The sequence below is a fragment of the Triticum aestivum genome, chromosome 6B (assembly GCF_018294505.1).
Source record: "Triticum aestivum cultivar Chinese Spring chromosome 6B, IWGSC CS RefSeq v2.1, whole genome shotgun sequence".
Lineage (NCBI taxonomy): Eukaryota > Viridiplantae > Streptophyta > Magnoliopsida > Poales > Poaceae > Triticum > Triticum aestivum.
The window spans coordinates 180,015,964-180,087,758 of NC_057810.1; the positions used below are offsets into that span (position 1 = coordinate 180,015,964).

At 46.2% G+C, this 71,795-nt stretch overlaps 2 protein-coding genes and 1 long non-coding RNA gene across 22 annotated transcripts; 2 read left to right on the forward strand and 1 right to left on the reverse strand.

Moving 5' to 3' along the window:
- The first annotated feature begins 24,897 nt into the window (after positions 1-24,897).
- Positions 24,898-34,210, forward strand: LOC123136445 (pre-mRNA splicing factor SR-like 1). Of its 2 annotated transcripts, none has more exons than XM_044555808.1 (5): positions 24,898-25,265; positions 25,356-25,702; positions 26,027-26,107; positions 26,776-26,842; positions 32,906-33,075. In XM_044555808.1, exons 2-5 carry the CDS (start codon positions 25,367-25,369, stop codon positions 32,971-32,973), a joined length of 552 nt encoding a protein of 183 aa, XP_044411743.1. In that variant the 5' UTR covers positions 24,898-25,265; positions 25,356-25,366; the 3' UTR covers positions 32,974-33,075. The 2 variants fall into 2 exon arrangements, with proteins under 2 accessions (XP_044411743.1, XP_044411742.1); XM_044555807.1 differs by having other exon boundaries at positions 24,899-25,265; positions 26,776-26,847; positions 32,906-34,210.
- On the forward strand, positions 34,210-38,783 carry LOC123136446 (uncharacterized). Of its 19 annotated transcripts, none has more exons than XM_044555813.1 (10): positions 34,210-34,345; positions 34,403-34,500; positions 34,587-34,628; positions 34,846-34,914; positions 35,680-35,806; positions 35,891-35,994; positions 36,085-36,155; positions 36,760-36,859; positions 38,295-38,357; positions 38,453-38,783. In XM_044555813.1, exons 1-6 carry the CDS (start codon positions 34,269-34,271, stop codon positions 35,913-35,915), a joined length of 438 nt encoding a protein of 145 aa, XP_044411748.1. In that variant the 5' UTR covers positions 34,210-34,268; the 3' UTR covers positions 35,916-35,994; positions 36,085-36,155; positions 36,760-36,859; positions 38,295-38,357; positions 38,453-38,783. The 19 variants fall into 19 exon arrangements, 11 of the variants coding, with proteins under 11 accessions (XP_044411748.1, XP_044411749.1, XP_044411751.1 ...); XM_044555814.1 differs by having other exon boundaries at positions 35,891-35,986; XM_044555816.1 differs by lacking the exon at positions 38,295-38,357 and having other exon boundaries at positions 36,682-36,859.
- On the reverse strand, positions 37,227-39,517 carry LOC123136448 (uncharacterized). The gene is made up of 3 exons (XR_006466932.1): positions 39,054-39,517; positions 37,968-38,019; positions 37,227-37,886 (listed from the first exon to the last, which is right to left on the reverse strand). It is a non-coding gene; the product is annotated as an uncharacterized lncRNA (long non-coding RNA).
- Positions 39,518-71,795: the final 32,278 nt, after the last annotated feature.

Below are 71,795 nucleotides of genomic sequence, written 5' to 3' on the forward strand. Positions count from 1 at the left end.
GCCATGGGCATGTTCAGCAATGATTTGGCCTCCTGGAAAGGGAGGGTGAAACGAGCTATTGAGGCTGATGAACCCCTGTCCAAGATTCTGGAGGAAAATCCGACACTTACGGAAGAGGAGTTCGAAAAGTTCAAGGACACTTGCGCTACCGAGGCAGCCAAGGCTAAGGCTGCGAAATTCAAAAGCCTTCAGCAAAGGAACACGGGGAAGCATCGCCTCGGAAGCCGTGGCTACCTCGGTAAAAGGCCCATATGGGATAAGGAGGACGCGGAACGTGAAGCCGCGGGTCTCCCAGACCCCTTCGCGAAGTTCACCAACCCCTTGGAGCATGACTTCATCAGGGCCCGCTACAAGTGGGACAAGGAGAAAAAGGTTTTTTACACGGACAAGATCACGAGGAAATTGATTAGACTACTGGAGAAGCAACACCGGCTTGCAGCCGAAAGCCCTACTTCTCCGATGAGGCCCAAGTGGGACACCCCTCTCAACCGGGCCTTGAACGAACTTAAGGGACTCCCTTTGGACCAGCGGCCGCAATATGGTCGTGTGCACGGCGCTGGAGACGGCGCCACGTGGAAGGTGTTTTACAACGACGGCCCGGAGGCCAAGAAGCAGAAAAAGAAGTTTAGTCAGGCGGACATCGACGCAAAGGTGAAGCTTGCGGTCGAGAAAAAAGCAGCTGAGGACGCGAAAAAAGCAGCCGAGGACAAATATGAGTTGCTACAGCAGGCAGTCAATGCAGCTGTAACTGCCTGCAGAAATGATTTCGCTACTAACTTGGTTCCAGTTATCATCAACTGGGCGAAGGAAAATCCAGACAAGACGGTACATGATTTCCCGATGCCCAGTTTCGTCGCGAGCAACTCCATGAACAACAACACCATCGCACCATCACTTGCTCAAGCAACCGGGCCTCCTCTCGCAGCCGCTCCCGCTCATAGCAGCCCGTCCTCAGTCTCAGGCGCGCTAGGTGGGCCTTCGTCTTTGGCTGAGCTCGACGCCGTCACGGTAATTACATGTCGCACCAACATATATATATATAGATAATATTCCATTTTTGTTGCCTTTCGGTTGTTTTACGCCACAGACATATGTGTTTGCAGGCGAAAGAAACCCCGTGCACCATACTCTACTTGATCAAAGGCCAGAAGGTGGACGTGGGAAAGGGGATGATAATGGACCCCTCTCAACGCACGTTCCACAACCAGCCGATCCCCGCTGGGCACTTCAGGGTTAGCTTGACCAGTGTGAAATCGGGGCACGAGGATTTGCCTCCTCCAGTACAGCATGTGGGAGCGGACGACGAGACCCCGCCGCGGATTGGAAGCTGCAAGGATTGGGTGCTGCTATGGCCGAAGAATCTTATTCGTCTGGAGCCGGCCGAGAGCACACCAATAACTACCACACATCAACAAGCATGTGCGGAGACCACCACCCCGCCTACGCAATTACCAGCTCCTGTAGTGCCGGGTGAGAGCGGCGGACGACATGATGAAGGGGGTGCAATAGTACTGGCTGATGTAATTTCTCCTGTAGAACAGAGAATGGATGATGAGACGGAGGTCGACCCTATGGATTACCTCAATACAAACATGTATGACTGTGACATAGATATGATGAGTCAACCATATGACGAATCGGGCTACCAGCTTGCTAATGAGGATATGGATGATATGCCCGGGCAGGGTCGTACCATGGATTGCAAAAAGTCTCTCTTCATGAAATCCTCACAGGACACGCCTGAAGATGCCGCCTCAACACAGGCTCAACTAGCCGGGCGCGAGGGTCGTACAGTACTTAGCCCGGGAACACTGGGGCAGGGGTTAAGGAAGGGTCTGGAAGGTGTGCCCAAGAAAAAGGAGAGGAAGAGATCGGGAAGGTAACTGCCTCCAAACAAGCCAGAGCACATAGCAGCCAGACGATGCATTCTGAAGAGCGTGTACCCGTGAAAGGTGCGGTCATGTTCCATCTCACGGGCGAGCCGATGCTACCGCCGAAACCGCTGGAGGCACTATCAGGGGATCTCAGGAGACTGCACGACCATGTGCTGTCGACTGAGAAAAGCCTACTAGCCTCAAAGGATCCAGGATATCCGACATACGCGGCTCGTGTGCCTGAGGGGAAGTGCTACGTCGACACACGGCCCGCGGAGGTGTTCTTCCTGCGGTTTGACCATATCTTTGAGATGTTTCTAACAAGGCGGCTTGATTTTACTATCGTCCGCCTTTTTGCGCTACATATGAGCTCCGTCATGAAGAGTGAAGAAGTCTCGCAAATCTGTGTGGCGGATCCGTACTACATGCACGAGTCTTTCTTGAGTCTCGGCGACTTTGAGCGTGAAACTGCTAGGGAGTACCTCCAAAACTTCATGGTACAGAATAAGGACCGGGAAATTGTCCTCGTGCCTTATCATCCAAAGTAAGTCAGTTCCGGACAACCCTTTCGTACATTTCAATCATTCCTTCTCTCTCATATGGGGAATAATTTGAGGTGTCTTTTCCCCTGCAGCAACGGGCGCGCCGTCCTTATCGTTCTTTACCCGCAAGTCTCCCACGCCGTGTATTTTGACCCTTACAGAGACTACAAGAAAAAGGACTACACCCACATAATGAATATTCTAGATGATGCTCTCCAAGGCCTCAGCTTTAGAGGTGGCCACGTGCAGATCAAGAAACAAAGGAACAAGAAGATGGGTTTCGCGCATAAAACTAACTTCTCCTGCATCCATGTCCCAAAACCAAGCAAGAAGGATGGATTCTACATCGTCCATCTCATGATTCAGTCCAACACGGATCACCAAAAGCTTCGCATTAACAGCAGAAATGATGATCATATCCACAAGTGGCTAGAATCTCATGGAGAAGCGAATTATAAACTTAGAGATGACTTCTTTCGCATCCAAAGCGACATTGCGACGATCATCATGAAAGAAGTCGTCGATGAGAAGGGGATGTTCCACCACGGCCCTATATCGCGAGCTGACGTCCGAACTCGCATAGGCATGCAACGTCTAGACCTCATGCCATTCAAGAAGCTAGGGTTCGTCCTCGATGATATGGAAGGATGGAACTTCTAGTGATTTATGATGCCGATGATGATGATATGTGTCGGTTGAACTTGTATACTTTTTGTAGTGATGAAACTTTGTGATGTCCATGGTCCCTGGCGAACTTGCGTAACGCTACTTTGTTAGTTTGCATACGATGACCTGCGTACCTCTAGTTAATTAATTTGCGTACTGTATATGTTGCATCTAGTTGCTAACCCTTTCTTTTTCGGTGTTGCTCTAGTATATTTTATTGCATATATATGATTGTACATCCTCTTCATGAACATGCATCTCTAACAGGTACCTAGTTTCTTGATGGCGAGATGGAAATGCTATGTCGTGTACAAAGGGAAGGTTCCGGGGGTGTACAACGAGTGTCATGAGTGTCAGGCGCAAGTGAATGGGTTCACGGGCGCCAGACATAAAGGCTTCACAAGCAGACAAGAAGGAGAAGCTAGTTACTTGAGGTTCACGCTAGCACGAGAGAGGACTCGTCACCGCCACCTCATGTACTGCATAGTTCCGCTCTCACTCATAGTGATAGCACTTCTTGCGTATACCTTTGTTTAGATGGATGACATTGTTGTAGTTGCAAGTATTCGAGACTTGCATGTATTGCTATTTTCGAGATGATGACAAGATATCACTTTGTGTTGGATGATGATTATGATGAGACTATTTGTATGTACATGCTATGATTACATTTGTGGTCTCGCAGGCATTTGTATGTGTATCATGATGACATTTCTATGTGCTAAAGATTCTTCTATGAAGCCTGTTCAAATACAAAACAAATATGCCAAAAAAAACTACTTAAATTAGCAGTAGCGAGTGTATAAAAGTTAGCAGCAGCGCCTCAATAGCAGTAGCGCGTCCAGCCAAAGCGCGCTAGCGCTACTAGCAGTAGTGAGCTTCCTCTAACTGCGCTGCTGCTACACTTGTGTAACAGTAGCGCGGGTGAGCACGCGCTACTGCTATGCGTTAGCTGTAGCGCCTTATTAGTAGCGCATGTACCCGCACTACTGATACATCTAAAACCCGCGCTGCTGCTAGCCTTTTCCCTAGTAGTGAAAGTTGCAAGTTTTGGCTGACTTCATCGCCGAATGGACCGAAGCCGAACTCCCTAAAGAGTACGGCGCATACTCCAATTGGATCATGCATTTCGACGGCTCCAAAATTTTGGCCGGCTTGGGGGCTGGCGTCGTATTGACGTCCCCAACCGGAGACACAGTCCAATACGTACTTCAGATAATGTACACGGACTCCAATAATGCAGCCGAATATGAGGCCCTTCTACATGGTCTCTGGATGGCAATCTCCATGGGTATTCAACGCCTAGAGGTGCGCGGGGATTCAAACCTCGCAATATCCCAAGTAAATGGAGACTTTGACGCCAAGGATCCGAAAATGGCAGCCTACTGTAACGCCGTCTTAAAAATGTCAGCTCGGTTCGAAGGACTCGAATTCCACCATGTAGCCCGGGATAATAACCACGCAGCCAACGTGTTGACACGCATCGGCGCAAAATGCGACGCCGTCCCTCCAAAATCTTCCTGGAGCGGCTCTTTAAGCCATCCGTATTATGGGAAGAGGAGTCCGTAAATAACAACCCGGAACCAACCGCACCACCCAACACGGAACATTCTGACACAATCGGTGGCTCAGCCAATGAAATAACACCTTCAGCCCACGAAATAATGGCAGTAATTGACCCGTGGATAGAACCATTCCTAGCCTACTTAATTAGGCAGGAACTTCCCGAAGACCAAAATGAGGCCCGCTGCATAGTTCGGTGATCTAAAGCCTACAAGGTCCATGAGGGAGAACTTTATAAGAAAAGCACAACCGGAGTCCTTCAAAGGTGCATCTCCGAAGAGGAAGGGCGAAATCTCCTGGCTGAAATTCACGCCGGACTCGGCGGGCACCACGCCGCAGCCCGGGCCCTTGTGGGCAAGGCCTTCCGTACAGGATTTTATTGGCCGACTGCCCGGGCAGATGCTCAGGACTTAGTCCAATGATGCGTCGGTTGCCAGCTCTTTGCTAATCAAAGCCACATGCCACCCACCGCCCTCAAAACTATACCCATCACCTGGCCGTTCGCGGTCTGGGGGCTTGACATGGTTGGACCCCTTAAAGGGGGAACCCACAAGCAAAAATACCTATTGGTCATGGTGGATAAATTCACCAAATGGATAGAGGCCAAGCCGGTTAAAACGGCAGAATCCGGACCTGTGATAGACTTCATATCTGGGGTAGTACACCGTTATGGCGTCCCCCACAGCATCATCACTGATAGCAGCACGAACTTCACGGCCGACGAGGTTAAACTCTGGTGCAAAAACATGGGCATCAAGCTCGACTACGCTTCAGTCTATCACCCTCAAACTAACGGTCAAGTCGAACGAGCAAATGGTCTAATCATGAGCGGCATTAAACCCAGGTTAGTGCGGTCCCTCATGGAATCTAACACGCACTGGGTGGAGGAGCTCGACTCCGTACTCTGGGAGCTGCGGACCACGCCAAATCGTACTACCGGATTCACGCCATTCTTTATGGTATACGGCGCAGAGGCAGTTTTGCCCTGCGATATAATTCATGACTCACCTCGAGTGCGCATGTACGAAGAAAGAGAAGCCGAGTTGGATCGGCAGGACAGTTTGGATGCATTGGAGGAGGAGCGCGACGTGGCAAAGGCTCGTTCCGCATTCTATCAGCAGCAGGCTCGAAGATATCAAAGTAGAAAAGTACGGGCCAAAGCTTACAATGTTGGCGAACTAGTTCTACGTCTGCCGGACAAGAAAAAGGACAAACTCAAGCCCAAGTGGGAAGGTCCCTTCATCATCGATCAAGTCCTAACCGGCGGAGCATACCGTCTACGAAATGCATCGAACAATCGACTCGAGCCGAACCCATGGAACGCAGCCCGCCTCCGAAGATTCTACGCCTAGCGCCGGACTCAGAGTTCGTCTCCCTCCTCCGTCCACATTTTATACGTTTGCTGTCTTTTTTTTCCTCTTCTTTCCTCCCTTCTTTTCGTAAAGCCTTTATGGGCTGACCTGCACATTGTTCGCACACACTTGACGTGCTGCTCGCACTCATTATACCTGGGGGCTTCTTTAACAGAAGCTTATTTATACGGGCTTCATGCCCAACACATGCGTCACACTTCCGCGTGTACCTTTTACTCACCATTATATGCATCGATATGACTTAAGTTTTGGCCAAGCTGGGTTGCCTGGCTCCTGTGCTTACACCTACGTTCCCGATTGTTCGGCTAGGAGGTAAAGGGAGCACCTCTGCGATTGTTACTGCCGGGTCAGCCGGATGTGTACCTCAGACTGGGTGAAGCCGAAAGCTAGCGTTCTTAAGGGAATATTCGGTCGGTGACTTGAAAGATGATTTCTTACTTATTTATTTATCTACCCCCAGATGCTTTTCTGCTCTTTTCGCAGTCCGCGCATGCACTTTAGGGCATGCCTCCCAGGGAAAGGAACCCCTAACGGAACTATTCTCCCTGGAAGATGTTTCTTACTAACCATGTAATATAACATAACTAGTTGGGCACTTGTCTGATAAAGCACTAATGACCCCTACGCCTGGTCTCCATGCATGCCCCGGGTTTTGCATAACCGTGAGGGTATTCGGACACACTCCGGACTGTTGGGTCCCGAGGTTGAAGCGAAAAGGTCCGCAAAGACAAATGATCTACAATCCGGCTAGAAGGCATCATACATGTCATTTTAAAATACATCATCAAATTGACTGATTGTACTCCTCTTCAATCCCATCTAACAGGCTGTATAATTTACAGTCCCGTTGGGAATACTTAGCGGCCAACTCTACTTGGCCGTACATTAAGCTCACAGGGATTTCCTTCCCATCGGGCCCCACAGGTCTGACCTCCGCCATGTGGTTCGAATCCACCTTCGTGTACCGCGTCTTCACCATGGCCCAGGCCTCCCTGGCGCCTTGATGGCAGGCCGATATCTTCCACAGACAGAAGCGCTGCTATGCTCCCTGAAGCTTCTCCGCAAGCCCTCCAAGACCCTCGGGTAGGGAGACGGACGGCCATAAGGCCTGGGCGACGCCACTCATCGCCTGCCGAACACGTTCGTGCAGTTGCAGCAGCTCGGGAAGTTGGTCACCCGTTGAACCGGGCATTTCCTTCGCAGGGCGACCTGTGAGCACACCTACAGACACATTTCTGTCAATCGACTTCCTCGCCGAACTCTTCTTTTCAAAAGAGTTTGCTTAAGCACTTACTGTAGATGCCGCGACGAAGCCGCTGATTCTCCTTTACGGAGTCAGACAGCTGGACCCGAACATCTTTTAGTTCTTCGCCCAGCTAAGTGTTGGCATCTTGGAGTTTGTTCCTCTCCTGCTGCACCCTCATAAGCACCTTCTCGCCGGCCTTCAGCTGGCGCAACAGATGTTGCTTGTCCGAATCTAGTCCGGCGCCCTCTCCAATATTATTGTCAGACTTATACGCACGCCGCACTTCATAAACCGCTTATCTTTTTTGAAATATGTGTTACCAGAAGGGGTCTCTGTGGCTCCTCCTGCGGCGGCTAGTGCGGCCTCAAGTTGGGCCTTGCACTCTTGAAGCTCCTGGGACAGTTGGGTATTCTTCTCCGTAAGATCCTGCATATCAAATGATCCTTAAATCAGTTATTCCAACTACTTTAAGTCTTGGGGGCTACTCGCATATATAACTATTTTTCCTTACTCGTATGTCTTTCACATACTGCTCCGTGGCTCTGGTTAAACCATCTTGAGCGGCACGGAGGTGCGCGTCTCCCGCATTAAAGGCATTTAACGCCTCCGGGGAGAAACATGTGTCACGAAGAACTATCCGGCAGCGCCTGTGATTCATGGCGCTCTCCACCTCAGACCTGGTGGCGGATAGCCTGTCGGCATCCTCCGTTGGAGGAGCATCCAGCTCACGCCTTGCACTCGCCCCCCCCCCTCCGGACCAGGTGTTGGAGCCTGGCTGGCGGAGGCTTGGTTGGCAACCTCTCCGGACACAGTCCGGCGAGCGCTCTTTCTCCTGGAAAAGTCATGAGCATTAGTATATCTCCCAGGAATCTTTCCCTTAAAAACGATGGCGTGATATACCGTTGCGGCGACGTTTCGATTCGCACCGCACCCCTCTTCCGCCTGCTGGGCCGAACTGACCCTTGTCGGTCAGCCGCCGCGGGTTCGGCTTCCCGCCTTGAAGGCACCTCCTGCGAGACATTGTTGGTATACGATGGTCAGAAATAAGCACCGATGAAGTAATGGTGTCAGGACTCTGGTCATAGTTACCTGGGAAGCCGGAGATAAACCGGGGTAGTCAGCCATAATGGCGACTAGGGCATTGTCCATGCTGAGTTGGTGGAACACCCCGTCAATCAGCTCCACCTCTATGTCCGGATCCTCTCCGGAGGCCGGATCAAGGGATCTTCCCGGATCCTCGGGTTGTGGAGTCGGACTGTGTATGCCCTCCACATCCCGGTGCAGTTCCTGCGTCGAAATCATAAAGTAAGACACTTAAATTTGAAAGCACGGATCGGATAGATAAACGTCTGCTTACCCAGCTCTGAGGGTTATTCATGGAGAATCCATTTAATGGACTCGTGTGGAGGAAGTCCTCCTTCTCCCCCTTGTACAAGCCGGACAGGATCTTTACCAGATCGGCGGCCGATCCCGGCCCCTTGCGGCCACGACGGGTGGCGTCATTCTCCCCGTTGAAATCCCACATGGGGTGGCCCCTATGTTGGAGCGGCTGCACCCCTCGCACAATGCATGTGGCCATGACTCCAATCATGGTCAATCCGGAATGGGCCAGCAATCTTATCCGGCCCATCAGATATTGGACGCTCCTATCATCTTCCCGTTGAGGGCTCCGCGGACGCCAACTCAGGTGTTTCTTCAAAGGAGCGTTGCTGAACTCCGGGAGGCCGATCCGAACTGGGTCCGGTAGTGGAGCGTCTTCCATATAAAACCATTCCGAAGGCCAGTCTTCGGACGCCTTCTTCGGGGTTCCAGATAGATATCCGGTCCCGGCGATGCGCCATATTTCGGCTCCGCCCACTTGATATATCGACCCCTCGTGAAGAACGGGGTACGAGGCAAAACAATCTCTTCCATAGCGCAAAATGGGGCTCGATGCCCAAGAACAGCTCGCAAAGAGCTACAAAACCCGCAATGTGCAAAATGGAGGCGGGTGTAAGGTGATGAAGCTGGAGTCCGTAGAACTCCAGGAGCCCCCGGAGAAACGGATGTATGGGAAATCCGAGCCCCCTTATTAGATAAGGGACGAAGCACACCCGCTCTCCTTTGGAGGGATTGGGGGTGTTCTCCGCCTGCTTTCCACCTTTGTAGGTGGCCAGTCTGGCTCGAACCGGGACCATGAAGGCCGGAGGAAGGTATCCCTCCGCTTGGAGCGTCACCAGCTCGCTGTGCGGAACTGAACATCTCCTCCAATCTCCTGGCTGAGGGCTGGGAGCGCGAGAGGAGGAGCCGCGTCGACTGTCCATGATGGAGTGGATTTTTGTCAGAGGCGCTCCGATGAGTACTCGCGGAAGGAGGATGGTGTGATTTGGATCTAGATCCTTGCCTCTCTTATAGGCAGCTCATTCGTGCAGCTTTGGGGGTAAAACCTAAAAATACCCTGGCTTTTCGCATTCATACGACACGTGGAAGAGGGCCATTATTGGACGTGGAAGCCAAGGAGCGCAACATTTATAAGGAAGCCGGACACTATTCGGCAAGCACATGGAATTTGGAGGAGAACCCGCCTTGCAACACCGAAGACAATATACGCGCCGGACTCGTTGTCATTGAAGCCTGGTTCGGGGGCTACTGAGGGAGTCCTGGACTAGGGGGTGTCCGGATAGCCGAACTATCATCATCGGCCGGACTCCAAGACTATGAAGATACAAGATTGAAGACTTCGTCCCGTGTCCGGATGGGACTTTCCTTGGCGTGGAAGGCAAGCTTGGCGATACGGATATGTAGATCTCCTACCATTGTAACCGACTCTGTGTAACCCTAGCCCTCTCCTGTGTCTATATAAACCGGAGGGTTTTAGTCCATAGGACAGAACAACAATCATACCATAGGCTAGCTTCTAGGGTTTAGCCTCCTTGATCTCGTGGTAGATCCACTCTTGTACTACCCATATCATCAATATCAATCAAGCAGGAGTAGGGTTTTACCTCCATCGAGAGGGCCCGAACCTGGGTAAAAACATCGTGTCCCTTGTCTCCTGTTACCATCCGCCTAGACGCACAGTTCGGGACCCCCTACCCGAGATCCGCCGGTTTTGACACCGACACCCCCCGACCGACTTCTTTCGCCTATATAACCCTACGTACCCTAAAACCATCGAATATCAAGATAGATCGGGAGTTCCTCTGCCGTAAGCCTCTGTAGCCACCAAAAACCTCTCGGGAGCCCATTCCGGCACCCTGCCGGAGGGGGAATCCATCACCGGTGGCCATCTTCATCATCCCGGCGCTCTCCATGACGATGAGGGAGTAGTTCACCCTCGGGGCTGAGGGTATGTACCAGTAGCTATGTGTTTGATCTCTCTCTCTCTCTCGTGTTCTCGACTTCATACGATCTTGATGTATCACGAGCTTTGCTATTATAGTTGGATCTTATAATGTTTCTCCCCCTCTACTCTCTTGTGATGAATTGAGTTTCCCTCTTGAAGTTATCTTATTGGATTGAGTCTTTATGATGAGAACACTTGATGTATGTCTTGCCGTGTTTATCTGTGGTGACAATGGGATTTCACGTGCCACTTGATGTATGCTTTGGTGACCAACTTGCGGGTTCTGCCCATGAACCTATGCATAGGGGTTGGCACACGTTTTCTTGACTCTTCGGTAGAAACTTTGGGGCACTCTTTGAAGTACTTTGTGTTGGTTGGATGAATCTGAGATTGTGTGATGCATATCGTATAATCATGCCCACGGATACTTGAGGTGACAATGGAGTATCTAGGTGACATTAGGGTTTTGGTTGATTTGTATCTTAAGGTGTTATTCTAGTACGAACTCTTTAATAGATCGATCCGAAAGAATAACTTTGAGGTGGTTTTGTACCCTACCATAATCTCTATGTTTGTTCTCCGCTATTAGTGGCTTTGGAGTGACTCTTTGTTGCATGTTGAGGGGTTGTTATATGATCTATCTATGTTAATTGTTGAGAGAACTTGCACTAGTGAAAGTATGAACCCTAGGCCTTGTTTCCTGTCATTGCAATACCGTTTGTGCTCACTTTTATTATTAGTTACCTTGCTGTTTTTATATTTTCAGATTACAAAAACCTATATCTACTATCCATATTGCACTTGTATCACCATCTCTTCGCCGAACTAGTGCACCTATACAATTTACCATTGTACTGGGTGTGTTGGGGACACAAGAGACTCTTTGTTATTTGGTTGCAGGGTTGCTTGAGAGAGACCATCTTCATCCTATGCCTCCTACGGATTGATAAACCTTAGGTCATCCACTTCAGGGAAATTTGTTACTGTCCTACAAACCTGTGCACTTGCAGGCCCAACAACGTCTACAAGAAGAAGGTTGTGTAGTAGACATCATGATGCTTATGTGAAAAAGCTTCAACCTGATAAGCTTGAACCCAAATCAGAGAAATGTGTCTTCATAGGATACCCAAAGGAGACTGTTGGGTACACCTTCTATCACAGATCCGAAGGCAAGACATTTGTTGCTAAAAATGGATCCTTTCTAGAGAAGGAGATTTTCTCGAAAGAAGTGAGTGGGAGGAAAGTAGAACTTGATGAGGTAACTGTACCTGCTCCCTTATTGGAAAGTAGTTCATCACAGAAACCGGTTTCTGTGACACCTACACCAATTAGTGAGGAAGTTAATGATGATGATCATGGAACTTTAGATCAAGTTGTAACTGAACCTCGTAGATCAACCAGAGTAAGATCCGCACCAGAGTGGTACGGTAATCCTGTTCTGGAAGTCATGCTACTAGATCATGATGAACCTACGAACTATGAAGAAGCGATGGTGAGCCTAGATTCCGCAAAATGGCTTGAAGCCATGAAATCTGAGATGGCATCGATGTATGAGAACAAAGTGTGGACTTTGGTTGACTTGCCCGATGATCGGCAAGCAATTGAGAATAAATGGATCTTCAAGAAGAAGACTGACGCTGACGGTAATGTTACTGTTTCCAAAGCTCGACTTGTCGCGAAAGGTTTTCGACAAGTTCAGGGGATTGACTATGATGAGACTTTCTCACCCGTAGTGATGCTTAAGTCTGTCCGAATCATGTTAGCAATTGCCGCATTTTATGATTATGAAATTTGGCAAATGGATGTCAAAACTGCATTCCTGAATGGATTTCTGGAAGAAGAGTTGTATATGATGCAACCAGAAGGTTTTGTCGATCCAAAGGGAGCTAACAAAGTGTGCAAGCTCCAGCGATCCATTTATGGACTGGTGTAAGCCTCTCGGAGTTGGAATAAACGCTTTGATAGTGTGATCAAAGCATTTGGTTTTGTACAAACTTTTGGAGAAGCCTGTATTTACAAGAAAGTGAGTGGGAGCTCTGTAGCATTTCTGATATTATATGTGGATGACATATTACTGATTGGAAATGATATAGAATTTATGGATAGCATAAAGGGATACTTGAATAAGAGTTTTTCGATGAAAGACCTCGGTGAAGCTGCTTACATATTGGGCATTAAGATCTACAGAGATAGATCAATACGCTTAATTGGACTTTCACAAAGCACATACCTTGACAAAGTTTTGAAGAAGTTCAAAATGGATCAAGCAAAGAAAGGGTTCTTGCCTATGTTACAAGGTGTGAAGTTAAGTAAGACTCAATGCCCGAGCACTGCAGAAGATAGAGAGAAAATGAAAGATGTTCCCTATGCTTCAGCCATAGGCTCTATCATGTATGCAATGATGTGTACCAGACCTGATGTGTGCCTTGCTATAAGTCTGGCAGGGAGGTACCAAAGTAATCCATGAGTGGATCACTGGACAGCGGTCAAGAACATCCTGAAATACCTGAAAAGGACTAAGGATATGTTTCTCGTTTATGGAGGTGACAAAGAGCTCATCGTAAATGGTTATGTTGATGCAAGCTTTGACACTGATCCAGACGATTCTAAATCGCAAACCGGATATGTGTTTACATTGAACGGTGGAGCTGTCAGTTGGTGCAGTTCTAAACAAAGCGTCGTGGCAGGATCTACGTGTGAAGCGGAGTACATAGCTGCTTCGGAAGCAACAAATAAAGGAGTCTGGATGAAGGAGTTCATATCCAATCTAGGTGTCATACCTAGTGCATCGGGTCCAATGAAAATCTTTTGTGACAGTACCGGTGCAATTGCCTTGGCGAAGGAATCCAGATTTCACAAGAGAACCAAGCACATCAAGAGGCGCTTCAATTCCATCCGGGATCTAGTCCAGGTGGGAGACATAGAGATTTGCAAGATACATACGGATCTGAATGTTGCAGACCCGTCGACTAAGCCTCTTCCACGAGCAAAACATGATCAACACCAAGGCTCCATGGGTGTTAGAATCATTACTGTGTAATCTAGATTATTGACCCTAGTGCAAGTGGGAGACTGAAGGAAATATGCCCTAGAGGCAATAATAAAGTTATTATTTATTTCCTTATATCATGATAAATGTTTATTATTCATGCTAGAATTGTATTAACCGGAAACATAATACATGTGTGAATACATAGACAAACAAAGTGTCACTAGTATGCCTCTACTTGACTATCTCGTTAAATCAAAGATGGTTATGTTTCCTAACCATAGACATGGGTTGTCATTTGATTAGCGGGATCACATCATTAGGAGAATGATGTGATTGACATGACCCATTCTGTTAGCTTAGCACACAATCGTTTAGTATGTTGCTATTGCTTTCTTCATGACTTATACATGTTCCTATGACTATGAGATTATGCAACTCCCGTTTACTGGAGGAACACTTTGTGTGCTACCAAACGTCACAACGTAACTGGGTGATTATAAAGGTGCTCTACAGGTGTCTCCGAAGGTACATGTTGGGTTGGCGTATTTCGAGATTAGGATTTGTCACTCCGATTGTCGGAGAGGTATCTCTGTGCCCTCTCGGTAATGCACATCACTTAAGCCTTGCAAGCATTGCAACTAATGAGTTAGTTGCGGGATGATGTATTATGGTACGAGTAAAGAGACTTGTCGGTAACGAGATTGAACTAGGTATTGAGATACCGACGGTCGAATCTCGGGCAAGTAACATACCGATGACAAAGGGAACAATGTATGTTGTTATGTGGTCTGACCAATAAAGATCTTCGTAGAATATGTGGGAGCCAATATGAGCATCCAGGTTCCACTATTGGTTATTGACCGGAGACGTGTCTCGGTCATGTCTACATAGTTCTTGAACCCGTAGGGTCCGCACGCTTAACGTTACGATGATAGTTATATTATGATTTTATATGTTTTGATGTACCGAAGGTTGTTAGAAGTCCTGAATGTGATCACGGACATGACGAGGAGTCTCGAAATGGTCGAGACATGAAGATTGATATATTGGACGACTATATTCGGACACCGGAAGTGTTCCGGAGAAGTTTCGGATAAAACCGAAGTGCCGGAGGGTTATCGGAACCCCCGGGAGAACTAATGGGCCTCGATGGGCCTTAGTGGAGAGAGAGAGAGGGGCGGCCTAGGGCAGGTCGCGTGCCCCTCCCCCTCTGGTTCGAATTGGACTAGGAGAGGAGGGGCGGTACCCCCCTTTCCTTCTCCCTCTCCCTCTCCTTCCTTCCCCCCTCTCCCTTTAGGTGGAAACCTACTAGGACTTGGAGTCCTAGTAGGATTCCCCTCTTGGGGGCGCGCCATAGAGGGCCGGCCGGCCTCCCCCTTGCTCCTTTATATACGGGGGCAGGGGGCACCCCAAAGACACAACAATTGATCTGTTTGATCTTTTAGCCATGTGCGGTGCCCCCCTCCACCATAGTCCACCTCGATAATACTGTAGCGGTGCTTAGGCGAAGCCCTGCGTCGGTAGAACATCAACATCGTCACCACGCCGTCGTGCTGACGAAACTCTCCCTCAACACTCGGCTGGATCGGAGTTCGAGGGACATCATCGGGCTGAACATGTGCTAAACTCGGAGGTGCAGTACGTTCGGTACTTGATCGGTCGGATCGTGAAGACGTACGACTACATCAACCGTGTTGTGCTAACGCTTCCGCTTTCGGTCTACGATGGCACGTGGACAACACTCTCCCCTCTCGTTGCTATGCATCACCATGATCTTGCGTGTGCGTACGATTTTTTTTGAAATTACTATGTTCCCCAACAGCGGTGGAGCCATACAGAGAGCCATCACGCGAAGCTGGGTGATGACGGAGGTGATGGTGTCTCTCTCCTTGGGGTGGCTAAGCGGCCTCCAAAGCTGCAAGTAACCAGACCATTTGAATAAAGCGTCAGTAGCGCGACGAAGAGGGATATGCTGAATCACAAGCTTATTCCTAATAGTCCACAGTGTCCAGGCTAGCACACCGATGGTCAGCTACCTAACATGGCGAGACGAGGGTGGTAGTGCCTGAAGTTCGGTGAAGAGAGCGGGAAAGTTGTTGTGGTCCCAGCTTCCACCCACGAGGGTGGTAGCACTCGTTAACTAGTTCCTCTTCTTTCTTTCTTTTTTGCGATTTTTCATTCCTTGAAGGACAGCGAATGGGTCGGCCCAGTTTCACGACTCCGCCACAAAATGCGGCATATAGGAGGTCTCCCGGCTGTTGACCCACATGATACGCTGAATCACAAGCTTATTCCTAACAGTCCACAGCATCCAGGCTAGCACACCGATGGTTGGCGAGACAAGGGTGGTAGTGCCTGAAGTTCGGCAAAGAGAGCGGGAAAGTTGTTGTGGTCCCAGCTTCCACCCACGAGGGTGGTAGCGCTCGTTAACTAGTTCCTCTCCTTTTTTTGCGATTTTTCATTCCTTGAAGGACAGCGAATGGGCCGGCCCAGTTTCACGACCCCGCCGCAAAATGCGGCATACAAGAGGTCTCCCTGCTGTTGACCCACATGATTATAGCTGGCCAAACGCCATTTTTTTCGGGCCGGCCCAGCAGCACGGCACGCAACAGGCCCGGCCCGACACGGGCTAATCGGGCCGTACCAGGCATGCAACACGCATTGGGCCGTGCCTGGCCCGCCACCCTCAGCCCGTGGGCCAGCCCGACACGGCACGACTAATCGTGGGCCGGGACATGGCACGGCACGACACGCGGCACGCGGCATGGCCTGTTAGGCCCGCCTCGATCATTGGGGGGTGTGGGAATCGATCGCTTCCTCGTTGTCTCCTGTCGCTGCTTCGCTCACTATCGCCTGTCCCTGCCTCGCTGGGACCTGGGACTGGGAGCCTGGGAGGCTAGGACGGGATCACGGGAGCGGTGGGAGGAAGGGAATCGGGCCGACATGAGGGGATCAGGGGAACAGCGGTTGCGAGGCCCAGTCGGCCAGGCGTCCAGCCAGGCAGCCAGCGCCTCGATCGACGGGGGAGCGGGGGGTCGACCGGTCGAGCAGAGCTACCCAGTCGACCATTGGGAGGGCTTTAGGGGGAGGTTAGGGTGGGTTTAGAGCAGTTTAGAAGAGGGTTTGGGTAGTTTTTTTTAGGAAAATTCATATATTCGAAAATTTGACCGTTAGAGGGTCCAATTTGTCCGAAAAATGTCAATTTTTTTGCTATAAATAGGCCTGCCCAGCCCACATATTTTTCACACTCAAACATGGATGACCATGACAATACTAGCTTCCCATGACGGTACGGTACACAAAATGCTAATATTCAGTGAGAAGGTCTATGTCGTCTTATTGCTCTAATGATTTACCACTAGGCTTTGGTGAATCTGAAGGTTTCGTAGAATATATTCAAACTTGTCATAATTCTAATTATAGACCAGTTTCTAGACAAACTACAAATAGGGATATTAAAAAGCTATACAAATCTGGTAAAGAGAAAATAAAAGAAGAATTTTCTACGTTCACTTTTTCAGTGTCGTTAACATCTGATATCTAGACTGGTCGCGCAAAGCAAGACTACATTAGTGTGGTAACTCATTATGTTAACGAACATTGGTAACTACAAAAAAGAGTCATAGGATTTGAATTAATTGATGTAGCGCATAGTGGTCCAAACATTGCTGAAGCTGTACTCAAAGTTGTGAATGATTTTAATCTTGCCGACAAGGTTTTCTCAGTAACTTTGGATAATGCTTCGGCAAACACGAGTGCAATGAATACCCTAACTCCTATATTTTCCATATATGTTGCATCCTTTTTAATGCATCAACGTTGTGCTTGCCATATCATTAATCTTATTGCTAAAAGTGCATAAAATTAGATACATTAAAACTGAGCACTTTTCCAAGCATCTCAGCCATTAGCATTCTTGGCCGTCGGATCTCCAGTTCTAAGCGTTTTTTGCCCTCTAATCGAACTTTTGCGCATTACTTCTCGCCACTGGACTGGGCAGCTACTCCCGCAACAAAATTGAAGGCCTGCAGTTAATTGGGCCCTCTTTGAGGAAGCCCACCGATCAAGTAATGTGCCCACGTCGTCCTTCTCGCGAGAAAACAATCTGAGCCTCGATCCAATCGATCACATGTACGAGAGACCGACGTGGCGCGGGCCTGGCCAATCGATGCCGGGGGACAGGCCATGCACGCATTGGCTGATGCAAGTCCAGTCGAGGCCCTCGAGAGGCGCAAGCAGCGATGAGCACCTCGCCGGCCGATGCGGGAGCGAGATGCAAAGGGACAGTAAAGATGGACCGACGGGTGATTAGTGAGGCATTAAAGCTGCATCAATGCGGCGTGTGGGCGATTGAAGCTGATCGGACATCCTTGAAGCGCCGCACTAAAGCATCCGTTTCCATCGTGTCCAGAGTCCAGACCCCTACCAGCAAATACTGGCGGCGAGAATCCAGAGAGGGACGAGCGACTACGCCTCCACCTTCCCGATGACGCCTCGCCGCAAGAAGACGCGGGCCACGGAAGGACATGGGTGTTGACCACGACGATGGCGTCCTTCTCGTGTGGTTCGAGCTCAAGGCCGAGGTGGCTGTCCTCGGGGACGTGCTCCTCTCCGACAGTCCGACTCGTCGTAAACGGTAGGGTGTCTTACTAGCTGGCCGCGTCCTCCGACGGCAGGTAGCACAACGCGTCATCCGATGGCAAGCCGCTACATCGGTCGAGGCCTGGCCGTTGCGTCGGTGTCCCCTACAACCAGCATGGTACATCTCGTTCCTCTTCCTCGACCCATTCTCCCGCGGCTGCAGCATCGGCGGCGGTCATCGTGCAGTGTAGACACGCAAGTAGTACAACACATGCACATTATTTGATCGATCCCTTCTCTTGGTGCTAGCAAAGTCCCTACATGAGTTCCCGCAAAAAAAAAAGTCCCTACATGAGCACGTAGCAAACACGCACGTACTTAGTTTATGAGCTGCCAGCTTGCTTGGTCCGATTGGGAGAAAAATCCTATACAACCGGATCGTACGGACCCGATAGTGAGACCCACTTGACCGTGCGCCAACTGGCCGTTCGAATCTCAAAGCAACAACCGTGTCCTTTCCCACTTTACTTCCAAATCACGATTCTAATCTCTCCAGCGTCCCGAAAATCCAGCCGCCGGTCATCCCATTCACGCCACCGCCTGATGGGACGCTGCACCGCAACACCTTCCCCGGGAGCCTCGCCGCCGACGGTGCCGGTGCGGTGGCGCCAATCACGGAGCAGCTGGACTGGTAGTCGTTGTGCCACAACGACATTAATGCTCCCTCGTGCTCTGCGGCCGCCGTCGTCCGTTGACAAGAGCTCGTGCAATCCATCGCCATAACGGAGCAGCTGGACGGGTAGCCTCTCTCAGTACTGTGCCTGCAGTAGTCTAGCGAGGAGAACGTTCCGTCGTGCGGAACGGCCGCCGCCGGCGCGAGGTCTGCAGAATCCAGACTGCCTGTTCTGGGATTTGGGGGATTAGGAACGCACGGTTGTGGAAGAAAGAAGAGATGGAATTGGGATTAAGGCTGGGTTTGTGCTTTGAGATTGATGTCGACACGTGTCGCGAAACAAAATGGGTCTCACCTGGTGGGGCGTGAGACCAGGTCGTATAGGATTTTGTTCCGTCAGATTACCTCATGCACCTCCATTTTCTATCATTCCTAGTATTATTTTGATTAATGTGTTGTTTACAGACATATATGTGTTACATATAATAGCCAAATGGATCAACGTCGCACATGATTGTGGCATAGTACTGATTTAATTTGTTGGATCTACATGTTTATCACTCAGATTATGCCTTCCTTAAACATGCACATATAAAACTGAACAGCAGTGCCATGTATGCCTTGAATGGGCCTCTAGCAGCACGGCTTGAGATCCTTTAAATTGACATATACTCGGCAAATAATAAGTGTATCGACTTGTAGTTTATTCGTAGTATTCTGCCTAGGTTAACTCACATTGTGCATTGCAGTCTCTGCTTAATAGTCCAAGCCAGAGATAGTAAACAAAAATAAATGTGTAACTAGCATCCATTTTGAACCATATGTTTGCAACTGCAGCCCGTGTTCATGTACTGCAAACACAAGGAAGGATGTATGCTATGCTTGATATAATGTAATCAACTTTTCTGTTAAATTATTGTTCTTGATTCAACTTGTGTTGAATGTTCAAGGAAAAAGGGTATTGTCTCCTCGAAACCACTCAAATAAAAAGGACTTTCTTTCAAGCTTTTTTTTAATTGTATGAGCTAGCCATAGCCCAAATTAAGTTTCTATATTAATGAAAGTTGAAGTGTTACCACCTTTAGAAGAAAAAAAAAGGTAATATGGGTCTTTCTTAGTTGATACTCCCTCCGTCCGAAAATACTCGTCATCAAAATTGATAAAAAAAGATGTATCCGGAACTAATATACATCTATATACATCCCCTTTTATTCATTTTGATGATAAATATTTTCGGGCGGAGGGAGTAGCATTTGATATACATGCCATATGCTAATTAATGCGTGGCTACCATTGTTCTACGCTTTGACGCACAACATAATATTTCACAGCAATGTGAGATAATGAATGTTCATATTCCTCTTCGGCACACAATGGTAAGCATGTGCATCCATGCCCAAACTTTTGTAATTTGTGTAATATTTGTGTATCTTAATGTGTACATTTGTACCACTTTATAGTCGCAATAAAAGGGCGCAGCAATGCGCCCCATCAATGATCTAGTTACATTTATGTGAACCACATGTTGAAGTCATACGCATTGCAATATTTTACTTCTCGCATTCAACTCAATGAATTACAAACTATAAGAGATATTGCCTTGCTATAGGGTGCGTTCCTCATAAGTATAATTCAGACATGCCTGTTAATTAGATGGAACTCTACATATTTGATGCTTAAGGCAGTTATCCAAGACAGAGTTCAGTTCAATGGTTTTATTAATGCAATTATGGGGTTGAACCTCTAATTAGCAAAGAAACTTGGCATATTATTACAACACATTGACTGCATTTCTTGAGTTGTTCTATGATGCAACAATTACTTTGTCTGGGGTTTATTACCCGACATCTCCTTTGATGGTGCATACCCTATTAGACATTGCTAGTCATTTGAAAGCATATGAAGGGGATGATTGTTACTTAATGTTGTTGCTGACATGAAAACCAAGTATTTAAAATATTGGCAGCAAATTCCACTGTTGTATGCATTTGCATTTATTTTGGATCCTAGAGCTAAACTTGAAGGGTATCGTAGTGCACTCAATGTACTGTCTGCATCCCTAATTTTAGATTATACTGACGACTTCAATAAGGCTCGTGAGAAGCTTTTTGAAGTTTTTGCTAAGTATGAGGAAAAATATGCCGGAGTTCGAATGCAACGACCTCCACCAACACCTACTGCAGGTAAAAAGAGAGGAGCATGGAGCATGATCTTTGGTTCTTCGTCCTCCTCGACCCCGAAAGCTCTTCCACGTCAACATCTATGCTTCAAGGTGGCGGGGAGTTAGCGAAGTACCTCAACAGTGACAAAGCCATGTATGATTTAGATAGTGAGGAAGACTTCAACATACTGCAGTGGTGGCAAGAACACAAGCTTATATTTCCGGTGCTCTCCATATTAGCACGTGATGTGTTGTCGGTGCCTGTCTCTACGGTATCATCGGAGTCTGCTTTCAGCCTTGCTAGAAGGATAATTGAGGAGAGGAGAACTAGTCTCGCCCCTGATATGGTGAGAACACTTATGTCCGTCAAAGATGGGGAGTTATCAAGAAGGAGAGCGCAACACACTGCAGAAAACACATAACTACTAGCCATGTTTGAAGAAATGAACTTTGAAGAAGACCCGGAAGAATAGTCGAAGACTTGTAGTGTAGTTATTTTATTATCATTTTGTAATTTTCTTATCTTTTTGTAATTTTCTTTCCTTTTGTAATTCTAGAGCATGGCTTTGTACTCTTTTACTTCCCAGGCAGCCACTAATAAATCTCAACATTTATCCCAGATGATACATTGCCTCAATTTTTTTATGCATTATTGTTGCGGTGCCTAACATGCCTAACGTGCCATTTTTTTGCTATAAAAAGGGATGCCTACTTTCTCATTTCTCACACTCAAACTCCATCTCATTTTTCACACACAAACATGGTTGTTCCTCTTCAAAACGTTATTAAGAGACAAGCTCCCATCTAGAGGTACTACGATGAAGAATTCGTTACAAATGACGACGATCTCACCGAGCTTTTTGCAAAATGCAAAGAATGCGGTAAGAAGTTGCTCGTGCCAAAGCATGATGGCAGGTATGCTGGAACCGGCCACCTGATGAGGCACAGGACGACACACGTCAAGGCAGCTGAGGCAGCGGCAATAGCTGCGGCTGCGGGGCAAGGTTGAAAGGATCTCATTAGTCAATTGTAGTATTTGTATTTTTTTTCTTTCTCTATCTTTTAATCTTTTAGTTTTTCTAGAGCAATGGCTTGTACTCTTTTACTTCTTTGGGATGGAAGGTTTTAATGAGGCGGGCGCTAATAAAACTCTAGATTTATCCCACATAATACTCTAACCGTCTAACGTGCCTAACATGCCTAGCGTGCCTAACATGCCTAACGTGCCATTTTTTCCTATAAAAAGGGATGCCGACCCTTCTCAAGTTCTCATTTCTCACATTCAAAAGTCTCAAACTGCATCTTATTTTACACACACAATACAAACATGGATGAGAGAGGCTCCAGAATCTGGGACTACTACGATGCTGAAGTAGTTATGGACGGTAGAAAGTCCGAGCTAAAAGCACGGTGCAAAAGATGCGGTAAGCTGCTGCGCATTGCCTGCCACGGTCCAGTAAACATCCTTACGAGGCACAAAGTAGCACACATCAAGAGAGACGAGCTGGCTGTGGCTGCCGGGCAAGGATGAACAATCCAAATTAGTTCAGTTCTAGTCTTGTAATTTTGTTTAGTTCAATTCTAGTCTTGTAATTTTTTTCATTTCTATTTCTTTTAATCTTTTAGTATTTCTAGAGCATAGCTTGTACTCTTTTACTTCTTTGGGATGGAAGGTTTTAACGAGGCAAGCACTAATATAACTCTAGATTTATCCCACATAATACTCTACATTTTTTTTTGCAATTTTCTACAATTTTTTTGCATTTTTTGGACATTTTTTCGCTGTAAAAACTCCCCAACTCGCACTGCATGTTTTTTTTGAGAAATATCTCACACTGCATGTGCATGGGTGCAGCCGGCAGCAAGCCAGCGACCCAGGCGGACTGCAGCGTGGCGGTGGCAGCGAGCCAGCCTTCCAGCGACGCACGCACAGCGTCAGCGAGCCACATTTTATTTTCGAGAAAAACACAGCGACAACGAGTCAGCGGCGAGCGCCAGGCCACGCGGGCCGGCGTGCCTGGGCGGGCCACGGGCCGGCTTAGCTATGCCGCGTGCCGTGCTTGGGCTCCGACCCCCGCCCGTGGGCCGGCATGGCACGACCCGGCTAGTATTCGTGTCGTCGCGGGCCGGGCCGTGCCAGGCGGCGTTTCCTATTTGGCGCTGCAGGTGCCAGTTATAGCTCATTTTGCAAACTGGCGCCTGCAGCGCTGCAAGCTAGGCCGACCCATATAGTTTTTTTTTTGTTTTTCAAAAACAGAAAGAAGTGCGAACTGCGACTCAAACCAGCAACCACCTGCTACATTTAGCGGTGCAACAACCACCCCACCACCAAACCTCACATGTCTACATTGATCTTTCCATTTTTTCATCTTTCCTCTTTTCCTTTTCTTCCTTTCTTCTTTTTTATTGTTCCTGGTTCACGTACTTTTTTGTTGAAATGACAATATTTTTAAAAATTTGTGAACTTATTTTCAAATTCGTGAACTTTTATAAAATCGATGAACTTTTTTCAAAATCGATGAACTTTTTTTTTCATTCTTGATTTTTTTTCATTTTCGATGAACTTTTTTCTAAATCTATGAACTTTCTTCAAAATTGACGAAGGTTTTTCAAATCAGTGAACTATTTTTCAGATTTGATGATTTTTTTTCAAAATTGATGAACTTTTTGTTCAAAACCAGTGAACCTTTTTCATAATCGATGAATTTTTTTCAAATGGAATGAATTTTTTTAAAAAATGATGAATTTTTTTTTAAAAATTGATGAACTTTATAAAAAATTGTGAACTTTTCAAAAAATTGATGAACATTTTTTAAATTCGTGAATCTTTCTCAAATTGACGAACTTTTTTTTTCACTTTGTACGAACCTTTTTGAAATTGATGAACTTTCTTCAAGTTCACTTTTATTTCATTGTGATTTTTTATTTATATCATAAAAAAATACGCATAACAAACTGGGTATATATTACTCCTACATGCTAATGATTTATTAAAAGAAGGGTCTAATAGAGTATTTTCCTCACACTAGACAGCACAAAGGCGTTGGCCTAGTGGTTATTGCCTAAAATGTTTGTAGTGAGTGGGAAGGGGTTGAATCCCGTTTCTTCCCTTGTCTGCAGAAAATAGGTGTCTTTTTCTGCGGTACAATTTTTTTTAAGGATTTCTGCGGTACAAGTGGGATAACTTTTTTTCCTGGGCCGGCCCGCTATGCCTGTGCTGCGAGCGCCAGTTGCGATTTTGATAAAAGTTCATCAAATTTAAAAAAGTTCATTGAATTTGAAAATAAGTTCACAATTTTTTTTAAAAAAATTGTCCATTTTAACAAAAAAGTACGTGAACCAGGAACAATAAAAAATAAGAAAGGAAAAAAAAAGAGGAAAGATGAAAAGAATGGAAAGATCAATGTAGACAGGTTTGGTGGCGGGGTGGTTATTGCATTGCTAAATGTAGCAGGTGGTTGCTGGTTCGAGTCGCAGTTCGCACTTCTTTTTGTTTTTGAAAAACAGAAAAAGTTATATGGCCCGGCCCAGCTCGCAGCGCTGCAGGCGCCAGTTTGCAAAATGAGCTATAACTGACGGCTGCAGCGCCAAATAGGAAACGCCGCTTGACGGCCCGGCCCGCGAGGCCGGGCCGTGCCATGCCGGCCACGGGCGGGGGGTCGGAGCCCAAGCACGGCACGCGGCCCGCCTGGCGCTAGCTTGGCCCGCGCGGCCTGGCGCTCGCCGCTGGCTCGCTGTCGCTGCGTTTTTCTCGAAAAAAAATCTGTCTCGCTGACGCTGCGAGTGCGTGCGTCGCTGGAAGGCTGGCTCGCCGAGCAGGAGCTCCCCGTGCCAGGCACGTTTAGCGCGGGCCGGGCCGGCCCGTTTGGCCAGCTATACACAGGATAGGGCTGCCCTCGCCGCAAAACCCACCCCGCCAGCCGCCCCCTCTTCCCTTTCTCCTCGCCTCTCCTTCCCCCGCAAACTGTTCGCTGGGAGACCCCGCCTCCACTCCACCGCGCCGCCGCTGCCGCCGCCGTGGCCATCCCGGCGAGCACATACCTTAGCTCCGCGGCATATAGGAGGTCTCCCGGCTGTTGACCCACAGGATAGGGCTGCCCTCGCCGCAAAACCCACCCAGCCAGCCGCCCCCCTTCCCTTTCCTCGCCTCTCCTTCCCCCGCAAACTGTTCGCTGGGAGACCCCGCCTCCACTCCACCGCGCCGCCGTGGCCTTCCCGGCGCGCACATACCTTAGCTCCGCTGCTTTGTTCACTGACACAGCTAAACAGGTAACCCTACGGTTCCAGCGTGGAAGTCTTGATTTTGATGCCAGAAAAAAAAATGAATCTTAGAGATAATTGTGTGATGTTGGTTTGCAGTGGGTACGTAAATGGAGATGAAGTCGTCTAAACGGCCCTTCGAGTTGCTCATAGAGAAGAGGCTATGCCTTGAAATCCTCAGATCTGATTACATCAAAATGTTTCACAAGATTAAGGTCCACAAGAATGCCATAGACGAGATTTACAATCAAGTCAACCATGTTGAGCCATGGATGATTAACGACAAGAGGGTCCCTGGGCACGATACCTTCATTGCCCTCACCAAACCCGTCCGCATTGTCCCCTCCAAGGCCTTCTGCCTCCTTTACAAGCCCTTCACCATGAAACTTACCACGAAGCAGATCAAGGACCTAATTGACAACACGCACTCGCCTTATGTCAGAGCTGTAAGTGAGCAATTTTCTTACTTTGATAAGATCGGGAAGTGACGAGTGTTACTGATGTCTATTTTTTAGTGCTTAATTTAGTTGTATCCGAAGACTGGGATTGAATATAAGTGACACCATAGTTATTTTGGTAATGAAATAGAATTACATGAAAATATATATTTTCAGTCCATATGTATCCCATATAGGTTATAAAATCTCCACGAAAGCAAAAACACTAACATTTTGTGCATGGCACTAGCTTATGCAGAACCAGGAATACTTTGGTTATAATAAAATCTTTGATTCTAGCTCTCAGGTAATAATAACTATTTTTTACTACAGATTGGATTTTTATACCTGCGGTATGTTGCGGAACCAGATACCTTATGGACTTGGTATGAGCCCTACATTCGAGATGACGAGGTATTGTTTATTCTGTGTTAGTCCCTTCCTCATCTGTATTTGTTTGACCACAAGTTAAGTATCAAGAGGACAAATTCTATTTTTGATGATATAATTTTACATTCAAGTAATTTTCAAGCCAAGTGTTGTTTCCAGTATAGTGATGTGTTAACATATACTCCCTCCGTTCCAAAATAGATGACCTAACTTTATACTAAAGTTAGTACAAAGTTGAGTCATCTATTTTGGAACGGAGGGAGTATAATATATACACAAAGATCTTCTATGTTTGTTACGCACATGCTATTGTTAAGAAGAATGCTTATGCAAGCCAGAATTAACTACTAAACATATTGCATATGAAAGCTGGCACAAAATACGGTTATTCTATTGTCTTCCATCATGGATACTGATGGAAGTGTGTGATCAGAAAGGTCAGAACGATAGTTCTCTGGAATCCACCATTCCTTTAGTAGAGATTATTTTGCACTTGTTAGTTGTTCTCAGAATACATAACAATGTGCACATGTATGAACCTAATGCTCAGCCATCTGGATCAATCTGTTGAAATAGCTTGTCATGCATATTCTTAACATTTATGATTCTTTGTGATAAGACGGTTACTCTTTTTTGAGTTCTTTTTAAATGTACCATAGCTCACCTCCATATTATTTTGTGTTCTTTTTCAGAAGTTTTCGCCTGGACCCAATGGTCAAATGACTACTATGGGCGTTTATGTGCGTGATCTCCTCCTGGGTGAGGTATTCATCTCTTAAATTATGGTCCCATTTCTTCCGTTTGGCATAACTGTACCATAAAACTGCTAAGTTTTCTATGGTCATACAGGATTAGCATACTTTTTCCGAACCTAAATGCAGTTACTGTTTGTTTAATCTCACCTGTTGATTTGTCATACCTAGTGGAAATTTCAATCTTGGGAGTTGCTTTAAGAGGAGCCACTTTGTATACGTTTGGTCTTAAAAAGGAGGTCCAGGGTGTAGTAAGTACTCCCTCCGTTCCCAAATATAGGTCTTTCCCTCTCCTGTTCCCGGTGAAATATCTTCAAATAAAACAGTACTGAAAAGAAAACAGAGGGTTCCCCTCCCGAGTCGCCCCGCGCGCGACCGGGAGGAAACCCTAGCCGCCGCCGGCCGGGTCCCCCCTCCCTCTTCCCCTCTCCCCTCGCCGCCGCCAGAGGGCGCGGCCAGGCGAAGCCTGGTCGTCGCCGGCGGCGGCGGGGAGCTCCTGTCCCCTCTCGCGTCGGGCTCGGGGCGGGCCGAGGCCGGCGGGCCGGGGTGCCCCGCTTGACGGCGGGCGCGGCAGCGCGGCGGCGCGCTGGTGCGGTGGCGGCGGCGTGACGGGCGTCGCATGGGGGGGCGTGCTTGGGGGCGGGATGCGGTGCCCTCGACCGGATCTGGCCCTCCGGGCGGCGCGGGCCGTGGGCGGTGCGGCTGCGGGCGGCCCCCTCTGCCTTGGCCGTCCTGGCTGGGGGAGGTGGCGGCGCAGGTGTGGTGGTGTGTGCGGCGGCGCAGGTGGTGCGGCCGGTGCGCTGGCCGATTTGGTGGCTGCGTGCCCGGCGGATTCATTGCCAGGAGTCCGGCGGGCGGCGCGGGATGGGCAGTGGCCTGGTGTGGCTGCTGCTCCGGCCGTGGAGAGTTCCACGGTAGCTTGGCAAGTCGGCTGCGGCGGCGGCTGGCATGTTTCGGCGTCGGTTCGTCGGTAGGCGGCGTGCGGCGGCCTTCGATTCCTCTCCCCGTCGCCCGCGCTCCACTTCCGTCGATGGACGGAGCTTCTCCCAGCCGTGGTCCATTGCCCGTCTCGCGCCCGGCAGCAGGACCGCTCCCATCTCGCGCCCGGCAGCAGGACCGCGCCCGTCTCGCGCCCGGCAGCAGGACCGTGGCCGTCTCGTGCCCGGCAGCAGGACCGCGCTAGTCTCGCGCCCGGCAGCAGGACGGGCCGATGGCGGCTGGTTGGGGGCAGCTCAGGGGTGCGAAAGGTGGGGCCTTTCCACCCGTCTCTATAGGTGGCGTGGCGCTGGGTAACTGGTGAGGTGGCGTCGAGGTCTTGGATGCCGGGGCGGCGGCCCTGGTGGTGGTGTCACGGTGCTCTTGGGCAAAGCCCGTGCCTGGGTGCTGCCCTGTGACCATGGTCGTGTGGGCGGCATGGTCACCGGGGTGTGGCGTTCGGTGGCGGTGAGTATTAGCCGGGGTGAAAACCTGTTCTATCTTCGGACGGACCGGCGGCGGCGAAGCTCGTTCCCTTCCTGAAGGCGTCGCCGCGACCATCATTGCCCGTCGTGTTGCTCCAGGGGAAACTCTGACTCTCGGGTCGGGCGGTGGCGACGCTCCGGTGTCGTATCCTTCCTGAAGGCACCGCCTTGGAGCCCACGGTTCGTCATATGCGGCTTCATCTCTTCGCGGTGGCGTGTTCACGGTCGAGGACCCGGCTGCTCTTGTAGTGCTTGGGGTGGTGTTGCTGCGCTCAGCGCTTATGTATCTTGCCTCGGGTGTGTGCGTGTGTTGTGGTGGCGTGCGTTTGTACCGGGTTGTTGTTGGTCGATGCTTTATATATAAAGCGGGGCGAAAGCCTTTTTCGGTAATATAGGTCTTTCTAGAGATTTCAACAAGTGACTACATATGGAGCAAAATGAGTGAATCTGCACTCTAAAATATGTCTACATACATCCGTATGTTGTAGTCCATTTGAAATGTCTAAAAAGACTTATATTTAGGAACGGAGGGAGTATCTTATAACTGGAAGCTCTTGAACTTTGTTTTGGCTTTAAGGATGCCAAAGTTCAAGTAAACAGCTCTTGACTGGTTGCCTCCCACATTCATTCCTAGTCAAGATCCTGTGATATTTTGGGTTAATGGGTTAACATGTCCAATAGTTTGGAGATTTTATTATCCATGCAAGATAGCAAAAAAGTAGTACCAGATTGAGTAGTACTACTATTTTGGTTGATTCAATCAGTTGAACTCTGTTGTTTGATGAGCTGTTTGTTTGGTGGTGGTCCTTCAATTCTTACAGTATAGCTAATACAATAATGGATGATATCTGTCTCACTTGGCATGAAACATTAGCACTTAGGAGTCATCTTATATTTACTAATTGGAGGCAAGTTGTTTTTTATTCGTCGTTTGATGTAGTTAAAGATGTGGGACGCCCCCAGCCCCTATAATCTCTCACGACTGCTCGGCTTGCCTAAAACAAAACTCAATATCATGACTCAAGTTGATTCTTCTCCCTATGGCCACCTCTATGGCGCCTCCGAGAGAGACGTGTATATCTACGTTGGGCACACAAGCGGAGCCGCAGAGGTGCCTCCTGCTTCTTGATTTCTCACGGTAGTCACGGCCATTGCTTCTGTCCTGGTCTCGAGTGGCCCCATGGTCAATTTTTGTTGTGTCCACCTCTCCTCCTAGGATCATGCTGCACAGCAAACCTCTTCCAGACGACGGCCTGGGCTAGATCATTTCCTGTTGGTGTCTGCGCCCCCAACTCCCCAGTTTACCCTTATAATCAAGGCTAGCTCTTCCTAACTCCATGCATTGCATTATCACTAGATACGTCCAGTTAAGTTTTCTTTGGTTCACAGATTTGTTTTGCCTTCATTGTGATGGACGTGTCCTCACCCCAACAGATAAAGATACATAGGTTAATTGATCAGCCAGGTAAAGATAAACTATGAATTTTAATAACCATGTTCATTTGTTAAGTTTCCTGGTATGCATATTTTCACTTGCTTCTTAAGATCCCTTGGATTACAAGTATGTGTTTGCTGCTCTTTGTGAAGTTAGGAAGATCTCTGTTTGATATAAAAAAGGAATATCTCCGTTCATTGATCAAATATGATGAAAACTGTAAATATTATGAGTGATTTCTCTATGAATTATTATCACAGAAGTCCTAGACTCTCATTACTTTTAGATCTGGAAACATGTGTACTATTTTCAGTTTAAGGTAACAGAATATTCTCCTTTGGCCATCCATAGGCCCAAATTAATTAGAATAGTGCAATGACAAAGGAAATTCCGCCTATGTCTTCTAGGCATAGCCGGTCCCAAGCCCGGGTAAAGGAGGAGGGTTGTGATAGGCTTGGCGAGCCAACGTAAAAACTAGCCAGTCCCATAGGTATGAAACCCGTTTGAGCGAGAGTAGTACTAGGATGGGTGACCTCCTGGGAAGTCCTCGTGAAAGGGTTTCATATCTAAGGGTTGTGATAGGCTTGGCGAGCCAACGTAAAAACTAGCCAGTCTTTTGGGTATGAAACCCATTTGGGCGAGAGTAGTACTAGGATGGGTGACCTCCTGGGAAGTCCTCGTGAAAGGGTTTCATATCTAGCCTACCCCAACTTTTTTTGGGATAAAAGGCTTCGTAATAAGTAATAATAGTGCAATGACAAAGGAGTTGATCCAGTGCTACAAATAGTTCACTATGTTCATAGTTTATATAAAAATTAGTATATATAGAAGAAATATTTGCGGTAGCAAAGATGCCAACAAGGGACCAAATTTGTCTGATCTATGTGCACAGTTTCAGATTTTTTTTTTGCTAATTCTTAAAGTAAGTCATGGCCTATGATATCACTGAATAAATTATTTGTTTTTTTTTCTTATTTTCATGGCATATCTGTAGATTGCAAGGTCTTGCTGTATGACATCACCACAATTGCCTCCAAATCAACAAGGATTTATGTAACTAATTATGTGATACATGCCCCTTGACGTATATATGCACATTTTATCACATTCACATGTCAGGCTCTAATTCGTTAAATATATTGCATGAAGAATATCAGTGGATGCATTATTCAGTGCAGAGCTTCTACTTAGCTTATGCAAATGCAATATAGATTTGAAGTGCACATATGTTCTCCTGTCCCGAGTATGTAAGAGTAAAGGAAATCAATGATGTCTATTTTGATATGTTTGGCGATTGAAAAAACTATCTTACTAAAATTTATGCTTAATAGCACATATTTATTTGACGTGGACCCTTACATAAGTAGGTGGGATCACACATTCACCTATAAGCATGAAAGTGCAATTTATCGGCAAGGCAATCCAATATTTTCAGCATGTAAAATTAGGAGAACAGAAAGTACCATTGTGAGAAATTGGAGTACTACCTATGCATAAGTTGAGCTGCGCTTAGTTAACTTTAGCTTGGATATGCTTTAACCGGGTGGCGCATGGTGTAAACTAATTTGTAATCTTATTGTTTTAAGCAATTTGGCCTGTAGGGGGTTCAGTGTCATTTGATTTTCTTTTACTTTCAAAATGCATTTATGCAGTTATTTCTGTTTACTTTTATAGAGAAGTATGTCTCTCCTTAACCTTTGCGTTATCCATGTGAATAGTAGATCAGGTAAAAAGAAAACCGAGTACTGCAGAATTCAGTGTTTATTTGGGTACCATGTCTTCCTATTTGATGTACACTGCTGCTTTTTCACCCTTTTGTTCATGTACTGCACTCTGTAATTGTTCTTCCATTTCATGAACCATATCATAGCATCCCTAATTTGATAGCATCCAAGTATAAATTCTCTGTGTCCGATACTTACGCCTCAGTGATGGTAAATAATAGCCTAAACTAGAATGGGTTTTAGCCTACATCTTTTTTATTGTTTTGATGCTCTTATTCAGCTATTGATGTGATGCTCGCTTCCAGCATAGATTACTTATGGTTCTTTCAGTTTATTTAGTATATCTAATTCCCTAATTTCCCGCCCACAATTTCTTACTAATTTCAGCTATTTTGTACTATATATTCACTCATGTTCATTTCATTGGGCTTTTAGTACTATGTTCACTATTCGTTTTTGACATGAATCTATCAAAAAGATCAAAACAACCACACCAGTATAGGCATAGCACTCATTTTCGTTAAATGGTTAATATTGGTTATATGAACTATCCGATACCTTGAAACATGCCCTATTGACGCGAAGTGACGAAGCACACACATATTATAGAGAAGATCACAGTAACCATTTCTCCACTAGCCTCTCATAATTGCTTTTCCTCTAATTTTAAGATGAAACTGCTCTGAGGTTTGTTCTTACCAAGATCTCTGTGTTCCTACAGTTGTCATCAGAGGTGTTCCTTTTTCTGCCTTCAGTTGCATACCTAGAAAAAAAGTGCGTGTTGGAAGGGAGTGGGGGTGGGGGGTAGTCTATAAAGTTTCCAATGAATGCCCTCCCTACAATTTTCTCTTCACAAACTGGTCCAAGTCTGGGGCGCAGTGCCTCGCCCCTGACATAGCCTGCGAGTGATGACTAAAGGCTATAAAAATTTCAATCTAAGCCCTCCTTATTTGTTGGCATAAATCCATATGGTAGGATATAAATGATGTAGACTGACCTCCATAGCATGTTGATTTCTCAAATATTACTCATTATTTCTTTCATATCTGGTGCTTATGGAGAGTGAAATATGTACCTGGATGGCTTTCTTTTCTTACTCCCGTTGTCCCTGATGGCCACAAGATTCTCATGTTGAAAGCACGCTTGGTTTAGATGATCCTCATTGTATTCTTGCTTTTTTCTTATATCCATTTTTAACTGTAAAGTATGTTCTGCCAATTTTGGGGTAAGCAATAACTGAGTACACCTCAGTCCAAGCCTAGACGCTAGTATGCCAAACTCAACAGAACAAATTAACATGACAATCATACTCGGTTATTATTCTAAGTTCCTTGACAAGTTCTGCGTCTAATATTTCTTTTCCAGGTCATTATTCTGGTAGCTTCATTTGAGAAATATCATTCACATGTTTGGTGAACTAATTTATGTTATCATTTACTGTTTCTTTGCAGCGCTACTTCGGCAGTCCTCTTCCGCGAATGCCAACCCGAGTTTTGCAAGAGGTCATGGCCGATCTTAAGACGATGAGGCTCCCAACAAAACTGTCAGGGATAATTCAGTATTCTTCCGTACAAGGAAGTGAAAGTGGTCATGCAAAATCTCCACCGAGGAAGCACCGAAGTCAAAGTTGTGAGAGTAGTCATGATACTGAGAGGAACCATTCAGAGCATGATCGTCCTAGGCACAATGTTAGGGAGCAAGGTCGGCAAGCCCAAGTCAAGAAAGACCTTGAAAGGGATGATGAGAGACGTAGGGGTTCTGACCGAAATGGCTGTTCGAGTGGACGCCGCAGGAGCAGAAGCAGGAGCCGTGAAAGGAGGGACTGGGGACTTGACCGTGAAAGGAAGGACCCTGGTCGAAACAGGCGTTCGAGAGGCCGCAGTGGCAGGAGCAGGAGCAGGAGCAGGAGTAGGGGCAGGAGGTGGAGCAGGGGCGAGCACGAGCCTGAGCAGGAGCAGGAGCGTCAGCCCCACTTCATTTTGCGAAGATGAAGGGAGTATGGCGAACGCCATCTAACATATAAAGCCTGCTAGACTACCCGCTGTTCCAGCGGCATTGCGTTCGCGCAGCATTTTCAACCGCACGATGCATTTACTGTTTGCAGTTTTACCCTGCTGTCAATTGGCCAACCGCTCGTTGCATTCACACACGTCCAATAATTATGTAGCTCTATGACTGATGGGGTCGAGTGTCTATGGGGCCACTGAGCGGAGGCTGGGTTTCTCTTGAGCTGGGTGGGCGATTGGCTGGTGGACCGCAGTTCGTGGTTGGGTGGGAGCGACGTGAAGGGATGGGTTTTCCCTGGTCTACGCAGACCGTGCTCTACCCTGCTGTTTCGATGGTCCCGGTTGGCATTTGGGCCTGCTGTGAAGTGGCTTGGGTGCTCAGGTAGCTCATACGAGAGGGATTGCCAACTGGATAAGAGCGGCGTGGCGGTCTCGACCATTGGTCAGAGGCCATGTGACCTAGCCGCCCGCAGCTGCAGCCGCCTCCTCTCCTCTTCCTCGTTCTCCTGCCGCCGCCGCCTCCTCCTCTCCTCTCCCCGAATTCTCCTACCTCAGTCGTCGTTGTCGCCGCCGCCGCCGTCGACCTAGACGTCACCGGCTGAGACCGCTGTGGTATGGATAAGGAGACGAGAGGAAGAGGACATCCTTCCCTGACAGCGCCCCGACCTGCCAGGTCTTCCTCCTCGTCGGCCTAGGTCTGGTTCTGCTGGATTAGATGGACAGAAGTGGTGGATCCGATGGTTGCCGGAAATCCCTCATCGTCGGAGGAAGGCGTGCGACCGGCAAAGAAATAGGCTGATGGAGCAGGATGGGGTGGCGGTTCAAGTTCGGCGGCCTTCGCGTGTTGTGGTTGGCGGCGCTCCACTTCCCTTCTCCCCTGCCCAGGTGAGTCGTCCTTGATCTAAAATATTTAATCCCCACACTGATTTTTTTATTATACAGTACGGTGGTCTGCAGATTATCCTTCAAAGGAGGCCACAAAGAGCAGCGATGGCTTCTTGGTAATCTGCAATTGGCCACAAAGGATGAGGTACATGGAGGTATGGTGCTATCACTGCTCGGCTGCCCCCATGCTTCCTTTCAAGTTTAGCGCTTTCACTAACTTTAGCTAGGTTTGTAATTTCAGATTGCCAGCTACCTTCCATTGGTGTATATGCAAGCTACAGAGGTTTGTGGATCAATTTGATTGTAGCTTTATTCTCTTATTTCATTGTGATGTTGTTTTAATTACCGCCATGTGAAATTAGGCGTTTCTTTTGGGGAGAAATTTTGTGATGCTATATTCTGCATGCTATATTACTGGCTTACATGCTTTAAGGAGGAGATTTTAATCTCTGGCCGTGTATGATGAAAAAAGAATGTTAATTGCTAATGCTTTATTTCAGAAAACCAAATATGCACCATGCCGATATGCTTCATGACGAGTGTGCTTTTGTCATCCCTCACCCTCTCAGGTTAGTGTTTTGGCCCTTTTAGTAGGTTTTTATTTTCCTTGCTCGAGCCAGATTGTAGGTCTGCATATTCCTATATATGTGTTTTATTGTTTAGTGATGCCTCATTGCATCGGCCTTGCAGATGGCCATTAGGTGCTAACCAAGAGGTGCACGCCATGAATCAAACTACCGAGGGGGCATACAGTAATAAGGAGGGAGTGGCTATCGCAGCGAAGCTACCCTCCCCCTCAATCATGCACTGCTTTTCAAACGCAGTTTGCCACTGCTGTTTAATTAGCTTCTGCATTAGCAGCGGATTCAGAGTTTATTCTTCAGCGGATTCAATTTGCGGGAGACTCCTGTTGCAGTTTGGTGACATAGATCAGTGTCAAGTCGCTTAACAAATGCAGCTAGGTTCCATTCAGTTAGCCAAAGCCATTGTGCATTAAAATTGTAGATGTGCATGAGAGTGTGGAAATCATTATGGCACGTCTATGAGCATGCTATACTCCCATGCTACTTTCAGTTATTGACCACTAGCTTTATTACAGCACCCAGGATTTCAGGGTTTGCTTTACTTAGGTTAGTATGTACTCTACCACAGATGAATTGGTTATATCTCATTTTAATATACTTCATTAGTAATTACTAAATAATCTAAAGCGAGTTCTATGGCAAATTTTGTTTGGGTCTACTTTTTTGGATCATTTCCATATCTACATTTCTTACATATAAAGGTATGCTGCAAAAATTAAGGGTCTGGATGGTAATTTATGGCTGTTTCAGTTGCTGACCATGTGATTATGGTAGTCTACAATTTGCTTATGGGTTCTTCATTGCTTGATTTTTATCTCGGACAAAAGAGGGCCAGCCACACCTTTGAAATAAGCAGCGGCCATCCAGTCCAGAACAGGTATATGTTCAGTTCTGGTTGCCTTCCATTTACTTGCCCGCAAGCAACACTTACCTCACATATCTATTGTTTGTTTTGTTATAGACTGAATCTGCTCGACAAAGTGTGAAAATGCAATTACTGCTTGGAAAAGTGTAAAAAAGGCCAGGGTATCATTTATGTAGTTATTTGGAATGCAAGGTTAGGAAGTAGGTGCTTCTCTCTTTACCATTCATTTGCCCCGCCACTCTGATTTTTGGCTTGCTAAGATATGGACTTTCTAAAATGGATGTGTGCAGATCCAAGAAATAAGATGAGAAGAGGAATCTAGCAAAGGAAGGTGAATCTTTTCTCTTGTGAATACAACAAGGTTTGTTCCTGCTAGCGAGCAACACAGATCTCATGCATGTACTGATTGATGCCTTGGTTATATTAATCTATAAAGATAATTTCAGCCTTCCATGTATTTGAACATTTATTGTGTTGCAGATGAACTCTACCATGCTTACTGATATACTCCTGCGTATATGTATGTTGTACTAGAAGTTCCTATTTTTTAACTATTGCGTACCAGAAAATTGAATTGGCAATGTCTACATAAATATGATGTATTAAATTATGTTTTGAGAGGGATTTGTTCATTTTCAAAACTAAGGAAGTTGGATGAGCTTAAAGCACCCATTCATCAGTTCACTGAACTTTTCGAATTCTATTTTAAGTCCACAAGAGGGCAAAATCATTGCTCTTTCCCAGATTATCTAAATCAGATGAGCGGGCTCCAAACTCCAAGTGCCATTTGCCGTTTTTGTGTTTTGATTTTTACTTGAGTGCCTTTGGACCGATGGTAGTATGGAGAGGTGACATTAGCACGGTTGATGGTTGCTTCTCTCTTGTAGAGTACATCTCCTTCTTCTATATTCCAATATATCAATAAAACAAGAGATCTATAATATCATTGTTTATGGAGTTCACAGATTATTGAAGATTTTTGCTGCCATGGAATTGTGAGTTTGTGACTATACATTCTTGTGTCTTGAAGATGTATTGTCTCTGTATGTGAATGTCAATATCCAGGTATGTAAGCAAGTCCTAACTTTTATTCACATATTTATCTATGAAATGCATGCAAGCAAATCACATCTTACAGACAAATGCCCCCTTATAGGTAAATGTGATGATTCATAAATTAACCGGTTGGAGATATGTAGATAGTCAGGTGTACTGATAACTGGAGTTTAGTGCTCAAAATCCTTCTACCTTTTCTACTGACTGTATTTTCTTGACGTCTTTAAGAGAAGAATGAGTACTATTAGTCATTCTCTATCATGTATAATAGTACAATACTGGAGATGTGAATGGATAATGTTCATTTAGTATAGTATTAGTAGATGATGTTTTTTTTCTTCAGTCAACTCGTGTATTTCCTGATATGTTCAGTCTATTCCCAAATTAGTTCGTAAAGTAGCCTTAACAATTATACAGTCTCTTTGTGTATTAGTACTCTGTTTTCTTTGGTTTTTGGTCAGCTGGAAGAATCAGTTTGTCATAACATGTGAAAATGATTTTATTTACTTACGCTGTTGCTTTTATCAGTTAGCAAAGATGTTTGTCAAATGTAGTAAGTTAGGCATCGCAGTGAAGCTTAACAAAGGGACTTCTGGTGAGGCCTACAAGGCTGGAAGCACTGTATGTAAGGTGGTACCCTCTGATGGATATTCATTTGTCAACTAATACATGACCACACTAGAGAAGCACACGCCGCGCACACACAAGGATCCTATCAGGTTCTAAATATGTACGTGGATGTGGATGATCTTTAAATACTTGGATGATTATTCCACATAAACAAAGTCATATTGTCATTTTTAACACAAGAACAAAGCAGTGTCCCATGACACAAATAGCTACTGCATGTGTTGAGTAGAAAATTCATTCATTAGTTATGGGGCATCAAGAAGAGCAAACACCAATGCGGTGAGACATACCTGTTCCATATAAACATGCGGAAAGTTGTAAATCCTTTCACCTTGGCGAGGCACTGTGATCAACGGCCTAGCCCAAGCATGCCATAGCTCCTTGTATAATGCGTCGCTAGAACTCCCTGCACAAAGGATTCATTATGTGAACTAACATGGCAAGTTTACTTTGTAGCATGGTAAATTTAGTTTTATAGCATTTTAACCTGACATATCGATATCTTATTGCTCTTCAAAGGTATCTAAAAGTTGTGTTCTCTGCAAACAGATGGGTGATGTTAGTCAATAGAATACCTAAGATGTCAGTTTTGTTGCCAAATATTGTAATCCCAGATTTACAGAGTTCTAGAATAGAAGATGATCTGGTGGTTACCTCTCTATTATTTACTCGAATGACTGTACTTATATCTTACGTTCAAACTTTACCCGATCTTGGTTTAGTTTCCATCTCCAATCAGATTAATGGTTTGCAGACCAAAGCCAATGTTTTATGGAGTTCTTATTCCTAATTTAGTTATACATTTCATTTGTAGTTTCTTGGTAGATAATAAGCAGTGGCAGATGAACCAATAAGTTATCTGTGCCCATGCTTTATTGTAAGCGTTAAATTTGCTCTCTGGTATTACTTTCAATGTGTTATCCATACCCATGCTTTTTGCGGTTAATTATCATGTCTTATCAACTTATGCAGAGTCCATGATATCATACAGTTTGAAGTCAAAAAATTCATGATATGGGTGATATGGAAAAGTCATTGCCTTCTTTGCTGGAACATTCCCTGATTGCCTGGACTTCTTGGGTCAATCGCTGGACGCCACCCCCGTCTCCTGGACGTCATGACGCCGCCGATTTCCTTGACGCCGCGTGCCACCGATCTTCTATAACTCAATTTCTCCAATTTCTCTCGGCTGTGAGCTCATATATATTTTTGAGCTGTGAACTTATTATGTAAACTCAACACTTTGTTTTGTGACAAGTGAACTCATTTCATATTCATCTATCAATCATGGTTGAAGTGTCTATATGTCTCTCCCTTGCCAATGTACTAAAATTTGAGGTCTACATACTTTTTTCTAGCCACAATTCCATTTCTTGTCTCTGAATAAGCTACAATAAATGCAAAAGAAGATATTGCAGCAAGTAGCTTATAGATTGAAATTTGCCGCATTATTTATTTGTCGTATTGTTGCTCAGTTGATTCTGGACGTGAAATTAAATATGACATGCTATTCTTGATGTAATTGCGAAATTGCATCCAACATCAAGTAAAGATTACAGCAAACATCACTTACAGGTTGCTTGCATTCAACATCTTCAGAACTTCACACGCATCCATCTCCTCCTCCAGCTGCTGCTGCCATCACGCCACTGGTGCTGATGTTCAGCGCCACCCACTTCTCCAGCATGTCGCGGAGCGAGCTGCGCCAACGTACGCAGGGGAGGGCGAGCTGTGTTGTCGCGCGCAGGCCTGGGCGAGCACCCGCAATGAGCTGTGCTGGCACGCGCAAGCATCCGCAAGGCGAGGGCAAGCACCCACAGAGCGCAAGCATCCGCCACGCGAGCGCGAGCTGCGCCGGCGCGTGCAGACATGGACGAGCGCCGGCGGAGAGCTGCAGTGACGAGGGTGAGTTGCAGCGGCGCGCGCAGCCATGGGCGAGCACCGGCGGCGACCTGCAGTTACTCGCTCAGGCGTGGGAAGCTAGGGCGGCGAGTTAGGGTACCTCGCGCAGGCATCAGCGACGTACGCCGGCGAGCAACCATGGCGACCAGAACAAGCTAGCCACAGAGCAATCGGATAACCACAAACACATTGGATAAGGTAGAAAGAGGTAAGGGTACTTTGGTCCTTTCAGGTGACAGGAAATTGAAATGAAAAAAGAAAAAGTAATGGAAAAAGAAAAAATGGCATGGTAATCAAAATGCAACGGAGCTAGATGGCATTTTTACCAGGCCAATTTTGAGAGTGGTAGTTCTGCGAAGTCCAATATCGGAAGTGGCAAATAACCGTTTTTTCATGTAAAAAAGCTATCATGAACTGATCTCATGTCTTTCTTATAACGCCGTGTAAGAACATCATATCTAAATATCTATTTTCTAAGGGAAAAGTTGGTACTCAACTGACCGATTTTTCCCTAACATCCGTCACGTTCAACGTCTACCGTGCGTCTTCATGGGCCCGCGCACCGCATCTTTTCTTTCATCCTTACCTCCACTGAAACGCTATCCACACATACAAGCAGTCTGTTGCGAACCCACTAGGCGACCATGGTAGGGTGACCAAGTCGGCTGGGCCCGAGCGGTCGCTGTCGAAGCTACCCAGGTGACGAAAGGAAGAGCCACGCCTCCTTCGCCGCGGCGCGATCCCGGCCAGAGGACCCCGTCGCCGGCGGCGAAGCGGGTTCAGGGACAGCGTCACGACACCGACGGGTCGGCCTCGCGCTTCCGCCGCCCATGCCCGCCAGGCCATGCGGCGCATGCCGACGAGTTTCAACAACTATGAAGATGTAGAACGGCGATGGCGATGACGACGTTGTTGCTGCGACATCCTTTCATTGTAAAAAAATAAAAAATTGCAACATCATCCATGTTGCAAAAGTTCTTTCCGCAACATCATCTTTGTTGCAAAAAGGTGAAGCTGAAAAAAAGAATTTTGCTAAACAACCTCTGTTACAAATGTTTCTGTAGCATGAGTTCTGTTTCAAAGGCTTCTGCAACGTCACCTTTGTTGCAATGATGAGGACAGAGCTGGGTTGTTGGATAACATCAGATCTAAGGGCTGCCGAGGAGGCGGATCTTTTTAGCCCATTTTCTAATGCTTTACGGATTTTATGACCAGACTCTAAATATTCTTATATTCATGGCTTGAATACTTGGTTCACTTTTGGCCTTTGCGAAGGCACTGGTGCCCGTGCGACTGTGACGCATCATTGTTGTAATGGTGAATAGCATATGAAGCCTCCTAATTTGTAGCGCTGCAATTTGGAGCCTTTTTGAAGTGGAGCAGCTTTGTCTGGTTGGCCTTCAATTATTTGTGTGTTGCTTGTGATCCTACTAGCTTAGTGTGCTTTGGTTGTTTACTTGTTTCCTGTTTATATACCCTACATGCACTAACCTGTTTATCTAGCACTAATGGTATTTATTTTATCACAGGTTGGAACTGCTCTGTCAAATCCTTACCTTTCTTTTGCAGAGGAACTGAATGGTTTGGCTGGTCCACAACAGTCTCAGGTAATCTTGATTTTACATGGTGAATGTTCTCTGTTGCATCATGATCAACTTGTGCTTGTCAAATGGATCTCCTGAAACAAATTCCTCCTAATAAATTGTAAAAGTCCTAATGAAGAAAAATATGTTCATGTCATTCTAAAACGATGTATGTACTGGTTGGCTTTGTGATTCCTCTCAGATTGTGCTTTTTGGCTTTGTGATTCCTCTCAAATTGTGCTTTTCGTTCTTATGTAGCAATGCATCACTTCTCCAGGTGAAAAAATGATGGAAACAAAGGCTCTGTTTAAATTTGTTGTCCTTTTGCATCTTCCAGCCTTTATCATACATTCTTCTTATCCAATTATGAGTTTAAGTAGTTATACCTATCATTGTAAGCCTGTAGGAAGCAAATATTTTCATGTGAATTTTATTTCTCTGTGATGGTTTTAACAGAAACAAATCATAGCCACTGTTACATCATGTTATTTATCTTACCATGCCGTTCTATCTGTATACTCTGTTTACGTCTTTTTGACACTCCCAGTTTTGTTTTTCTATGGTATATATTTGACTCCTTTCCATGCCATTTGGCTTTGAATCTGTCCTCATGGTCATGTCTACTGGTATATAGTGCACTTGAAGCTATATATATTGTTATCTACAGACTGTTTATCATAAATTTTTGTTTTACCTTATGCTTGTCCTGGTGGTTTTCTTCCTGGGTGATTGTGTGCTCATATGCCATTGGTCAATATCCATCTTTATTGAGGATGCCCACTTTTCTTAGTTTCATACCGATTCTTAATAGTCTCGCAATGCCTGCTCGGGTTTGTTCTTTGGATGAATAGAGAATAATAAATGTATTGGGGGTTCCAATATCAAGTGTACCACCTGGTTATTTCTTACCCAACTAATACGCACTACTTGGTGATAAAGGAAAAACAGCTAGAAAAATAATTAATAAAGTGTACCATCTGCTTATTGTTTTATACATAGTCGCTTGATTCTTTTTGTTCGTCTATAGGCCTCTGATCCTGTCTGCAGTGTGCGGCTAGGTTGTTCGTCCGCCTAGGTCGTAGGTTCCTTCCTTCCTGCCGACGGCAGGTACAAGACTCGAGCGATGGTTAACGGCAATCACTATATACACCATCCATCTATGCTAATATAGCCTGTCTTTTAAAGCCAATGTATGCTATTACCAAGTGATCTGAATATTTTCTTTTAAGCACCAAGCTTTCATGTAATGGAATATAAGTATCTTTAAGTTGATTCTAAATCAATCTCATGCACATGCTTTAAATGCTTGGCTCGCTTTTGCTTTTGCCGCCATGGTCAAACGTGCAGCTATGACTCTGTCTAATGTTTATCACTTCAATATGTGCCCGAATAATATTAATGTACACTCTTTCAATACATGGCTTGCTCTCGGCCTTTGTGCCATTGGCGCAACTGGTCATCTAGTAAGAGCAAAGGACGACGCTGCTGCTGATGATAAGCTCACAGGAATTCCTGAGCTGAAGAAGTGATCAGATTGGTAGGTGCAGGATGAAGGTGACTGTTACAAACCGACAACCATGAGACTGTATCCTTGTGCACCAACATTGCTATATACTGCCAAAGATATGAACAGTAACATATAATGTGTTTGGTCTCCCCAGGGCTATGCCATTCCTAGGAAATGCCTCTTAACTTCAGCATGTACACCCTCCGTCCGAAAAAGCTTGTCCCTCAAATGAATGTGTCTAGCACCGAGTTAGTGCTAGATACGTCCATTTGAGGGACAAGTTTGAGACAAGATTTTTCGGACGGAGGAAGTATAATGCAAGATTTGTTATCGGGCTAGGCAAAGTGATGCAGGACAAATTGCTTACTTTGGATAGTCAAGTTGTGTACCTTGTATGCTTTAGGCGTTGTGGGCTCAAAGATTGCTTCTTTTGTTCTCTATCTGTGATGCACAGTGCCTGCATATGTTTGTCCTTTGTTGTTTTAAATGAAATTGATAGCAAACAGCCAAGTTACTACATGAATCAGAAAAATTGCTCTGTTTTAATGGAGTTTTTCTTGTTCTTCATGCATCATTTCCTTGGAAGAGCCAAAATAAGTGTCGAATTTGAATTAAAACTACGACACTTATTTTGAAGGGAAATGTTTCGAAACGGCGCGCCGGCCGAACTTTCGGCCGGCCGCTCGCGCTCACACCCAAACCCCCGCACATGCAGCACGACCCGCACGCGCAGCCGCATGCAAAACTGCTCCCGCACATGGCGGGTCCTACGCACCTAGCTCTCCGCAAAACTGCTGCATGCAAAACTGCTCCCGCACATGGCGGGTCCTACGCATCTGGCTCTCTTTTCTATCTTATCTCTTCCCCTTCTACCTCCAGCCCACATCGTAGTTTCCCTAATGCTACAACCGTTGTCTCAAATTGCTACAAGCTGCTTCCACGCAGCTACAACCGGCTTCACGATTTGCTATATTATACGGCCCTGTGTTTTTTTTGCATGTTACCACCGTTGTCACAAATTGTTACAACCGGCGTCCCACACAGTTACATCTAACGTCGCTTTTTGTTACATCGCATGACCACCATGTTTTTTGCTACATGTGACCACCGTTGTCACAGGGATGCTGAAACCAACATCTTTTTTGCTAGATGCTTCAACTGGCATCACAATATGCTACAACCGGCATCGTATTTTGCTACTACCGGTGTCGCATTTTGCTACATCGCACATGGCTTCGTGATTTTTGCTACAACCGGCCACAAAAAAAGCTGCGTCCGGCGACGTGATTTGCTGCAACGGCCATGGCGAAGTTCGATCGCACATGGCGCACCGGCGAGCAGCTCCGATGAGCATGCAGGCGAGCGGCGGCTCCGGCGAGCAACCCCGGCGAGGAAGCCGACGAGCAGGCCGACGAGGAAGCCGACGAGCAGGTCCGGCGAGCGGCTCCGATGAGCGCGCCGACGAGCAGCTCCAGCGAGCGGCTCTGACGAGCGCGCCGACGAGCGGCTCTGACGAGCGGCTCCGGCGAGCAAGCTACCGACGGCAACGAGCCTGTACGTGAGGATGGAGGAGGCTTTGACCCACGCGCAAGGGAGGAGATGCAATCTGGACGATTATTATTACGTGAATCGAACGACTACGGCTGGACCGGCCGAAAGTTTCGACCGGTGCACCGGCGCCCAGTACTGGCCTATTTTGAAACGGAGAGAGTACACTTGTAATTTAAAATGAAGGTATTACAGACGGTGAAAAGTATTTAAAATGTGATGCAGGCTAGGAGGAATCTCCTATATCACTAAGAGACCCCGTATAATGCTCCAACTCGCAAAATAACCGTCAAATACGGGTTAGTGCGAAAAAAGCCGCACGATCAGACACTATAAACAAACATGCTTGACCCGTAAATTTTTTTGAGGGGCGCGGAAACATCCCGTCGAAATTGTGAAAATAAGGATTTCAGAGCCAACCCGAGGGGGCCCTGTATACGCGAAAGATCGTTGGCGGGAATCTAACTACTGCCTCCTTCCATATATATAGGGCCTAATACATTTTTCGAGGTTGCCTTTGACTATTGATAAGATTAATAATATATAAGATGTATAATGTGAAAATTATATCATTAGAAGCTCCTTCCATGTACGAATTTGATGATGTGCTTTGTGTAACTTGCATGCCATATATTATTACTCTAACATGTAGTCAAAATTAGTCTCGGAAAACGCATTAGGCCCTATATACATAAAAGGAGGGAGTAGGAACCTTCATGGCTCGGCACCGTCCGTCCGTCCCCGACGCCGGCCTCCTGCCCGGCAGCCGTGCTCGCCCGCCGCCCGCCTCGGCCGTCGCGCTCGCTCGTGGCTCCACGACTCTCGAACGGAGCTAGCTAGCTAGCTCAATCGATTGATTCAAACAGAGCTAGCTAGCTTGATGCGTGTCTCTCCCGAGGGCCACAGGTCCTTGGAGTCCGGCCTCCGCTTGCGCGCCGCGGCCGCCCCGCGTCTTCCTCCTCCGCCCGTCCGCTGGCGGCTGCGCTGGCCTACACTATGTGCCGATTTCAAATTGGCGTGAGAAAGAGGACAACCAGAGAATATTTCTTTTTACAGGTTGACTATTACGGGATCTGTTCAGCTGCAGCAAAACTCAATCCTTAAAACACGTTTTTCTCAGCCATTATAACGACTTTGGCCCTGTTTGGTTCCATGGGTTAGAATTAGTTTGAGCTAGTTGGGGCTAAAATAGCCCTAAAGTATCCAAACATGAGTGTTAGATTGGATCTAGTTGCACCTAACCCACCAAAAAAAACTATCCCATCCAAGAGGTGCTAATTGGAGCTAGTTCTCATGGGGTCCACTGAAAAATCACTTTTTCCTCTATCCCGCCAGTCAAGAGGTGCTAATTAGAGCTAGTTCTCATGGGACCCACTGAAAATCCACTTTTCTTTCTCTATCAAGTGCATTTATTGTCAATCTAACCTTGTGATCCAAACACCTCTTTGGCTAGAGTTAGTTAGTTCAGGGTTAGTCATGAGCTAGAAACTAACTCTAACCTCTAGCTAAATTAGAGTATCCAAACAGGGCCTTTAAAGGTCCGCGGTATACGAGGTCTGCTAGGGATGCTCTAAGCTTCCTAGCGGTGAAAACGCTGAGAGTCGATCGCCTCGTGCTCAATTTTGACTTGGTCAAGAGCTGGGAAGCTTCGGGCTGCCTTCGCGTGATGGACCCCGCACATCAACAAGCTCGCTAAACCCATGTTGTTGATGATTTTTTTTCATTTTGCAAGGACATATTCGATATTGGTAGTAGAAAGCCCATGTGTCAAATCATGCTATACTCAAAATATGTTTATCACGCTGAGAAATCTGAGTTTGTAAAAGAAATAATATTTGTATAACATCTATAGACCAGTTAAGGAAGCACTTTTTTAGTTGAAAATATGGTTATCACGCTGAGAAATCTGAATTTAATAAAACATATTTGTATAAGAACATTACATGGCAGAATGACCCAGTGGCAACATGTAGTACTAAAAATTAAATACAAATCTGTAGGTTTGGGCATCCTTCTCATTTTTCTAAGTTTTGGAATTGCAGTATATTGGTATGCTTTTCTGATTCTTGATTACATACATAGCTGACATGAAGCAACAAATCAACACCTTACCTGATCTAACAAAATAGGGAAACTGTAAACCACATTCTTTGCTCTATACTTCCCATGCCTCAGTCGTAAAACATTTTTGCCTTTTTTTTTTCTGAAGCATGGTATTTCAGCAGTCAGACCGATGTAGTACTCACTAAAAGTTTTGTTACAGGAGATTTGCCTGTTATCAGGATGATCACTGTACATCTCTTGCAGGAATTGTGCAGGGCAAACATGACTGTAAATGTCAACCCTTCATTCTCTTTGCTAAGCAGTGAGAGTACTACCCATAAAGTCCACCTAATTCATTATAAAAAATCAAATAAGTGTTACACATTTTTGCACTAAACTACCACAATCAATATCCATTGCATCGAAACTGGAAAGTAAAAAAAGGATAAAACAAGAACAAAGTCACGAACAGAGCATTGAGGAATCAGTAGAAGAATTTCATGCAAGAAGAAAGAACTCACCCACCTACGGTTGCTTGCTATAATCCCTGCAAATTAGAAGAACACCAATGACATACGGAGATGTATAAATAGCCAGATCAGGAGGAGATTATTGAGAGAGAGCGGTCAGGAGCGCAGGGGAAGCTCACCTTGGCATCATCCAGTGCTTGATGCTCGTGCCGCTCCTCAAAATCTGCATGTGGTTGCCTGTCCCCGTCGCTGCACACATGCTGCTATGGGGAGACACCTTGCATCGGTGCAAATCCTGCGCACCTTCTCGTGCCGCGTGATCTGCTCGTTGCTGCCCTCTAGCGCGGACGTGATCCTCCCATACTGCGTGCGGGCCACCAAGGCCGAGCTCTCATACGCGTCACCATTGCTGGCTCCATCGGCGGCAGGGTTCCTCCTGTACGGAGGGGCTCTGTACTGGTTGGGCTGCTTCGGGGCCTCGAGGTGCATGTTGCCACCGGCGTGCCCTGAGGCATACCTTCTGTGCACCGGGCAGGCACATTCCGAGCCGTCGGGCACGCCATCCTGAAATGCCTACGGGGAGGCCACGCCCATCTTACCGGACTTCGCACCCCGTGCATGTTGCCGACGCCTATCTGCTCCTGCCTCCTGGTCGCCTTTCCCGCTTCCGCACACATGCTGCTATGCGGAGCAAGGTGGATGCAGAGGCGGCGGTGTCTGGGAGTTCTATTTGGTATTTTCTGGTTAATGTCGCCTATCCTCTCAGCTGGTTAATGTCTGGTGGAGTTCCATTTGGTATTTTCTGAACAATTCATATATTTACGTCACCCAATCTATGCCCCAGCCTGTTTTTATGTCATAATAATCAATTTAAAGGAATAACAGACCTTGTGCCCGGGTGTGGTTGTGGGTGTGCGTGTAAAGTAATTGTAATCCATCTCTTTTGAATGGAATAAACAAAAATTGCGACGACCAAGAACAAGAAATGTCTACTCCTTCAGTTAAATACTCATATATCAAGCTTTCAAAGTATATCTATTTTTCAGCTCTGGACAGATCCAAGCAACTCGGAGCATATTACCCTTTTTGGTTCAAATTAAATGGGCCAATCTTCCATGAGATTTACATAGGGCTTAGACTTTAGAACAGACTTACAGTTGGATAGTAATTTGTGAAGACAGAGCAACTGCAACAGGGTACATTTTCACATGATCAGGACATAGCGTTCCACATTTGACAGTAGACAGAGGGGAAACTCCTACTCCCTCTGTTCTAAAATAGATGACTCAACTTTGTACTAACTTAGTATAAAGTTGAGTCATCTATTTTGGCACATAGAAACAGGCTGGAGCATAGATTGGGTGACATAAATAATTTCGCTAAATTCCTGATCTCGCAGTTTCGGCCTATTGCCCTAATCAATAATTTCGCTAAATTCCCTGCCAAAGGGCTCGCCACGCGCCTTTCCCCCATTGCTCACTGTTCCACCAGCTCCTTCCAATCTGCCTTTATCAAAGGTCGTTTCATTTTGGTTGGGATCCTATGTTTACATGAAATTGTGAATGACCTCAAGATCCGTAAGTCTAAAGCCGTGATTCTAAAGCTTGATTTTGAGAATGCCTACGACTCGGTGAGCTGGCCTTTTTTGAGGAGGGTGCTTTTGGCAAAAGGGTTTGAGGGACCCTTTGTGCACAAAATCATGCAGTTGGTCTCGGGAGGCCATACTGCCATTTCAGTTAAAGGTCAGGTTAGTATTTTTTTTTCTAATGGCAGGGGCCTTCGGCAAGGCGACCCTGCATCTCCCATCTTGTTCAATTTTGTGGCGGATGCCCTTTCCCGTATCCTCTCCAGGGCAGCTATTCATGGGCACATCGCTCCGGTTATTTCTAATCTTCTACCTGAAGGGATGACTCACCTTCAATATGTGGATGACACTATTATTATGGTCGAGTTGGATGACTCCTGCCTCGCTAACCTCAAATTCATTCTCCTCTGCTTCGAAGCTATGTCGGGTCTTAAGATCAACTTTGCGAAGAGCGAGATTATTGTTACTGGTGTGGGTGACGCTGAAGCTGTGCGTGTGGCACACCTTCTTAATTGTAAGCTAGGGTCCTTCCCTTTCAAATATCTGGGCCTTCCCATTTCTCCGGACGTACTTCATGCGAAAGAATTTGCCCCGATGGTCACCAAGGTGGGCAACAGGGTGTTACCCTAGCGTGGGAGGTATGATACCAACCCGGGTAAAGTTGCTTTGATCAATGCTTGTCTGTCTTCCCTCCCCATGTTCTTATGGGCTTCTACTTATTATCGGGCGGGATCCATGCTGGTTTCGACAAACACCGTGATTTTTTTTATTGGAATGCTACTGATAATCATCGTAATGTTGTTTCGTTAAGTGGAAACTAATGTGCAGACCCAAAAACCTTGGAGGGTTGGGTATCATCAATACTTCCATCATGAACCAATGTTTGATGATTAAATGGTGGTGGAAGATTATGAGTGCTGGGGATCAGCCACTCTGGCTCTCCATTCTTAAGGCTACGTATTTTCCTTCCTCTAGCCCGATGTTTGCTAATGCTCGTGGTGGTTCTCAGTTTTGGAAGGCCTTGGTTAAAGTTAGGCCTTTGTTCCAGGCTCATGTTAAATTTGTAGTTGGGGATGGCTCCTCAATTAGATTTTGGCTGGACTGGTGGTGTGGAGATTCACCGCTCTCTGTGACATTCCCCACCTTATTTTCTTATTGCCCTGACCCGGATATTTCTATTGCGAAGTTGGCTGCCCATGGTTGGAACCTGACCTTTCACCGATCCTTGTCGCCTGAAGAGTTTGAAGATTGGCAATGCCTTACTGCCTTCTTCCCAATGCTCTCCGTGAATTTGGACTCGGTGATCTGAAGGAAATATGCCCTAGAGGCAATAATAAAGTTATTATTTATTTCCTTATTTCATGATAAATGTTTATTATTCATGCTAGAATTGTATTAACCGGAAACATGATACATGTGTGAATACATAGACAAACATAACGTCACTAGTATGCCTCTACTTGACTAGCTCATTAATCAAAGATGGTTATGTTTTCTAACCATAGACATGTGTTGTCATTTGATTAACGGGATCACATCATTAGGAGAATGATGTGATTGACATGACCCATTCTGTTAGCCTAGCACTTGATCATTTAGTATGTTGCTATTGCTTTCTTCATGACTTATACATGTTCCTGTAACTATGAGATTATGCAACTCCCGTTTACCGGAGGAACACTTTGGGTACTACCAAACGTCACAACGTAACTGGGTGATTATAAAGGAGTACTACAGGTGTCTCCAAAGGTACATGTTGGGTTGGCGTATTTCGAGATTAGGTTTTGTCACTCCGATTGTCGGAGAGGTATCTCTGGGCCCTCTCGGTAATGCACATCACTATAAGCCTTGCAAGCAATGTAGCTAATGAGTTAGTTACGGAATGATGCATTACGTAAAGAGTAAAGAGACTTGCTGGTAACGAGATTGAACTAGGTATTGGATACCGACGATCGAATCTCGGGTACGTAACATACCGATGACAAAGGGAACAACGTATGTTGTTATGCGGTCTGACCGATAAAGATCTTCGTAGAATATGTGGGAGCCAATATGAGCATCCAGGTTCCGCTATTGGTTATTGACCGGAAACGTGTTTCGGTCATGTCTACATTGTTCTCGAACCCGTAGGGCCGCACGCTTAAGGTTTCGATGACAATTATATTATGAGTTTACATGTTTTGATGTACTGAAGGAGTTCAGAGTCCCGGATGAGATCGGGGACATGACGAGGAGTCTCGAAATGGTCGAGACGTAAAGATTCATATATTGGATGATATGGTTAGGCCAAGGGGTCAAGCCCATGAGGCTTTAGGTCGGTGCAAAAGGAGTTTTGCGGGGGCCAGGGGGCCAAACGCCGGAGATCCTGGCGTCTGGCCCTGGGCCAGACGCCGAGGCCCATGGCGTCTGGGCCAGATGCCATGGATTGTGGCGTTTGGTCCTGGAGTCCGAGTGGGAGCCTTTCGGGCAAAACCGACTTTGAGGAGGCTTTTGCTCCAAGTTTCGACCCCGGGGCTCAACATATAAATAGAGGGGCAGGGCTAGCACCAAAGACACAACAATTGATCCTTTGGATCTCTTAGCCTTGTGCGGTGCCCCCCTCCACCATAGTACACCTCGATAATATCGTAGCGGTGCTTAGGCGAAGCCCTGCGACAGTAGAACATCAAGATCGTCACCACGCCGTCGTGCTGACGAAACTCTCCCTCGACACTCGGCTGGATTGGAGTTCGAGGGACTTCATCGAGCTGAACGTGTGCTAGAACTCGGAGGTGCCGTAGTTTTGGTGCTTGACCGGTCGGGCCGTGAAGACGTACGACTACATCAACCGCGTTGTGCTAACGCTTCCGCTTACGGTCTACAAGGGTATGTAGACAACACTCTCCCCTCTCGTTGCTATACATCACCATGATCTTGCGTGTGCGTAGGAATTTTTTTGAAATTACTACGTTCCTCAACAGTGGCATCCGAGCTAGGTTTTATGCGTTGATGTTATATGCACGAGTAGAACACAAGTGAGTTGTGGGCGATACAAGTCATACTGCTTACCAGCATGTCATACTTTGGTTCAGCGGTATTGTGAGATGAAGCGGCCCGGACCGACATTACGCGTACGCTTACGCGAGACTGGTTTCACCGTTACGAGCACTCGTGCTTAAAGGTGGCTGGCGGGTGTCTGTCTCTCTCACTTTAGCTGAATCGAGTGTGGCTACGCCCGGTCCTTGCGAAGGTTAAAACAACACTAACTTGATGAACTATCGTTGTGGTTTTGATGCGTAGGTAAGAACGGTTCTTGCTAAGCCCATAGCAGCCACGTAAAATTTGCAACAACAAAGTAGAGGACGTCTAACTTGTTTTTGCAGGGCATGTTGTGATGTGATATGGTCAAGACGTGATGCTATATTTTATTGTATGAGATGATCATGTTTTGTAACCGAAGTTATCGGCAACTGGCAGGAGCCATATGGTTGTCGCTTTATTGTATGAAATGCAAACGCCCTGTAATTGCTTTACTTTATCACTAAGCGGTAGCGATAGTCGTAGAAGCAATAGATGGCGTAACGACAACGATGCTACGATGGAGATCAAGGTGTCGCGCCGGTGACGATGGTGATCATGACGGTGCTTCGAAGATGGAGATCACAAGCACAAGATGATGATGGCCATATCATATCACTTATATTGATTGCATGTGATGTTTATCCTTTATGCATCTTATCTTGCTTTGATTGACGGTAGCATTTTAAGATGATCTCTCACTAATTATCAAGAAGTGTTCTCCCTGAGTATGCACCGTTGCGAAAGTTCTTCGTGCTGAGACACCACGTGATGATCGGGTGTGATAGGCTCTACGTTCAAATACAACAGGTGCAAAACAGTTGCACACGCGGAATACTCAGGTTAAACTTGACGAGCCTAGCATATACAGATATGGCCTCGGAACACGGAGACCGAAAGGTCGAACGTGAATCATATAGTAGATATGATCAACATAGTGATGTTCACCATTGAAACTACTCCATCTCACGTGATGATCGGACATGGTTTAGTTGATTTGGATCACGTGATCACTTAAGTGGGAGTTCTTAAGTAATATGATTAATTGAACTTAAATTTATCATGAACTTAGTCCTAGTAGTATTTTGCAAATTATGTTGTAGATCAATAGCTTGCGTTGTTGCTTTCATATGTTTATTTTGATATGTTCCTAGAGAAAATTGTGTTGAAAGATGTTAGTAGCAATGATGCGGATTGGATCCGTGATCTGAGGTTTATCCTCATTGCTGCACAGAAGAATTATGTCCTTAATGCACCGCTAGGTGACAGACCTATTGCAGGAGCAGATGCAGACGTTATGAACGTTTGGCTAGCTCAATATGATGACTACTTGATAGTTTAGTGCACCATGCTTAACGGCTTAGAATCGGGACTTCAAAGACGTTTTGAACGTCATGGACCATATGAGATGTTCCAGGAATTGAAGTTAATATTTCAAGCAAATACCCGAGTTGAGAGATATGAAGTCTCCAACAAGTTCTATAGCTAAAAGATGGAGGAGAATCGCTCAACTAGTGAGCATGTGCTCAGATTGTCTGGGTACTTCAATCGCTTGAATCAAGTGGGAGTTAATCTTCCAGATAAGATAGTGATTGACAGAATTCTCTAGTCACCATCACTAAGTTAGTAGAACTTCGTGATGAACTATAGTATGCAAGGGATGACGAAAACGATTCCCGAGCTCTTCGTGATGTTGAAATCGACGAAGGTAGAAATCAAGAAAGAGCATCAAGTGTTGATGGTTGACAAGATCACTAGTTTCAAGAAAAGGGCAAAGGGAAAGAAAGGGAACTTCAAGTAGAATGACAAGCAAGTTGTCACTCTCGCGAAGAAGCTCAAAGCTGGACCAAAGCCTGAAACTGAGTGATTACACTGCAAAGGAAATGGTCACTGGAAGCGGAAATGCCCTGAATATTTGGTGGATAAGAAGGATGGCAAAGTGAACAAGGGTATATTTGATATACAGGTGTTTGATGTGTGCCTTACTAGTGTTTATAGTAGCCCCTGAGTATTTGATACTTGTTCGGTTGCTAAGATTAGTAACTCGAAACAGGAGTTACATAATAAACAGAAACTAGTTGAAGGGGAAGTGACGATGAGTGTTGGAAGTAGTTCCAAGATTGATATGATCATCATCACACACTCCCTAATATTTTCGAGATTAGTGTTAAACCTAAATAAATGTTATTTGGAGTTTGCGGTGAGCATGAATATGATTTGATCATGTTTATTGCAAGACGGTTATTCATTTAAAGTTAGAGAATAATTGTTGTTCTGTTTACATGAATAAAACCTTTAATGGTCATACACCCAATGAAAATAGTTTGTTGGATCTCGATCGTAGTGATACACATATTCATAATATTGATGCCAAAAGATGCAAAGTTAATAATGATAGTGCAACTTATTTGTGGCACTGCCGTTTGAGTCATATCAGTGTAAAGCGCATGAAGGAACTCCATAAAGATGGATTTTCGGAATCACTTGGTAATGAATCATTTGATGCTTGCGAACCGTGCCTTTTGGGCAAGATGACTAAGACTCCGTTCTCCAGAACAATGGAACAAGCTACTGACTTATTGGAAATAATACATACCGATGTATGCGATCCAATGAGTGTTGATGCTCGTGGCAGGTATCGTTATTTTCTGACCTTCACAAGATGATTTGAGCAGATATGGGTATATCTACTTGATGAAACATAAGTCTGAGATGGTTGAAAGGTTCAAAGAATTTCAGAGTGAAGTGGAAAAATCATCGTAACAAGAAAATAAAGTTTCTGCGATCTGATCGCGGAGACGAATATTTGAGTTACGAGTTTGGTCTTCAATTAAAACAACGTGGAATAGTTTCACAGCTCACGCCACCTGGAATACCACAACGTTATGGTGTGTCCGAACGTCATAACCGCACTTTATTGGATATGGTGTGATCTATGATGTCTCCTACTAATTTACCACTATTGTTTTGGGGTTATGCATTAGAGATAGCTGCATTCATGTTAAAAGGGCACCATCTAAATCCGTTGAGACGACACCATATGAACTGTGGTTTAGCAAGAAACCCAAGTTGTCGTTTCTTAAAGTTTGGGGCTGCGATGCTTATGTGAAAAAAGTTTCATCCTGATAAGCTCAAACCCGAATCGGAGAAGTGCGTCTTCATAGAATACCCAAAGGAAATTGTTGGGTACACCTTCTATCCCAGATCCGAAGGCAAGATATTCGTTGCTAAAAATGGATCCTTTCTAGAGAAGGAGTTTCTCTCGAAAGAAGTGAGTGGGAGGAAAGTAGAACTTGATGAGGTAACTATACCTTCTCCCGAAATGGAAGTTCATCACTGAAATCAGTTCCAGTGATTCCTACACCAATTAGTGAGGAAGCTAATGATGATGATCATGAAACTTCAGATCAAGTTACTACAGAACCTCGTAGGTCTTCCAGAGTACGGTCCGCACCAGTGTGGTACGGTAATCCTGTTCTGAAAGTCATGTTACTAGACCATGATAAACCTACGAACTATGAGGAAGCGATGATGAGCCCAGATTCGGCAAAATGGCTGGAGGCCATGAAATCTGAGATAGGATCCATGTATGAGAACAAAGTGTGGACTTTGGTGGACTTGCCCGATGATCGGCAAACCATAAGAAATAAATGGATCTTCAAGAGGAAGACGGACGTTGATAGTAGTGTTACTATCTACAAAGCTCGACTTGTCGCAAAAAGGTTTTTGACAAGTTCAAGGTGTTGACTACAATGAGATTTTCTCAACTGTAGCGATGCTTAAGTCTGTCCGAATCATGTTAGCAATTGCCACATTTTATGAAATCTGGCAAGTGGATGTCAAAACTGCATTCCTTAATGGTCTTCTTAAAGAAGAGTTGTATATGATGCAACCAGAAGGTTTTGTCAATCCTAAAGGTGCTAACAAAATGTGCAAGCTCCAGCGATCCATCTATGGACTGGTGCAAGCATCTCAGAGTTGGAATATACGCTTTGATAAGTTGATCAAAGCATATAGTTTTGTACAGACTTACGGTGAAGCCTGTATTTACAAGAAAGTGAGTGGGAGCACTACAACATTTCTGATAAGTATATGTGAATGACATATTGTTAATCGGAAATAATGTAGAATTATTCTGCAAAGCATAAAGGAGTGTTTAAAAGGAGTTTTTTCAAAGAAAGACCTCAGCAAAGCTACTTACACATTGAGCATCAAGATCTATTAAGATATATCAAGACGCTTGATAAGATTTTCAATGAGTACATACCTTGACAAGATTTTGAAGTAGTTCAAAATGGAACATTCAAAGCAAGAGTTCTTGCCGGTGTTGCAAAGGTATGAAATTGAGTAAGACTCAAATCCCGACCACGGCAGAAAATAGAAAGAGAATGAAAGTCATTCCCTATGCATCAGTCATAGTTTCTATAAAAGTATGCCATGCTATGGACCAGACCTATTGTATACTCTATCCTGGTTTGGCAAGGGAGTACAATAGTGATCTAGGAGTAGATCACTGGACATTGGTCAAAATTATCCTTAGTGGAATAAGGATATGTTTCTCAATTATGGAGGTGACAAAAGGTTCGTCGTAAAAGGTTACGTCGATACAAGCTTTTACACCAATCCAGATGACTCTAAGTCTCAATCTGGATGCATATTGAAAGTGGGAGCAATTAGCTAGAGTAGCTCCGTGCAGAGCATTCTGGACATAGAATATTTGCAAAAACATACGACTCTGATTATGACAGACTCGTTGACTAAACTTCTCACACAAGCAAAACATGATCATACCTTAGTACTATTTGGGTGTTAATCACATAGTGATGTGAACTAGATTATTGACTCTAGTAAACCCTTTGGGTGTTGATCACATAACAATGTGAACTATGGGTATTAATCACATACAGATGTGAATATTGGTGTTAAATCACATGGCAGTGTGAACTAGATTCTTGACTCTAGTGCAAGTGGGAGACTGAAGGAAATATGCCCTAGAGGCAATAATAAAGTTATTATTTATTTCCTTATTTCATGATAAATGTTTATTATTCATGCTAGAATTGTATTAACCGGAAACATGATACATGTGTGAATACATAGACAAACATAACGTCACTAGTATGCCTCTACTTGACTAGCTCATTAATCAAAGATGGTTATGTTTCCTAACCATAGACATGTGTTGTCATTTGATTAACGAGATCACATCATTAGGAGAATGATGTGATTGACATGACCCATTCTGTTAGCCTAGCACTTGATCGTTTAGTATGTTGCTATTGCTTTCTTCATGACTTATACATGTTCCTGTAACTATGAGATTATGCAACTCCCGTTTACCGGAGGAACACTTTGGGTACTACCAAACGTCACAACGTAATTGGGTGATTATAAAGGAGTACTACAGGTGTCTCCAAAGGTACATGTTGGGTTGGCGTATTTCGAGATTAGGTTTTGTCACTCCGATTGTCGGAGAGGTATCTCTGGGCCCTCTCGGTAATGCACATCACTATAAGCCTTGCAAGCAATGTAGTTAATGAGTTAGTTACGGAATGATGCATTACGTAACGAGTAAAGAGACTTGCTGGTAACGAGATTGAACTAGGTATTGGATACCGACGATCGAATCTCGGGTAAGTAACATACCGATGACAAAGGGAACAATGTATGTTGTTCTGCGGTCTGACCGATAAAGATCTTCGTAGAATATGTGGGAGCCAATATGAGCATCCAGGTTCCGCTATTGGTTATTGATAGGAAACGTGTTTCGGTCATGTCTACATTGTTCTCGAACCCGTAGGGTCCACACGCTTAAGGTTTCGATGACAGTTATATTATGAGTTTACATGTTTTGATGTACCGAAGGAGTTCGGAGTCCCGGATAAGATCGGGGACATGACGAGGAGTCTCGAAATGGTCGAGACGTAAAGATTCATATATTGGATGATATGGTTAGGCCAAGGGGTCAAGCCCATGAGGCTTTAGGTCGGTGCAAAAGGAGTTTTGCGGGGGCCAGGGGGCCAAACGCCGGAGACCCTGGCGTCTGGCCCTGGGCCAGACGCCGAGCCCCATGGCGTCTGGGCCAGACGCCATGGATTGTGGCGTTTGGTCCTGGAGTCCGAGTGGGACTCTTGCCTTTCAGGCAAAACTGACTTTGAGGAGGCTTTTGCTCCAAGTTTCGACCCCGGGGCTCAACATATAAATAGAGGGGCAGGGCTAGCACCAAAGACACAACAATTGATCCTTTGGATCTCTTAGCCGTGTGCAGTTCCCCCCTCCACCATAGTACACCTCGATAATATCGTAGCGGTGCTTAGGCGAAGCCCTGCGATAGTAGAACATCAAGATCGTCACCACGCCGTCGTGCTGACGGAACTCTCCCTCGACACTCGGCTGGATCAGAGTTCGAGGGACGTTATTGAGCTGAACGTGTGCTAGAACTCGGAGGTGCCATAGTTTGGTGCTTGATCGGTCGGGCCGTGAAGACGTACGACTACATCAACCGCGTTGTGCTAACGCTTCCGCTTACGGTCTACAAGGGTATGTAGACAACACTCTCCCCTCTCGTTGCTATACATCACCATGATCTTGCGTGTGCGTAGGAATTTTTTTGAAATTACTACGTTCCCCAACATGATCTGGCCGCACTCTGCCTTGGGGCGCTTTTCTGTTAAATCACTTTACTCTAAACTTATTGGTGGCTCCCCTTTAACCGTTTCTCTCAGATTTGGAAGGCCCGGATCCCTCCTAAAGTTAAGATTTTCCTGTGGCAAGCCTTTAGGGGCCGGTTGCCTTCGGCTGACCAGATTCACAAAAGAAATGGGCCGGGTTCTCAATTTTGTGCTCTATGTGGTGAATTGGAGGATACAGAACACATCTTCTTCCATTGTGCCTTGGCTAAGCTCATTTGGAGCTGCGTTAGAGAATGGCTTCATGTTACCTGGGCCCCTGCTTCCTTCTCAGAGCTCCGGACCCTAGCAAGTAACTTGTCTGGCGTCTCCAGACGTATCTTTTGGGTGGGCCTGGGTGCTATGTGCTGGTCCCTTTGGACGACTAGGGACAAGTTTACAATTGAACATGTGTTTCCGGCTAAACCTGCTGATTGCTTATTTAAATCATGTGCTCTCTTGCAGCAATGGAAATCATTAACTAAGGAGGACGACCAGGAAGTGCTTTCTATGCTAATCTCCAAAGTTCGGGCCTCGGCGTCTAATCTTTGCAGTCAAGAGCAGGATGCTTAGTTGATGTGGGCGCCGATGGCGAGTTTATTTTGGGTAGTCTCTTTCCGGGTCTTCTATTTGACCCATGGTTGGGGTCTGGTTGGTTGTTTGTTTCAAACTTCTGTGTGGTTGCTACCTGCCTCATGGCTTTATCTATAAAGTCGGGCGTATGCCTTTTCTCTAAAAAATCTATTTTGGAATGGAGGGAGTAGAAAGCAGCAAGCAAAACACCCAGATTTGATCTCCCTTATCATAAATGAAAAGTATATAACTACCACATCCCTTATAAATTAAAGATGTTTAGAAAGTCAATATATTAGCCATCAAAATCCGAGTGCCGGAGGAAACAAGAGGCAAAGAGAGGACACCAAATTAGCTCTTTAGGCCACCCATGTCGCACCTCCCCGCGATTGGCCTTCCTGCTGAGGCATCACTGAGTGGCGATGCCATCACGACAGAGCTCTTCGACAAGACAACCCTCCTTAGTTCTTAACATTCTTGTTTAAAGAACTAAGTATATCATCATGATGGTCCATGAACTGCTGTAAACACAATGATGACAGTTAATGGCATAGATATATTTATAAGAACCTCCTGGATAAACAACAGAAACAACCAAGATGCACTAACTTTTCAATTCAAAGAAATAAACATATATAACTATGCATGCAAAAAAAACCTGAACTCCCATGCATTACAAAAGTGACCTCGTTATGAATCTATTTTCAGATGAGGAGCACCAAACAAATTTCAAGTGAAGTATCATCACAAAAACGGTAATGGTAAGTGGAAAGGGCAAAGACTACACAATTGTTATTTACAAAAAACTGGAGTAACTAAATTTCAAAGATCAATGGTGGTGCAAGTGGCATATTATGCCATCTTTTGCAAAAACCATGGAAGGTAAAGTGCAGCACAAAGGAATGGAATTTATTCAATCATTCTGAGAAGACATGGCTAGTAGTAATGAAAAGTGTGTATTTTTCAATAATCTTCCATTTGAGCAAGCACACACATTAAGAATTTAGATCCCCATGTATACGAGAAAATATATACCAGCTAAGGAGGCCTTTTTTTCAAGGTAGTGCTTGTATCTCATTTAAAACCATGAGTGCTTTGAAAAAGGTACATGTTTTAATAACTTCAGATTTGCGGGCATGTGCACCTCTTGATCTGATCCATTACGACAAACCTGGTATGTTTTCAAAATGTTAGTCATTGTTGATAAAATTAGGTTTTAGCAATGACTTGAGATATTTTTTCCCATCAGGATGATTGAGAGCATCATTATGTTTGACATAGATAGCCTGGGCAAGTCTTTTAGCAGTAGGTGATTACCTAAAGTTCAGTATAGAAACAGAAAAAAGGGCAGCCTGGTGCATGTAGCTCCCGCTTGCGCAGGGTCCGCGGAAGGGTCCGACCACTTTGAATCTATAGTATGCAACCTTTCACTACATTTCTGTAAGAGGCTGTTTCCAGGACTTGAACCCGTGACCTAATGGTCACGGGGCAACAGCTTTACCACTGCGCCAAGGCTCCCTTTCTCAGTATAGAAACAGAGACCCAAGAAAAATATTTCAAGATCATAGTAGCAGATGTGGTCATCAATTTAGAGCTTTGAGTTGGTTTACAATGAATAAATTTGATAGTTATAGGTTGTACAACAAAGATTAAAGAACCAGAAGATAATATATTATTTGAAAGGGAGATGACAGAGAACACGGGCCGCTGGCGGAGGCAAGGCCGATCTGCCGCCCCGTCCTCCTCTCCCTCGAGCGCCACGCCGGCCTCGACCTCGCCCCCTCCCCCTCCCTCTGGCGGCCGGCTCTGCCACTACAAGCTCTTGGGGAGGGGCGATGCGTTGTCTAGCCGAGACCCTCGCCGCCACCGATGAAGCATCGCCGCGCCCCCTCGCCATGACAAAATAAAGGAGAAAGCGGGAATGAGGAGAGGCAGATGGCAAAGGATTGAGGGGCACCGTTCCTCCCGCTCCCCTCTTTATAAGGGGGCAGGGGTGAGGCTCAGCCGCCCCCACTCGGCCAATCCTGCCCGTTGGAGTGACAGCAAGCGGGGTCGTCGACCACCCTCCCCGCTCCATTGAAGGTGCGTGGGAATCAACCTGCGCATGCGCGCGACTTCCCACATCCCGCGCACCTGTCATTCGCTCTGCACCGTGCATGTAGCGAACATGGCGCGGGGGATGGGCGCGGTGGTACGCTGGAGCGACGATTCCCAAGCGAGGGCAGTAAATGAGCAGCGGCCCTGCAGTCTCGAAGAGACACACAAGCCGCCTCGTTACTGTCCACCATGGGATGACGCCAGCATGCTTCCGTCATGCGCGCGCGCATGACCCCCACGACATGCGTTTAACGCATGTCGTGGGGAAGCGCAGCGGACGGAATAGTTACCATGGTAAAATCCGCCCCGCCTGCCCGCGCACCGTTTTGGGCCTGGCCTAACAACGTGTCACGCTTATGTATTGCCCAGGCCCGGGGGATCCTGTCGGTGTACAAAAGTAGGGGCTCTTCTTTTGACCCCTTTACTTGTGCACGGGCAGTCAGCGCCATGCGCCGCGGCCACACATAGCAGGGCAAGAGAGGGAAGCGGGAGAGAAGCCGAATGCTCGAGACGAATAAGGCAACATCAAGGACCAAGGCCACAAAGCGTAGATGGGCGAAGCAGGTTTCCCCGGCAAGGCCCTTGCCGGGGGCAGCCTCCGCAGCCCTGGCAAGCCCCTTGTCGGGGCAGCTCGCCCACACCAGCGGAGCGAGCCACCCTCGAGCCACGGTCTCCAACGCCAGCAACCACATTGGACCAGGGCTCGGGAGGCACCTCCATGGTGGCATGCAGATCTTTGTGAAGACATAGAATGCTCAAGATCTAATGAGGATTGGAAGGCAACAATCCTCACCAAGATCCTTACCGAAGGAATCCACAAGACCCCCGGCAAGGTCCTTGCTGGGGATGCCAGCGCGCCACGGCAAGACCCCTGCCGGGACACCCGACAAGACCCTTGCCAGAGGCGACAGTAGGGCCACTGCCGGGCCTGCACCAACCAACTCCCCGCCGCTGTTTGCTTGCAGCTGCCAGCCTAACCAGCTGGGCAGGCACTTGCGTGGCAACATGCAGCTTCCAAGCCAACTCAGCATGCACCTGCGTGGCGGCATGAAGATCTTCATGGAGGCTCCACCACCATGCCACCTCAGCTGCTTGCCTGCCTACATGGCACCACATGCATCGCTGGCAGGGCGCATGTTGAAGCGAGGAGGAGCGGCGATGGACGGGACGGGACGAGCCTCGGTCCCGTCCTCGATAAAGTGAGGGACACCTAAGCCATGCATTTAATGCATCTTGTCCGGTAATACATGCGATAAGCTCGCAACACTATAGGCCTTTCCACCTCCTGTGTGCCACTGTGGCAGCCCCTTCGCCTATAAAAGGAGGCCCGTGGCATACAGGGAAGGGATTCGGCTCTTTCGAACCACGCAACACCCATAGCTAGTTCAAGAGATCAAGAACACTCAATACATCCACCAAGCAGGACTAGGGTTTTATGCATCCTTGCGTCCCGAACCTGGGTAAACGATCCCTGTGTCAATTACTAATCCCGCTCTTCTCACAACCTCGCGCTCCACAACCATAGTAGGGATTCTTGTGATCCAATAGGTGTCATTTCCCACCGACACCCTCCCTCTGATTCGTCGGGCATCGATGGAGAAGGAAGAGGCCGCCCAGCCAGCTGTCCAGTGGAGACCCGCGCCCCACATGTCGGCCTCTAAGGCGTTGACTCGGTCCGGTCCACGTGGATAAGTGGCAGGCCCCGCCTGTAAGTCTCACGCATTGACCCCCCTGCCACGTAAGCATAAGTGAAAGCGTATTTCTCTGATTACGCTTTCAGTTTTCCTGTCCAGGCCCCTGTTTGAAGATATTTTTCTTGTAGATAGGTCCCTGGCAGAAAACACCCCATAACTTTTTAACCGTAGCTCCAAATGAGGTGAATCCAAAGCCCACTTCTTTGTTTCATCGAGCCCGTTCTGATGAAACCATTTTCACCATGTTTTGACATTCTGAAAATTACCATTATGACCTTGCCCTTATTCAGCCCCCTCCGAGAGAGAACGTTTTCTGGCGATTCATTCCGCGAGTTTCTCGCACTTTCTCCCGGTGATTTCTTCCATCCCAGGCAAGCCACACCCTCCATTTGCATCACTGTAATGCAGTGACATGGTTTAATCTAATTGAACTTGTTTAAAATATTGCTTTAGCTACATGACTTGGTGCATGGCATTTTCTCGGAGTGTTGTTTTGATCTTGCTGTTGCCATGCCATTGTTTGGATTACTAGGAGTTCTGTTTGTAGTTGAGTAATCATGTTGTCATTGGAGTATTAGTGACTGGTATTATGATTGTTTCATGATGATATCTGTTTATGTTTTGGAGTATTACTTTGGATGTCATGTTACCTTTGGATTATTAGTGGTTAGTATGATTATTTTCATGATGCTAGTTGATGTTTTGTTGCTGGGAGTATTATTTTCAGAGATGGTGTTTACATGTGGATCTTAGGTGGATAGCTTTATTCTTGTTATTGGAGTAGAAGGATTGTTGTTTCCGGATTCATCATGATAGTAGTGTTATGCTATCCTCGGAGTATTTTGGTATGACGATATTATGCTCAGATTATTTGTTGGATATTGCTATGACTTGGATTATAGTTTGATAGTTGACATCGGAGTATCAGTTATCACAGTTATACTTTTGGGGATAAAATTCCGTCATTAAGTTGGTCAGGTGCCGCTGAACCGGGCTTTTCCAGTGCAACCACATTTGCCGGTATGGGATGACCCTTATGTGGTCTATTGTCGTGCCTCTCGCCGGTGCCTCCAACTAGGGAAGGTAATGGGCGCGCGCTACCCTGATCAGATAGGCGGACATAAGCCTTGTGTGCCCGTAGTTGTTATAGCCGGCGGGTCCCCGTGTGGGATCATTTATGTTTTGGCCACGATGGTGGTCGTTGAGTCTTTGGTAGACACGGGGCCACCCATGACTTAGCCCAGTGGGGAGTGAGTCGGAGTGGCTGGGAGAGTGTCATGGCAGTAGATCAGTTTTGTCGGAACGCCGTTGGTCCACTCGAATGGGAGTGCGAGGCCATGGATCCTGTGGTGTGGGTAAAGTGCGCTACCTCTGCAGTGTGTGTGTGTGTGCGTGTGTGTGTGTGTGTGTGTGTATGTTTAATCTATCGATAGCCGTGTCCTCGGTAATGGGCATGGGTTCGTACTAGGTCACATCGTTCGATCAGCACTCACATGACGGATTGACTTATAGGTGATGTATATGTTGATACTATGAGCAGTACAGATTGGCAGGATGTTGATGATGATGTTGGGGATCAAGTGTTGGTCGTGGTAGTGATCGTCGGAAAGATCACAGTTTGAGACCAAGTGTTGGTCATGGTAGTGATCGCCGGAAAGATCACAGTTTGAGACCAAGTGTTGGTCGTGGTAGTGATTGCCGGAAAGATCACAGTTTGAGACCAAGTGTTGGTCATGGTAGTGATCGCCGGAAAGATCACCGTTTGGTTTTGATCACGAGGTGATCGAGATGGTATATTGCTCGGCCGGTTAGCCAAGAGAGATATGGTTATGGAGATCTGAGATGGTGATTTATCAGTATTGTAGTAGTTTCATATCATGATTAGTAGTTGCTGTTGTATCATGGTAGCTGTCAATTTAATTAACCTGCTTAATGCTATGTTGTTGTCTTGCCTTGATGTTTTTGGTTGTTGTGAGCTTGCAAGTACATTCAATGTACTGACCTGGCGTGTCATGCCAGATTGCAGGTGATGCCGTGATTGCTTGATTGCTTGTCGTGGTTTACGTTCGTGCGAGCTAGATCATGTCCCAGCCAGAGTCCCTGCGGAGTGGAGTTCACCATCTTCGTCGTTGTTCTGCTGCTAGAAGGTTTCCGCTGCTACGAGTTGTTCTGCTGCTAGCATAGAGCAAGTGTAGTATCGCAGGGGTAGTGTCGCCATGCTGATGTGAACCTTTGTAACATCAGACCTGTGTATTTATCCTTTGTAATAAGAGTTGTTTTGTTCTATGTCAAGTAGTGCCATATTCCAGAGACTTCTCCTCGATCTCTGGGCTGGAATACGGGGCGTTCCGGTTTCTCTGAGCCAGGGTGCCACACTCAGGGAGTAAATTGAGTAGAGTAATGGGATTGGAACTTACCCAGCTAGGAGGATTGTACATGGAAAATCCATCTCGACGCTTAATGCGGATGAACTCCTCTTTCTCCCCTTTGTATAGTCCGGCCAGTATTTTGGCCAAAGCGGTGGGGGTGTCCGGACCATTCCAACCGCAGCGGGTGGCGTCATCTTCTCCGTTATAGTGCCATATGGGACACCCTCTGTATTGGAGTGGCTGGACCCCCCGTACTATGGATGTCGCCATAACCTCGACTATTGACAATTCGGATTGGGCGAGCGTCTTTATCTTGCTCATCAATTGACGGACTTAAGTGCTATCTTCCTCCCTGAGGCTCCAAGGGAGCCAGGTGTGGCGCTTCTTCAACGGAGCACTTGAAAATTCGGGAAGACCCATTCAGACTGGGTCGGGAAGGGAGACGTCCTCAATATAGAACCATTCGGAAGGCCACTCTTCGGATGCCTTCTTCGGCGTGCCGGACAGGTATCCGATCCCGGCGATGCACCATACCTCGGCGCCGCCCACTTGAAATATTGTTCCCTCTTGATTACGAGGGACGAGGCAGAATAGTTTCTTCCATAATTCAAAATGGGCCTCGCAACCCAGGAATAGCTCACAAAGAGCAAGGTAACCCGCAATGTGCAGGATGGAGGCAGGAGTGAAATTGTGCAGGTGGAGGCCATAATACTTCAGAAGCCCTCAGAGGAATGGATGGATTGGAAATCCGATGCCTCTGAATAAGTAGGGAACAAAGCATACTCGTTCCCCCCTGGATGGGTTGGGGGAATTCTCTGCCTGCACCCCACCATCGAAGGAAGCCAATTAGGCTCGAACGGGGACTAGATCTGTGGGGGGAAGAAACCCTTGTGTCTGAAGCTTCGCTAGCTGATTGTGGGATATGGAACACTTTTCCCAATCGCTTTTTTGGGGCCGTGGGGGCGAGAGGAAGAGCTGGGGGCTGATACGTCTCCAACGTATCTATAATTTTTGATTGTTCCATGCTATGATATTACCCGTTTTGGATGTTTATAGGCTTTACTTTACACTTTTATATCATTTTTGGGACTAACCTACTAACCGGAGGCCCGGCCCAAATTGCTGTTTTTTTGCCTATTTCAGTGTTTCAAAGAAAAGGAATATCAAACGGAGTCCAAACGGAATGAAACCTTCGGGAGCGATCGTTTTGGAACAAACGCAATTCAGGAGACTTGGAGTGGATGTCAAGAAGCAGCCGAGGCGGCCGCGAGGCAGGAGAGCGCGCCCTAGAGGGGTGGGCGCGCCCCCATCCTTGTGGGCCCTTCGTGGCTCCGCTGACCGACCTCCTTCACCTATATATATATATATCTACGTACCCCGAGAACATCCAGGAGCACCACGAAACCCTATTTCCACCGCCGCAACCTTATGTACCCGTGAGATCCCATCTTGGAGCCTTTTCTGTCGCTCCGCTGGAGGGGGAATCGATCACGGAGGGCTTCTACATCAACACCATAGCCTCTCCGATGAGTTGTGAGTAGTTTACCACAGACCTTCGGGTCCATAGTTATTAGAAAGATGGATTCTTCTCTCTCTTTGAATCTCAATACAAAGTTGTCCTCGATCTTCTTGGAGATCTATTCGATGTAACTCTTTTTGCGGTGTGTTTGTCGAGATCCGATGAATTGTGGGTTTATGATCAAGTTTATCTATGAGAAATATTTTAATATCCTCTAAATTCTTTTATGTATGATTGGTTATCTTTGCAAGTCTCTTTGAATTATCACTTTGGTTTGGCCTACTAGATTTATCTTTCTTGCAATGGGAGAAGTGCTTAGCTTTGGGTTCAATCTAGCGGTGTCCTTTCCCAGTGACAGCATGGCAGCAAGGCACGTATTGTATTGTTTCCATCGAGGATAAAAAGATGGGGTTTATATCATATAGTTTGAGTTTATCCCTACATCATGTCATCTTGCCTAATGCGTTACTCTGTTGTTATGGACTTAATACTCTAGATGCATGCTGGATAGCAGTTGATGTGTGGAGTAATAGTAGTAGATGCAGAATCGTTTCGATCTACTTGTCACGGACGTGATGCCTATATACATGATCATGCCTAGATATTCTCATAACTATGAACTTTTCTATCAATTGCTCGACAGTAATTTGTTCACCCACCGTAATGCTTATGCTATCTTGAGAGAAGCCACTAGTGAAACCTATGCCCCCCCGGGTCTATTTCTCATCATATAAGTTTCTAATATACTTTATTTTGCAACCTTTACTTTTCAATCTATATCATAAAAATACCAAAAATATTTATCTTATCTTATTATCTCTATCAGATCTCACTTTCGCAAGTGGCCGTGAAGGGATTGACAACCCCTTTATCGCGTTGGTTGCGAGGTTCTTGTTTGTTTGTGTAGGTACGAGGGACTTATGTGAAGCCTCCTACTGGATTGATACCTTGGTTCTCAAAAACTGAGGGAAATACTTATGCTACTTTGCTGCATCACCCTTTCCTCTTCAAGGGAAAACCAATGCAGTGCTCAAGAGGTAGCAAGGGCGCTAGCCATGTTGGGGTGGTTTCTGCTGGCAGGCTTTGAGGATTCCTCGCTTGGTGTGGACTGGATCTGAAGATCCCCATCTCTTTAAATAGACAACTTTCTTACATGGTCAGGGTGGTATGTGCACAAATGCCCCGACCTCTCATATTCGCTCGACATGTGGAAGCTGAAATCATGAAGGCGTGGAAGCCGATGAGCGCGACATTAAATGAAAAGCCGGATACTGCTCTTTGAGTCTGGTACTTTGAAATAATCGGAGAAGGAACCCGCCTTCCAATGCCGAAGACAATCTGCGCGCCGGACACCTCGTCATTGAAGCCTGGTTCGGGGGCTACTGAGGGAGTCCTAGATTAAGGGGTCCTCGGACGTCCGTCTATTGACATGGACCGGACTGTTGGGATATGGAGATACAAGACATAAGACTTCTTCCCATGTCCGAATGGGACTCTCCTTGGCGTGGATGGCAAGCTTGACGATTCGGATATGTAGATTCCTTTCTCTGTAACTGACTTTGTATAACCCTAGTCCCCTCCAGTGTCTATATAAACTAGAGGGTTTAGTCCGTAGAGGCAATCATAATCATATAGGCTAGACTTCTAGGGTTTTAGCCATTACGATCTCGTGGTAGATCAACCCTTGTAATACTCATATTCATCAAGATCAATCAACATGAAGTAGGGTATTACCTCCATAGAGAGGGACCAAACCTGGGTAAACATCATGTCCCCCATCTCCTGTTACCATCCGACCTTAGACGTACAGTTTGGGACCCCTTACCCGAGATCCGCCGGTTTTGACACCGACAGTCCTCAAGTGTAATAAGTCTTTAGATCACGCAGACAGAAAGACTTCAGTAATGCCTAACACTCTTTTGCTCTGGGTGTTTTGGTCTTTGTCCTCGCAAGGATTTCTCTCTCAAAGGCTTCAGAGGTGGGTTGCTCTCAAACGACAAAAGCCGTGCACTAACTCTAAGCAGCCACCAATTTATGGTGTAGGGGATGGGATATTTATAGCCAGGAGGCAACCCGACCTGATTTTTCCAAAATGACCCTAGGTCACTAAGGAACTGACACGTGTCCAATGGTCAGATTTCAAACACACGTGACAGCTTGACTTGGGCTACAAGCAAAGCTGACTCATCCAGCTCTGGATAATATTTGCTCTCATTGTATTCGCTCAAAGACATAGGATTTGGTTGAGCATCACTTTAGTCACTCTGACTTTGTTCACTTGAACCCCACTTAACAGTACGATGGTTCCTATGACTCAACAAAGAAAAAAGAAAACTATGAAACAACTATGTCTTCGCACTCCATAGTCTTCGTGCGATGTCTTCTCTTGTCATAGTCTTCAATGTGAATATCTTCACAGACCACCATTGTCTTCAATGTCTTCACACATTTTTAGGGGTCATCTCTGGTAGGTAAACCGAATCAATATGGGACTACTACCTGTGTTATCCCGCAATTCTCACAAACACATTAGTCCCTCAACCAAGTTTGTCGTTAATACTCCAAAACCAACTAGGGGTGGCACTAGATGCACTTACAATCTCCCCCTTTATGGTGATTGATGACAAACTGGTTGAAGTTTTCAACGGGGATAAAAGTATGTGAAAGTTTAGTGTTGTGAGTATTGTCTTCATACATATGACGAGGCTCCCCCTGAAGATGTGCATATAAACAATTTGCTTTTGAATGCAAATGCACATGGAAGGTTTATCTTTATGGAGGCCATCTTCAAAGTGTGAAGACAATACATTATGCACATAGAAAGATAATGAAGATAATGATATCACTACAAAAAAAAGACACATCCGTGACATTTTGGGCTGAACAATTTTTTTTCTGTCATACTTATGACACTTCTATGACGATAATTCTGACAAAACCCGGTATCATCATAGATGTGGTGGGCTCCTACTTCTATGACAAAAAGTCATGACAAAAAATGGGCTTTTCGTCCTGGGCGGGCCGGAGATGCAACTGCATGACATTCTTTGGGCCGTCCATGACGGAAAAAACCGTGGTAGAAGCGAGTGATGGAGTCCTGGATTAAGGGGTCCTCGGACAGCCGGACTATATACTTGGGCCGGACTATTGGACTATGAAGATACAAGATTGAAGACTTCATCCCGTGTCCGGGTGGGACTCTCCTTTGCGTGGAAGGCAAGCTTGACAATTCGGATATGTAGATCTCCTTCTCTGTAACCGACCCTACATAACCCTAGCCCCCTCGGGTGTCTATATAAACCAGAGGGTTTAGTCCGTAGGAGGTGAACAATCATAATCATAGGCTAGCTTCTAGGGTTGAGCCTTTACGATATCGTGGTAGATCAACTCTTGTAATACTCATATCATCAAGATCAATCAAGCAGGAAGTAGGGTACTACCTCCATCGAGAGGGCCCAAACCTAGGTAAAACATCATGTCCCCCGCCTCCTATTACCATTTGCCTTAGACGCATAGTTCGGGACCCCCTACCCGAGATCCGCCGGTTTTGACACCGACATTGGTGCTTTCATTGAGAGTTCCACTGTGCCGTCCCGATAAGGCTTGATGGATCGCCTTTTTGTCAAGGACAACATCACCTTTGGAGAAACCCTGGCTGTAGGCCAGACTCTCTAGCTGGGCGGCTTCGTCATGGCCACCCGTTCGGCCGCCATGCCGATGATGACTTCTCAGGTCATCAAGAACAGCCTCCACGTCAGCTCAGAATTCACCGAGCAGACGGATCCAATGGAGCTCTCCTCCCTGAACGAGCTCTTGGATCGCATCGCCGCCCTGGGAGTCGCTATGGACTATGATCGGATCGGGATTAAACCCGACCAAAGGGAGATTAACTCTCCGCCGGTCACCCATCAGATAGCGGTGGTGGAGGAACAAAACAACAATTCTTCCTCTATTTTGAGGACGAACTATGTCCGGATACCCGTCTACGGGAGGACATGGCCCAGGCTCCGAACTTAGAATCGGGCAACATGCCACAAATATTGGGCAACATCCCAGAGTCCGAGCTGCCAAGCTCGGGAGCTCCTTTGCCCCTGGGTCTCAGATTGGGTCAGGATTTGGACTTAAAGCTACCCGCCCACCCAGACACAAGTGATCTTTCCTAGATTAGACAAGAGCCCCAAGAGACAGTACATCACTTCTGGGCCAGATTCCTCCTTGTAATGAGCAAGGTTAAGGACTGTCGCGAGGAAGACGCAATCTCATTCTTTTGCAAAAATTGCATGGACAAGGGAATTATCAACGCCATAAGTCTCCGTGACATAGCACACTTTAACGACTTGGCGACCATAGTACAGAAGCACTATGCGATGGAAAGCGCCTGGAAAACCCAAACAAAATTCTGGGATCCTCCGGCTCTCACTAAACCCCTCGTCTGAACTACAAGGGTGCGCTCTCGCAAGTCACCAAATCCAATTACAAAGAAGCCAAAGCCCTCTAAAGGGCGTGGAACCGTACTGGAGGGATGGCTCAACAGGCCATGCAAAATTCACAGCACACCGGGCATCATACCAACACACAGCCTTAGAGCATGTTGGATACTCCGGCAGGTGGCCAAGAACAGCGAGGACCTCCTCATCAACAATATCGCAGTACACCATCCCACGGAGAATAACAATACAGTACTGATAGTCTTCGAGACTTTCGCCTCCAACAATAGGCGTAAGCAAGCACTCCGCAGCCTCGCCGAAGTCTGCCATGTTGCAGCAATAAATCTGTGGAACGACACGGCCATAACCTTCAATGCCAGTGACGAACCTCAATTCCGAATAGTCCGAGCACCATCCGCTTGGTCCTTAGTCCAATTGTGGACGGCTTCCAGCTTACTAAAGTGCTAATGGACGGCGACAGCGGATTAAACCTCATCTGTGAGGAAACTCTTAACAAAATGGAAATAGATAAGAGCCGCATTGAGCAAAGCAGCACGACTCTTCAGAGGAATCATCCCTAGTCGGGAGGCATGATGCGTGGGAAAAATTACACTGGATGTGGTATTCGGCATGCCGGAGAATTATAGGTCCGAAGAAATCACATTCCAAGTGGCCCCATTCAGTATTGGATACCACACCCTTTTAGGGCGGGATGCATTAACAAGCTTCCAAGCTATACCCCATTACGGGTACATGAAGCTCAAAATGCCTGGGCCCAATGGAATCATCACTCTAGCTAGTGATCCGGACATAGCACTCCGCGCCGAAAATAAAACCGCCGCACTAGCCCTGGAGGCATTATCCGAAGCCCTCGCGGCCGAAGAGTTAACTGCGCTGTGGACAGGGACGACGTGATACTCGACAAACGACCCAAGTCCACCTCTTTTAAACCAGTAGACGAAATAGTCAAATTCCAGGTCCACCCAACGGACCCCACAAAAACAACATCAATTGGGGCACAACTGAACCCTACAATAGACGCCGCACTACGAGAGTTCTTGCGCAAGAATTGGGACATCTTCGCCTGACACCCTTCAGACATGCCAGGTATCCCACGCAGGCTGGCCGAGCATAGCCTAAATATACTAAAGGGATACAAGCCGGTCAAGCAGACTCTTCGGCGCTTTTCAGAACCCAAGTTACAAGCCATGGGAGAAGAGCTAGCCAAGCTACTCGAGGCCGGATTCATCAGAGAAATAAAACATCCGGACTG

Coding starts and splice junctions, on each gene's coding strand:
- LOC123136445 (XM_044555807.1), top strand. CDS start 25,367: ATGGAGATGAAGTCGTCTAAACGGCCCTTCGAGTTGCTCATAGAGAAG. Junction 25,703..26,026: donor ACTCGCCTTATGTCAGAGCT/GTAAGTGAGCAA, acceptor TTTTTACTACAG/ATTGGATTTTTATACCTGCG. Junction 26,848..32,905: donor GTGATCTCCTCCTGGGTGAG/GTATTCATCTCT, acceptor GTTTCTTTGCAG/CGCTACTTCGGCAGTCCTCT.
- LOC123136446 (XM_044555816.1), top strand. CDS start 34,269: ATGGGGTGGCGGTTCAAGTTCGGCGGCCTTCGCGTGTTGTGGTTGGCG. Junction 34,629..34,845: donor TGTATATGCAAGCTACAGAG/GTTTGTGGATCA, acceptor GCTTTATTTCAG/AAAACCAAATATGCACCATG. Junction 34,915..35,679: donor GTCATCCCTCACCCTCTCAG/GTTAGTGTTTTG, acceptor TGGCTGTTTCAG/TTGCTGACCATGTGATTATG.